Here is a 50,641-nt window from a genome sequence, read left to right on the forward strand (position 1 = left end):
GTGATTCCGTAACACAGGCACTGGATGTGCACCGCAGGGTCTGGACCTTGAGCAGCATCTCCCTCTGGTGGCAAAGGAACAAGGAATTTTGGGGAGAAACTCCTCCCCGGCGTGATTTTGCCGGTCTGGCAGCATTGGGAAAAATCTGAATGTGCACCAGGTCATTGGGCATCTTCAGTTTCACCCCCCAAAAGTTGGGAAGGGTGGGGAGGGGTTTCTGGAGCTGTGATGTGCTGCTGGAGTCCTCCTCCTTCAAACAGGGCTTTAGAATTCACCAAAGAGCAGGTTTAGACTGGATGTTGGGAAGAAATCCTTCCTTGTGAGGGCGGGGAGACCCTGGCACAGGTTGCCCAGAGAAGCTGTGGCTGCCCCTGGATCCCTGGAAGTGTCCAAGGCCAGGCTGGACGGGGCTTGGAGCAGCCTGGGATAGTGGAAGATGTCCCTGCCCATGGCAGGGGGCTGGAATGAGATGAGCTTTAAGGCCCCTTCCTGCCCAACCCATTCTGTGACTCTCTGATTAAATATGGATTATTTCTACAGGTGGAGGCCTGTGGCTCAGGGCTGGGGCTGTACCAGCACGCAGGACTTGGACCCTGGGTGCAGCAGGGCTCTCACAAAGGCTGGAAGCCTTTCAGGACAGACAATCCATATTATCCACATTGCTCCCAAGGAGAAGGTGAAGGGGAGCACAGCTCTCCAGTGACCAACTCTCATCGTCAGGGAGCAAAGCCATGGGAACACAGCCCTCACACAAACACCCTCTCCCTACCCCAGCCCTCATCCCCACTCTGTCCCCAGATTCCCCCCTTCTTTTTTGCCACTCCTTGACTTCCCCAGGATTTCCACAACCGCCTCCTCTGAGGTCAGAGGTGTCAGCTCATGGTGCACCTCTGCATTGTGGGTGTGCTTTGAGAAATCAAAGCCCTTGTTTACACCTGACTCCTGCGCACAAAAGTATTCTTTACTTTCTCAAAATTGTCTGCTTCTTTTCTGACTGGCCTGTGGGACAGTTTCATGCTGGCTGAATCTTTTTTAAACACCCAACCTTAGCCTTCCCTGACACATTTTCATGCCATTCCCTCCTGTTGCCCACGTCCCTTCTTCACCCTCCCGCTGGAAATCCCGACTGGGAATCCTGGGGCTGCAGGAGCCAAGAGTGGGAAGGGAGACCCATCCACACCTATGTGCACCCCAACATGAGACACAGACACAGCAAAGGCTGGTTTAGGTTTTTTTTGAAGCATAATTATATATTATCAAAAGTAGAAAACCAAGCGAGATAAAAATTCCTGTAATGGCCCGGCAGCGCTGCTGCCTTCTGTGTGATCCACACAGTGAGAAGGGCTCTGGAAAAGCCACTGGAACTGCTCCTGCCTGCAGAGCACACCCACAGCATGGGGGGCTAGGGTTCAGTTGGAGACAGGGAGCCTTCATCACCCTGGAATGCGGCTTCACTCCACATCCAGCACCACGTGGGTTTTCAAGGAAACATCTGGCAGGGTCAGCCCTGAGCAGTGAATGCATCGTGGAAGCTTTTTTTAATAATTCATCACATGCCTGTGTTCTTCCTGCTGCCTTTCCAGCCCTGTGGCACCACCAGAGTCCTGCCTACAGTGGGACAACAGCTGCAGAGCACAGCCAGATGTGCTCCAGCTGGCACACGTGAGCTTGGTGGTGAATCCAGCTGCTCACACCTCAATTAACATGTCAAGCCATGTCCTGCATGTCCTGGGCACCAACCTGTGTCCTGGGCACAAATCCATGCCCAGCCAGCCTGGTGGGAAGCACTGACTATTTCTGGGACCACGGTACTGATGGTTTTAGTTCCTGAGATAAATAAACCCTGCCTGCACTGGGGATTTCACGGTGGCAGGAGAACTGGTTTGCGATTTGGCCTGAGGCTAAGTTTAGGGGGAAGCATCTAGGCAGATGTGGATCATAACCTGGTAACCTGGTCTAGTGGAAGGAGTCCCTGCCTGTGGCAGGGGTTGGAACTGGATGAGCTTTAAGGTCCCTTCCAACCCAAATAATTCTGGGATCCTGTAATCTGCAGCTGGAAGGGGACAAGGAGGAGGCTGGAGAGGAAAGGCCACTTGAGGAAGCAGGACAGTGGGCAAGCAGCAGGACATGGCTTTTGGCTGTAATTCCAGGTCCTGAGGTTCTGGTCTGCCGCATGAAGAGGATCTGCAATCCTATGAGACCCCCAAAAATGGATTTGGAAAAGGTCTCAAGATAAACCTGGTGGGGAAAAACAAATCAAGCAATGTTGAGCCTTACTTGAGGCCTTACTCTGCCTGGAAGGAAGGACACCTGGAAGTAAAACTCACCATTTTTCTGGTTTAGGCACTTAATTGTTCTGAGAAAACTGCTTTGGCCAGCAGTGCAGCCCCTGGAGACAGCAACCAGATCTCCACACTGGGACAGGCCAGCAGCCTGTGCAGGCACTGGTTAAAGGACACACTTCAAGTCGTCGTCACAAATACACCAAAGGCAGAAGGCTCCGGCTGCCTGGCAGGACTGTGACATAAATAAGCTCAAAAAATAACCAGCCCTGGATTTTTATGGCTTTTTAAGGCTTTTGAAGTTCTTCAAAACTGCAAGGAGATGTACTGAGAAGGAAGGTGATGTCCCAGTGATGGAGGAGCACATCAGCCCTGTGGCAGGGGCACTGTGGGGACAGTCTTCGTCCCACCACCTCCTGCCATACCCTATTGACGAGACAGTCACCCCAAAGCTGACCCAAAGTGACAGTGCAGCCATTTACAGGGTCACCCTGGCAACCCAGACAGGTCTGTCCCCTCTCCCAGCTCCCCCAGTCCTCGCTGGGGGCATTTAGGGCCAGCCTTGGGAGTGGAGGTGAAGCACGGTGACCTCAGCTTGCTCCTCACGACAGTCCCCTGCAGGCCACAGGGGTGGGTGTCCCAAAGGTGATGGCACCCCACAAGGGCTCCCTCTGTCCCTGTGGGCTCTGATCCCTCTCTGGGGGGACCTGCCACCCCACAGCTGCCTGTGTTGCCAAGGGAAGAGCTTCTCTGCAGACACTTGTGGGCACAGGCGCCCAGGATTGGGCTGATGCTGGCCATCCCAAAGGATAAATCCCCTCCTCCTCCTCCTTCTCCTTTTCCCAGGCAGCCTGGGGCAGGCTGGGCTTCGCTGTCCCTTTGCACCAGGGCTGTGCTCGTGGCTGTGGCCATCCCTGTCCCAGGCGAGGCGATGCCTCCTGCGCTTGCACTGAAATACACAGAGGAGCTCTCGGTTGAATCCGGGGAGAAGCCACCAGGATGGGATGTGGATGGGGGAAAAGCAGGCTCCTGCCCTGCTCCACCCTCCTGTGCCATTCCCACAGCACCAGCGCTGGGTTTGATGCCTCCCCCATTCCCCACTGCCAGCCCAGAGGGAGGGATGTCCCTCATGGGGAGGGAAAAGTTTGCCCCAGGCTCAACACCAGGGGGTTTCCCCATTGTCCATCCTCCGGGAAAAGCCTCTCCCACGCCACCATCTCCGAAAGCTGCGTTGATCACGGACAGATCTCCTGTCTTCAAGGCCAGCTTCACCAGCAGCCAGTGGTGATGGTCTGTCCAGCTGTCCTCCAAACACCCTTTGGACTGCAGGAGCGATGAGCTGGTCTCATTTTTGGGGTCTGTCTTGGTCTCTTCCCCTGCCAAGGACTCTTCATCTCCCAAAGTCCCTGAACTCTGCCCAGCTTGGGAGCTCTCTCCAGACACCTCCTCATCCCCAGCTGTTGCAGCACTGCAGGTTGTCTCCAGGAATCCCTGCCAGATCTCCGTGGACTTGGGATGAAGCAGGCTGTAGTAAATCACCAGAGCTGTGGCACCTGGAGAGGAGTAGAAAGGTGTCAGTGATGAGTCCCAGCAGCATTTTGGTCAGGTGTGAAGAGGCCAGAACTTGCTGCACCTCCAGATCAACAAGACCTTTGCAAAGACGCTGCTGAGCATCAGGTGTCTGAGCAGCACATCTTTTGAGCATTTATAGGGATGCAAGAATCCCACTTGAGCAGCTTTTGGGAAAGGAAGTGCACAATCAGGCCCAAATTTAATCTGGATTAATTTGCAGACTGAGAGTTGCCCAGCAGGGAGATGAGTGATGCAGGAAACCTTCCATGTCACAGCATCCCCATCCTCTGGCCTTTCAACCAGCAGGTTTTTAAGACACCTTCCTACTTATATCCTAAACACATCCAAGACCAGAGGAATTGCTCCTTTTCCATCCCATTTCTTTAACACAGTTGATCTGAGGGTCTGGGAAGTTGCACAAAGCCCACCCGACTTCCCTCTGCCCCATCCCACTGGGAAAATATGATCCTGCTTGGCACAAAGATGCTCCAAGGGCTGGAGCCCCTCTGCTCTGGAGACAGGCTGAGAGTTGGGGGTGTTCACCTGGAGAAGAGAAGGATCCAGGGAGATCTCAGAGCCCCTTCCAGTGCCTAAAGGGGCTCCAGGAGAGCTGGAGAGGGACTTGGGACAAGGGTCTGGATGCTCATTTCCTCAAACTACTCTCAAAATGTGCAATCCAGGCTCTGAAATCAATGTTCTTACCTATTACAGACCCTGACATGACAGCCCCAGTCACAGTCAGGCTGTTCCTCAGCTCTGCCTGCAGGAACCGGGTGCCTAACAGCAGCAGGAGCGTGTTCTCCATCAGCATTATCTGCAGGGCAGGGGGAAGAGAGTCATCACTTATTTCCTTCTGATGGCTTTAGATCTGCCTCTGACAACAGAAAATACCCAGTTTATAGATTTTCATAGATTCTTAGAACCACGGAATGGTTTGGGTTGGAAGGGACCTTGAAGATCATCTCATTCCACCCCCTGCCATGGGCAGGGACACCTTCCACTATCCCAGGTTGCTCCGAGCCCATCCAACCTGGCCTTGAACACCTCCCCTGTTACATTTTGCACCTAATTTATCACTTTAAACATAGAACTTGTTGAACTGAACTTTCTGCAAGGTTTTCACCTTTTTTTTACCACTGACATTGTAAGGCTGCCTCTAAGGAATCAAAGGCAGCTCAGAAGGGCACATCAGCCTTGGTGAGCACATGGCTTTGTCAGGACACAGTAAAACGCTGGATTTTTAGCAAGTGGTGATATGAGAGATGAAAATGGAGAGTCTGAAGCTGCTGCTTGTCCCCAGAAGCTGCATCCATGTGCAATACAAAATATCCCAGGTACTCACTGCATAAAACACGGCCACCCTGGTCTTGGAGGGGCCAGGCCGGACATTGATGTAGCAGAAGATGTACACAGCTCCCAGCAGGCAGTTGAAGAGCCTCCAGCGGCACGGCTGGGCCACGATATCCGTCTGCTGGGCGACCAGCCAGAAGGACATGAGCAGCCAGTGGACACCTGCAGGGAGAAGGTGATGCCTTTTCCTGTTCTTAAAATCAAGAGTCAAACACAGTTAGAAGGGAAAAAGGGATTTTACCTTGGTATTTATTTTAAGGATCCTTAGGTGCACTACGCCCAGGTCGAATGCACCTTAATGCACACCACAATGCCCACCCCCAAAAGATCTGGTATAACATTACAGGCCTTACTAATTAGCATATCTATCAAAGATTCCCCAATGAGAGGCTCAAATGAGCCCCCCTCCCCAAGGAGCCTTCCCCTGGATGGTTCTATCTCAGTTTACAGAATATGTTCTGGAGAGGACCTTGGGGTCTGGGCACATTGATCCCTAACTATGAAGCCTCTAAGATGTTGAGTGTCCTAGCTTGACAAACAAGTCCAAGAATGTAGGCAAAAAGCACTAAGAGTACAGAAGTTATAAAAAGGTATAAAAAGGGTATAAAAGAAAAGGCAAAAAATCATCATGGCATCAAAGGGACTGAATTTGCAAAGCCATTCTTGGGGGATGCTGCCAACAGCCGCAGCACCAGGAGCACGGCAGGGCTGATGTCGGGGTGAAATGTGGAGAACGGGATCTCAGGTCTTACCTGCCACAGCGAAAACCCAGAAGGAATAGAGCCTGGCAAAGAGCACCAGGGCCAGGACCCGGGTGCCCAGCATCCCTGTCCTCCAGAGCAGCAGGCACAGGATGACGGCGGCCGGCGGGCTCAGGTGTCCAGGCCTCAGCAGGCAGGTGAAATGGCTGTAGGAGACCAAAGCCCAGGCCAGGGACAGCAGGGACAGCCCTGCACTGACACCTGTAGGGGACAGGGGCAGTCAGGGCTCTGATGGAGGCCCAGATGCATGGCAGGGCCAATTCTCTGTGTTAAGGAGGTGTTGGTAGCACAGCATCCCCATAAAAGCCAGACACCCCTTGATCCTGGCAAGTGAATCACGCAAAGGCCTTAAAGGCCATCCTGTCCAACCCCCTGCAATGAGCAGGGACACCTTCCACCAGACCAGGTTGCTCCGAGCCCTGTCCAACCTGACTTCAATGTTACCAGGGATGAAACTGGAGTATTTCAACTAAATCCTGCTAATTCTGGTCTCTGTGTGCTTGGCATCTCCCTGTGGATACCCTCTGAGTGCTCTCTCCATGGGCAGAGCTCTGCAGCCCCAGGGCAGCTCCATCCCAATCGCTGCCATCGGACCAGAGATGGACAATGAACGAGTGTGACCTTGCACATGTCATGACTCGGCACCCAACATCCCTCTTTGCACACCTGAAAGTTCACCTTTGGGGCAAAGCAGCCACCTCTGCATTCAGCCACAGCAGATCTTTCAGCCACACTTGTCCCTGCTGCTCCACATCGAGGCTTCCCAGTCCCTTTGCCGCACGTTCCTCCATCCAGAGGACACACACATCCCTCACCCAAACGCATCGCCCCTCCCCAGCATGAACCATCCTCCTGGGAACTCACCAGGGATGAAGCCTGCTGGGTCCACAGCCACCACAACATAGGCCTGGAGCAGGAGGTGAGGCAGGGTCTGCAGCAGGGCCTCCAGGAGCCGCAGGACACAAACGTCCCCGAGCTGAGCCAGCACCTCCCCGGCACCGCCGCCTGTCTCCACCCGCAGAACATCCCAGAACCTGCAAGAGTCACCATCACAAGCTGCCCACCCTGCTTTGGGGAAGTTTGGGGCTGCAGCCAGGTTGTGGAGGCGGGGTGGATCATGGGGAGCATCTCTCACCGCTTCCAGAGGCCCAGCTGCAGGAGGTGGAGCGCCAGGAGCCAGCAGCCAGGTGAGTGTCCGTCTGCCCGGAACCAGAGGATGCTGAGGAGCTGGGCAGCGTAGCCGGGCACCAGGCAGGCGATGGTCAGCCCGAACCAGCCCAGCTGCCCACGGACAAGGTAGTGGATGATGGCACAGAGCCCTGGAGAAAGGCAGAGAGGCGGCGCTGAGGGATGACACAGCCACAACCCCCAGCAACTGAGAGGTGCCATTCACAACCAGAGAATCCCAGACTGGTTTGGGTCAGAAGGGACCTTAAAGCTTATCTCATTCCACTCCCTGCCATGGGCAGAGGGACACCTTCCACTATCCCAGGTTGCTCCAAGCCTCATCCAACCTGGCCTTGGACACATCCAGGGATGAGGCAGCCACAGCTTCTCTGGGCAACCTGTGCCAGGGTCTCCCCACCCTCACGGGGAAGGATTTCCCCCTAATATCCAATCTAAACCAACCCTCTGTCAGTTTGAAGCCATTCCCGCCAGAACTCCATCTCCCAGCCCGCCCAGGGGGTTCGCAGCCCTTGTCCTTATCTCCAGCTCCAAGCCTGCTCCCGGTGGCTTTGTCAGCTGTGGCACAGCCGCCGCCACCGAGGGGCCGGGCCCCAAGAAGGGCTCTGATAAAAAAGCTCGGGCTCCAAAATAAACAAATAAATAAATAAATAAGTGGGGGAGGGGGGAGGGAGGAGGAATCTATTTTTCGTATTAAAAATCCAAGAGGACGGCTGGGCCCTCGGGGCCCAGAACGCCCGCGCCCACCGGGACACCGCGGGCAGAACCGCGCATCTCCCCAAGCGCGGGGGCGCAGGGGTGACCCCCCTCCTCCCGGCTCCCGGGGGTGACCCGAATCCCCCGGGATGGCCGCAGAGGGGTCACTGCCAGCATCCTATCCGCCTTCCCCCCTCCTCCGCGGCAGCGCAGCCCCCCGCGTCCCCGCGCATCCTGCGCGCTCACTCACGGGCGCCGCTCTCCGCCGCCAGCAGCGCCAGGCTGAGCCTGGGGACGGCCCCGCGCATCCTGGGAGCAGGACAGGGAGGAGGAGGAGGAGGGAGGAAGGGGAGGAGAAGGGGAAGGAGGAGGAGGAGGAGGAGGAGGAGGAGGAGGAGGAGGAGAAGGAGGAGGAGGAAAGAGCCGCCGCGGCCGGTCCTGCTCCGCCCGCCCCTCCCCGGCCTCCCCGGCCTCCCCGGGCACCTCCCCAGTGTCCCCTCCCCGGGCAGTGTGACATCACGGTGCTTGCGTCACCCTCGGGGGCTTGGGGACACAGAGACCGACGGGGCTTCACCAGCCCGAGACCCCTGGAGCTACTGTGCGCTGCCACAAGCCCGTCCCGCTATCCCCCAAATTGTCGTGCACCGGCACAAGCCCGCTCCGGCGTCCCCCGGGTTCTTGTGCGGTGGGCACGAGCCCATCCTGATGTGCCCCGGGTTCTTCAGAACTGGCACAAGCCCACCCCACTGTTCCCCGGGTTCTTGTGCACTGGCACAAGCCCACCCTCGTGTCCCCCAAGTTGTTGTGCGCTGGGACGAGCCCACCCCGATGTCCCCCGTGGGACGGCCGTGATGTCCCTGTGCCGCAGGGATGAGCACTAGGTGGCAGCTGGGACATGCCGTGCACAGAGCCATAAATTAATCCCGTTCCTTTCCCGCCCTACCACAGAGATGAGGCCGTTGTGAAATGGGATCCCGAGCGTCGGAGGTTGCAGGGGACCTCTTGTGTGCATTTGCTTTTTATCCCGAATTCCAGCCCTGCAGCCTCCATGCCTGATGGTTTTTAGAAAATAAATCCCCAGCAGGTCGCTACAGGAAAAGCCACGAAGAGGGGTTTAATTAAGTCAAAATATCACTGATGGTTTTGGTGGTTTTCACAAAATGCTACAGGAAGCTCCCAAAACTTTGTACATCAGCTGAGCTGTTGGATGTACCTGTGTTCAGGGGCTTACATATATTTATTGTTGGTTTTTTAAATTTTATTGAGGTTTTTTTGCAACTGGCAAGAAAGCCCAGGCTCTGCTGTGTAACAGGCGCCACCAAACTGCTCAGAAATGTCCTTGCCTGGTTGTCCCTACTCGTGGGAGCATCCCCAGGCTCTCTGTCAGTCTCCAGCACTGCTTTTCACCAGGAACTTGGCATCTTTGCAGCCTCAACTCCGTCTGGTTGGGTTTGGGGGCCCTTTGGGTGTAAAGGACAACCTGCTTTCCCTCCTGTCCCACTGCCATGCCCGTATTTGTGTTTCATTAATTAATGATGTTGAACTCCTGGGCCCAGCTCCAGCGAAGCATTTTAATAAAGTCAGGGGTGTAATTAGGGCTCTGGAGCCAAGGGAAGCTCAGCCTTGGCTGCCTCTGTCCTCCACAGCAGCAAATACACGTGGCCCATTCCTAGAAAATCCAATTTTTAGCATACAAAGCACAACTCAGCCTCTAATGGGCACCAAAGCCCCTTCCAGAGCTGAGAGTGGGAAGTAGAAGAACCATTTTTGCAAATTCAGCAGTGAGAAAGCTGCCAGGGTCCATGCAGGCACAGTGTGACCCTTCTTGTCACCCACAGGAGATGTGTGAACCTCATCACCTCATCCCCTCCTGTCCCCCAGCACCGTCATTCCCACCCTGAGGTGTCTCAGCTGTCTTTCCTCAGTCTCTTCTCCTGTGTTCCGAGCCAGGAATAAATCCTGTGCCATCATCACCCTGGAACTACACCAGGCAGAGAAGGAGAAAGCCAGAAGGCCTTCCAGAAGAAATTCCCAGAGCTAGCCACCCTCCCCAGTTTCTCTGCCAGCTTCCAGTTGCTCTGGCTGCCTGCCAGCCACCGGTTTGGCTGCACTTTTCTCTGCTGGATTTCAGCACCCAGGAGCCTCTTTTACTAAGAAACTCCTCAGGTCTCCAACAAAGCTACATCCTGGAGAAGAGAAGGCTCTGGGAACACCTCAGAGCCCCTTCCAGTGCCTAAAGGGGCTCCAGGAGAGCTGGAGAGGGACTTGGGACAAGGCATGGAGGGACAGGACACAGGGAATGGCTTCCCACTGCCAGAGGGCAGGGATAGATGGGATATTGGCAAGGAATTGTTGGCTGTGAGGGTGGTGAGGCCCTGGCCCAGGGTGCCTAGAGAAGCTGTGGCTGCCCCTGGATCCCTGGAAGCATCCAAGGCCAGGTTGGACAGGGCTTGGAGGAATCTGATCTGGTGGAAAGTGTCCCTTCCCATGGCTCCAGCCCTTGGAGCATCTCCACGGCCTCCTCTGGACTCTCTCCAGCAGCTCCAAGGCTTTCTTGTGTTGGAGACGCCCAGATCTGGGCTCAGTGCTCCAGGTGAGCTGCCCACAGGTGACATCACACAGACCCAGCTGTCCATCACAGTGCTGAGCCCCTTTCCAGCCCAGATGTTTGGCTGCACATCTGTCAGCAAACACCTCACAACACCTCAGGGAAGGGTTTCAGCAACAGCCCCGCCCTGATGGACCCGAGGACCAGAGCACATCTTCTGCAGGTCCTTCCCTTGCCTGAGGTGATGCAGCAGAGCAGCTCTGACAGGTGATTGTGGATAATGCCAGGAGATGCAGAGATTATATTTTTCCTCTGTAAAATGTACATTTTTCTTGCTGTACAATGGCGATTCTCAGAACAGCTGGTCCTGGCACCCACCAGAGCATTTGCCTTCCCGGATTAGGTGCAAAGGACCCAGTTCCAAAGCTGTTTGTGGGAGCTGCTCTGTAAAAGTGACCACAGCACAATTATATTTAACCACGTTGTGGGACCTAATACTTTCAACATGTGAGTATTTAACCTCAAAAAAAGCAAAAATGAGGAAAGAAAAGCACCCAAAGGAGCAGCCCAGAGAGACAAGAAGCCTCCGGGCAGCCTGAAAGATGCTGAAAAGGCTGTGCTCGAAACCTCAGTGAAATAGTTGCTTTGACTGGGAGAGAAAACAAAGACATCTAAGAAAAATCCCCGCAGGGCATGAAGGGCGAGCCCAGGGAGGCTCTTGCAGGGGATGAGCTCAGCCGTGCTCCAGCAGCTGCCAGAGAACGGCAGCTCCCATGGAACGGGGCCGGCCGGATTCAAGTAGCAAAGAGGGATAAAAAGACGGTGAAGACCCCTTTGCAACCGGAATTTATAGAAATGTCTGTAAATGAGTGGAAAGCAGGGAGCCGTTGGAGGAATCCTTGGTGAGAAAGGAGGATGCTTAAGAGTGCTGTGCTCAGAGAACTCTTCTGTCCCTAGCAAGAGAGTAAAGATTATAATAAAACCAAAATTGCTGGGCATGGGCTGTAAAAATTTCCACGAATAGATATGGCATAAAATATCTTACGTGCCAGGCAGGTAACCCAGTAATGAAAATGATTTGGTGCAGAAATTTGAAAAAAAACAAACCACTTTTTCCTTTTTTATTCATAACACTTAGGGTTTTCCTCTCTCACTTTTTTCCCTACCATTTCCTAGTGCAGATCTTTTCCACGTTCTTGATTGTGCCTTCCAACAGCAGCAATGATGTAGAAATAATCACAGCTCACTAACCCTCTTCCTAAATTTCCAAGGAAGAACTACCTTCCTGTTTAACGTAGGTTTGGTGGGTTTGATTTTAACATCATTCCAGCTGAAGGGGGTTTTTTTTGGCTATGGTGATACATTGTTCATGTTTGTAAGGAAATATAAAACCTCTGAAACTAGATGGAAACAGACCTTGAGTGAGCTGCTGTGCCCAAAGGGTTGCTCAGAGGGAGGTGGCCCAAGGTGGTTTTTCTCATCTCAACACATTTCCTGAGGCGATGCTGCAATGGTTTGAAAGCCAAACTTCGGTTCCTCTTAGGAGGACGACAGCAAAGAGGATTCATTGGGCGTCCCCAGAGCTCCCCAAAACCTCACTGGCCACCAGAAGGCTGTGGAGGTCAAACATCCCTCACCACCCTCCAGAAACAGCACAAACCCACGCTCTGCTCCTTCATCCGGGAGGTTGACACAGATCCTGGGACTGTTCCAGCCTAGAGCCTCCTCCTACCTGGTAATGACCAAAATATGCTCATTATTCAGCCCCTCTTAAAAGGTTTTGTCCTTCTTAAATGGGCTGGAGACTTCATATCTTTCATGTTTATCTGCATTTTGGTTTATAGCCTTAACTGTGCAGTGACTCCAGTCTGACACGAGCCAGTTCTGGAGGTGTCAAATGTTGATAAGGGAGAAGAGCTTTCATTGGCTGCAGGAAATGCAGATACTCAAAAAATTTATCCTGGAAATCATGTAATTCTTGAGCTGAAGAAAAAGCAACAGCTTCTAAGCAGGAATAAGGAGAAGTTGGATTTTGATTTAATTGCGAAGGAACTTTGTCTGCTCTCTTTTTATTAGACAAACTTGAGAACACTCATGGGTTTGTTTTACATAAATCTAGCAAAAATTGTCTCATTTTCCTTTCTGAATTAACAGCTTTAACTTCCATAAGGCAAATCAAATTTATTGCAATGCATTGCAAAGTATTGAGAAATCAAGGATAAATACCTGGTTACTTGATGCATTACTTACAAGGGGGTTTAAAATTGAAATTTTTGCATGGGAGTTTTATTCCTGTGCCATGATCCTATGTGTGCTCCAGGAAAACCTTGGGACAATAGACATTATCATGACAAAAATGTGTAATAACTTCTTTTAGGTAACTGCCAGGTCTTGAAGAACATTTCTCCATGTCCCTTCTGGGACTGGAGGGACAAACCTCTAACCAATGTCCTGGTCTCCTTTCTCTGCAGTGACCTGAGTTCCCAGCCCACTGTCTGCCATGAAAATCCTTCCTTTTCTCCTTGTTTTCCTTTTGGTGGCATTCCACGGAGCTGCAGGTAAGATGTAAATGAAGGTGAGGGACCAAAGAGAAGATGTTGGTGTCTTGCAAAGGTCTCCTGTCCCCTTTGGAATGTGGCCAAGCTGCCTCCTGCAAAGAATCCTCACACAAATCATTCAAAACTTGTTGGCAGATTACAGATGAAATTAGCAGACAAATACTCCAAGTATCACTTTGAAAGCATGAGGGGCAACCCCAAAATTACCATTCAGCACCAACATTTTCCCTGTTAAACCCTGCAGGATTGTCCTTAAATCACTTTCCCTCTGAGTCACACAACAAACAAATTAAATCATAATCAAATATTGTTAAAGCACACAGAAAAAATAAAAAGGAATCTGGTCCCATGTTCTTCAACTATCCTTTGCTTTAGGAGCTGGGACATGGGGTAGAAAGGCACAAAATCATGAGTTAAGGCTTAAATGCTACTGGCAGCATCTCCTTGGTGGAGAAACCTGTTCAGCCATAAGGGGTGGTGTAGGCTGTGCCTGTTGGGGGGCTGCAGATGCGTCTGGAACCCCAAACCAACTCTATTGTCCAGAAAAAGGGATTGTATTTTAATATCAGCCCTGAAAATGGCATGGCTACGTTTGCAGGGCACTCTGTGCACAAACAAGGGCTGGTGGAGTTCTGATCTCTGTGGGAACAGGGTGGAAAGCATCCTCTGGGGAAGTAAGGATGGGAAAAGACTGTGATGAATTGCAGAAGAGTAGAAATGTGGGAGAAGTGTCACATATATCCCTGGAGAGATTTAAAATATGTGTGGATATGACACTTGGGGACATGGGTTAGTGGTGGACTTGGGAGTGCTGGGTTAACAATTGGACTTGATGATCTTAAAGGTCTTTCCCAACCTAAATGAGTTTGTGATTCTATGATTCTGTGTGGTTGTCTGATCTTATTCTTGCCTGTGCCCCTGCTTATGGCACTTCCCAGAGGCAGTTCACTGGGCAGAGTTCCTCTGGTCTGTTTTATGTCCTTATTTAACACACAGTGCATGTTTGGGCTGTTTTCAGTAGGATCTTCTGGGTATGTTAAAGCAAGAAATTTATCTGTATCTGGGAAAAAAGTGTTTCTGAGAGCTCAGAGTGCTCACAGTCACCTCTGCAGTGCCCCACAGACAGATAGTTTGAGACCAGGAGTGTTTTATTCACCCTTCCAAGAACTCCTTTATTTCTCCCTGGGATTTTCTGGGTGTGCATGTATCACTCCACTCACATGCTGGGAATCCAGCACACCAGGGATGTGCAGGATGCACTGTGCATATGTAATATCCATTATCTCTCTGCTGGAACGAGCTCCCCGTCTCTGAATACGCTGAGCTTAGCGTTGTTCCATGGATGAGCTGGAAACTGGAATTAATTGGTTCATGTGCACTCAGTCAGGTGCATCCAGAACACATCAGCTGCCAGGATACATCTTTATTAATTGACCAAGCAGGGCCAGGAAACCTCCTGCCTAATTGCTAGTCTGCTCCCTGGGGTTGTTTTGATCCTTGACAATTAGCACTTCCACGGATAAAAGCTGTTCTGGGAATAGCACAGAAGGCAGTTTGAACGCGGGTATCCTATTTTAGCAGGGAATTCAGTTTAGCCACGTAGGTAACAGCAATTCCAGGCTGTTCAGAACCAGAGGGTAATGCCTGGTGTGCAGGGTTTGGTGGCATGGAAGTGTTGTTCTGCAGGGATTGATTAACTTATCCATGTCTGGGAGCCATCCCTGCGGACTTCTGGACACCAGGACCTGTTTGAGACATGGGTGAAATGTATAAGGAGGGAAACAGCCAAATCTATACAACCATGGAATCAGGGAATGGTTTGGGTTGGAAAGGACCTTAAGGATCATCTCGTTTCATCCTCCTGCCATGGGCAGGGACACCTTCCACTAGCTCAGGTTGATCCAAGCCCCGTCCAACCTGGCCTTGGACACTTCCAGGGATAGGACAGCCACAGCTTCTCTGGCCAACCTGTGCCAGGGCCTCCCCACCTCCAAAATAAAGAAATTTCTTCCTAAAACCTAATCTAAATATCTCCTCTTTTAGTTTAAAACCATTCCCCTCTGTCCTATCACTGTCTGTTTACATTAAAAGTCTCTTACCCTCTTTTTTATATAAATGGGACGCTCCCAGATGAGCTGGTGCATCTCTCCTGAACTTCGACCTACAAGGTTTTAAGAGCTGCTAAGTGCCCACTTACTGTTTTCTATCAGCTCTCTGATGCTCGTCCCTAAAATCTGGGTTCCTAAGGGAGTCCTGGGCTTGGAGACACATCAGAAGAAGGAATTAAAGCATTTGCTTGGTTGTTCCACCCACAGACCTCCTCCTCTGAGGAGGAACTGTCATGACTTTGTCAGCTCACAGGGATTAAGCAAAATGCAAATCCCTGCCAGAAATAAAATGTCTCCCATTTTTGTTTATTTGTTGGTTTATTTGTTCTTTTTTAAGGTAGAAGCTTGGCAAGACCCAGGAGACCTTACATGGAGTGTGGATATCGTGGGACTTTCTGCCACAGGGGGAAATGCCCTCGTGGCAACGATTACTTGGGGTCATGTCGTTTTGGGTATAATTGCTGCAGATGGTAAGTTTAGGATTTATCTGGGGCAAAGACGACTTCCCAAATTATCATTTGAATCCCAAGTAGCAGGATTTTTCTCAAAATCATAATTCTGGAAACCCTGGAATATTCTTTCCTCTGTGCAGGTTGTAGTGTGGCTGATGGCGGATAATCTCCGGGAATGATCACTCTTGACACTGTTGGATTCAAGGAGTTGTTGGACCAGCCACCAAGGATTTGCCATTCTCTTTTCAATAAAAGCAAGATCTTGGGAGGTTGCATGGCTGCCCTGTGTGGTGTTGTCATTCATTTTCAATAGTAGTTCATTTCTCAAGTCTTATTTCCACTTAGAATTTTAAACAAGAATTCTGAAATCAATCTAAACTTGCCAGGAATGTGTAGTTCACTAAAATATTTTCCCCTCCTGGGCTGCTGATTGAGAGAGTGCTGGCAAGTTCTTCACACATGCCTGCTAGGGAATTCTCTGTTGTGACTATAACTGGGATCAGTCACCATTTCCACTGGGAGCACAAAAGTCTTCTCCAGTGTGATGCTTCACAGCACCTCTGCTCTGAAAACTTGGGGCTCCCATCTCCTCAGAGCTTTCAGACCAGGGAACAGCATTTTATTTTATTATAGGAACTAAAGGCGCACTGAACAGGACAAATTGGTAATTTGAAGTGCGATTTTACCCTTGGTTTTTCTGTCTGATGTAAATTTGGAGTGAATCTGCAAAATTTGTATCAGCTGCAGTAGCAAATCAGGAGGTCAGGGTTAGACCTGTGACATTGCTTGAGGCAATTATAGAAACGTGCGAGGGGCCAATTCCTCGGTGACTTTGATCACTTCTCTTCTAAGAGATTTACCCTGTCCTGCCCTGGACCACAACAGAAACCTCAGAAGGTGCAGCTCCTGTCTCTGCAGCTGTTCCTGCACAGTCAGGAGCATCCTTGTGCTGACATGGAATCCTTGGTGCCCAGAGAAGCTGTGGCTGCCCCTTTCCTGGAAGTGTCCAAGGCCAGGTTGGATGGGGCTTGGAGCAACCTGGGATAGTGGAAGTTGTGGGGTTGATTGAGATGACCGTTAAGGTCCCTTCCAACGCAAACCATTCTGGGATTCTGTGAAGGGAGGAGCAGTAATGGTTGACTTTTTAAGGGAAGCAACCAACCCAAGTGCAAAGGACTGACTCAAAGCCCTGAGCTCCCCATTTGTTGCAGAGCATCTGCCCACCCCTCACAGAACCACAGAATCACAGAATGTTTAGGGTTGGAAGGCACCTCTGGAGACCACCCAGTCCAACCCCCCTGCCAAGGCAGGGTCACCTGGAGCAGGTGATACAGGGACACATACAGGTGGGTTTGGAATGTCTCCAGACAGGGAACTCCACGGACTCCCTGGGCAGATGTTCCAGTGCTCTGACACCCTCAACATAAAGAATTTCTTCCTCATGTTGAGGTGGAACTTCTTGTGTTTTATTTTGTGACCATTGCTCCTCATCCTGTGGCTGGGCACTACAGAACAGTCTGTCACCATCCTCTGACACCCCTTGGAGATATTTATATGGATTGTTGAGACCCCCTCTCAGTATTCTCCAGACTGAACAGGCCCAGCTCCTGCAGTCTCTGGGCCTGCTCAAAGCAGAGGTTTCTGCAAATGGCTCTGCCACCATTGAAACCACAGCCTTGGGCAGGGCAGGAAGCTGGGCCAACAGCCTCCTCCCAGGGATCTCCCTGGAGGGAAACCTGAGGAAGTTGCCAAGTGGAGCCAAACCAGCAATTTACAGTTGATGTCCTAAGGAGGTTTTGCACAATCCACAGTAGGTGAGTGTTTCACAAACGGGAATGGCACAAGAATTTTGCTCAAAGAGTGAGGACTTTGCAGGGAGGGTTTAGCCCTTGTAATATTAGGTTAATCTGTCTGTGGCCAGCATCACTCAGAATCCAGTCTCATCATGCTTTTAGCTCACCACCACAAATATCTGTCCTTGCCTTTATGGCTGGGGAATGGCTTCAAGAGCCAGCTTAGAGCAACACAGGCTGAAACTCCCTAGGATCCATGCTGTGCATCTCCTCCCCGTTTCTTATCCCAATTCCATCTCCTCAACACTCTACATGTTTAAATTAATAGAATCAGAGAATCATAAAATGGTTTGGGTTTGAAAAGACCTTAAAATCATCTAGATCCAACTGCCCTGTCATGGGAAGGGACATCTTCCACTATCCCAGGTTGCTCCAAGCCCCATTCAACGTGGCCTTGGACACTTCCACTTCCACTTTAGCTGATGCATGTGCTAAAGAGCAACAGCACAGAGATGCAGCTAATTGCTACCTTAATGAAGCTCTGTAAGGAGCCTGAATACTGGCTGTAGCTGCTTCCAGTCCCTTGCCTCCTGGGGTTTTGATGCCAAGACAGCTCACTAGATATTAAAAAAAATTGGGGCATGGCCTTTTCCCCTTTTTCCTGGCTGTGTTTGTAGGATCAGGATTTCCTTCAGTGGTGAAGGAAATAAGAAGCTGTCCTGAGTGCTCTGACTACCACGGCAGAGTTGTAGTGATTCTCCTGGGTACAGATCTGCAAATACTTTGTACAATTTCCCTCACTGCGGAGTGAAAAAAGCAATGAAATATGGTGAGTTGTTGGAATCAAAGGAATATTCATGTATTGCCCAGAGGAGCTGTGGCTGCCCCATCCCTGGAAGTGTTCGAGGCCAGGTTGGATGGGGCTCTGAGCAACCTGCGATAGTGGAAGATGCCCCTGCCCACGGCAGGAGGATGAAACCTCCTGGTCCCTTCCAAACCAAATCATTGTGTGATTCCATGATTCATGTGACTGCTCAGTGAATTCACATCATGCACGAGTGTGTTTTTAACATCCATCCACAAACACGTACCCATAACGCTTGATGAACCCGCAGCAATGCTGGGAACTGAATGAAGATGCACCATCAAACAATAAAGGGTTACACACAGCAAACTCCACCAAACAAAGCCACAATTAAAGCTTGTCCTTCCCGGGATTGCCGGTTGGATGGGGATGTCACCCCAAGTGGCGTCTTCCCGGCTATTTTCAAGCGAAGCATAGAGAGCACGCTTCCCGTGGGGGGAGGAGGACAGAGCTCCTTTGTATGGTGAAAGCTGATGGTTTGCCAAGGCCTAACGAACAGGGATGCTGTGTGTGCGTCCCCAGAGGTGTCCAGCAAACCGCAGCACCGAGCGGCCCTTACGCAAGACGGGATGACACAAGATCCTGGGCTGGAGGCCTGGGAATCCTTCTCAGGTGTCAGAGGAGGAAAGCTCTGCTTGTTTTTCTCTGCCAGGGGAAGAAACAGAAAAAGGAGCTTTGGGGCTGGGCATTTTGAGGACTCAGCCCTCCCAAGGGACATTGTGCCACGTGGAGAGACCAAACTGCTGCTGCTGGTGCCAGGAAGCTCCGACCCTGGGCTGCCGAGTGCATCCTCCCAGCAGTGACTGGTCACCATCCCCTCTCCTCAGTTTTGTCCCCGTGCAGGTGCTACACGACCTGCAGGAAAGGACCCTTCCATTCACCTCTGCCTCCTTTCTCTTCTCCCCAGAGCTGCGACCCTGCCGGCCACTCCCAGGCATGCGGCTCCTGCCTGTCCTCTGTGCTCTGCTCCTCCTGATGCTCCAGGGAGTGAGAGGTAAGAAATGTGGGGGGGTTGTCCTTTGTCAGTGTTTTTGTAGGGAGGATTTGCCAGCTGAGCTGGTGAGGCACGTGTAAGTTGTGCTGGTAGCTGTGCCATCCTCCCTGGCGTCTCTCTCACCCCACAGCTTTAAGGAGAGACTCCAACTGCAGGTTCTGCTGTTGGGACCAGAGCTGGGGCATTGTACTAAAGCCCTCATCCTTCCCAAACTGGGATTTGCTCCCTCTCCATGCCTCCTGACCCTTGTCTTTCTGAGTCAGCAGCACAGGGCACAGCAGCCCTGCTGGAGAGGAGGAGGAGAAGGAGGAGGGAGGAAGGGAAATCCTGCTTCCACCTTCGGAGTTCTCCCTTGGTCCAGGAGGGAGGCAGCAGGCACGATGGAGACCTCTCCAGGAGCCTGCTTAGGGGTGTAGTGAGTGTCTCCCATCCAAGTGCTGTAAACTCACCTCGATTTCTGCTGCACACACCTGCTCAGCATTCGTGGCAGAGGACAAGCAGGGCTGGGCTAACGCTGGCCACGCAGGGAGCAGGGGCTGTGCTCAGCATCTCGGCTGAAAGTCTCCTCTCTCCGTGCCCTGCAGGGCTGTCCCCGGGCCGAGCATCAGCCCAGGACTGCGAGCGCCGCGGGGGATTCTGCTCCCACCGCTCCTGCCCGCCGGGGATCGGCCGCGTCGGCCTCTGCTCCGAGCAGGAATTCTGCTGTCGGATGTAAGTTTAGGTCTGCCCGGAGGGCTCAGGTTGCTGCCTGTTGGGGAAGAAGAAAGGGGAATATGCAGCCCAGGGGGACAGGGACATTCCTGAGCCCTCGCTGCTGCCCTGGCTGGGACAGGCACTGCCAGACCTTTCCTCCCGCAGGCGGTGGTATCCCTGATGGGCTCCTGGACCCCCGAGCAGGACACCAGCCCGTGCCCTCGCTGCATGGTGGTGACGATGCTGCCTGGAGGCACCAAGGACTGCCAGGGGCAGCAGCAACCCTGGACAGCCAGACCTTGATCCCGTGGGAATCCCTTGTCCCAGTGTCCCCAATACAAGGTGGTGGTCATTCCCGCTGCCAAGATGTGTGTCCTGGGTGTGCATCTCTTTCCTCTGCGTGTAGGGAAGGGCAGAGAGGACGGGGGGAATTCCTGACAGACATGGACACACAAACACTGTCCCACTACCCACCCTCTCTCCGTGCTGGCTTCAGCCACACCAGCATCTCCACCCATGGTGGGAGGGAGGACACATGTGACACTCACAGGGACCAGCCTTTTGGCTCAGCGAGGGGACCCCAGCACTGCACACTCAGGGTTAGGGATGGGGGTTTCTACGACACCCCTAATTTCAGTGGGGACCTGCTGGTTGTCCACTGGCTCCCAAGCTGGGCCAGGAGTCCTCGTGGGGCTGTTCTATGGGACACATACTGCTGTGATGTCCTTGGGGCCCTCCCCAGCTGTGGGGCCTGGGTGGGGGGCACCAAGGGGTTGTTGTGGGGTCCAGGGGTGTCTGAGGGGTGGGAGAAGTCATTCTGCTCCAGAGGGACTGATGGCTGTGCCATGGGGCTTCTCAGGAGCTTGGGATTGAGTTGGGCGTCAGTGCTGGGAGGGTTCAAGACCTGGGGTAGGGGTGGGGGGCTCAGTTAGGAGCCCAGGTAGGTGGATGATCCTTGTGGCAGATGCAGCATGCTCAGCTCAGGGGTGCCATGGGGGTGGCCCCTGCACTGCCATGGGGCAGTGACCTTGGGCCTGCAGGGACAGGGGACACCCACTGCCCCCCTCCATGGAGCAGGGCAGCCAGGGGGTAGAGCAGCCTCTGCTGGGGCATTGGGCATTGCTGTAGGTACAGAGAAGGCCAGATCAGGATGCCAGATATGGGTCCAACTCTGAGTCTGGGTCAGCAAGGCCAAGCTGCAGCTCTGATGGGGTCGAGCACAAGATGCCCAGGTCAGAGCAGCTCCCCTGGGCAGGGTTGGCCCCAGCTGTGGCCTCCCTGCAGTGGGGACCAAAAGCCCTTTCCACACCTGGCTGTGCTGGCCCTGGGCTGGTCCTGAGAATGGTTCCAAACCTCCATGAGTGAGGATATTCCAAGGTCCTTACACACACAAAGACCCATCAATAGACACCCAATTCTACTTCTATGGGTTGATGTTCAAGGGATCTCCCCATCATGTATCAAATCCGTGTTGGACGGGGCTTGGAGCATCCTGGGATAGTGGAAGGTGTCCCTGCTCATGGCAGGGGTGGAATGAGGGAATCTCTAAGGTTGCTTCCAAACCATTCCAGGATTCCATGCATGTCTCTGAGAGATGACACCAGATCCTGTGTCCCTGATTCATCCAACCTCAAGCCCCATTCTTCTCTCCAGGATCCAGCTCCAAGAGCTTTGGTCTCTCTGATCAATGGACCAGAGCTCTGCAGACACACCACAGACATTGTTTGGACAAAAAAGGGTTAGAAATAAAGTTTACTAGGAACATAGGACAGATAATGAGAAGCATGTAGGGCGTGGCCAGAAAGCAGCCATGGATACATTGCTTCTTTCTGTCTCATGACCTTTCCTCCATGAGACGCCTTGATCTTTATGTTGCTAAAACACCACAGAATTCCTATAAATCCAAAAACTCTCCTGATCAAGTCCACATCTCAAGGCCTGATAAGGCCCTAGTCACCTTCCTTCACTAATCTCCCATAGATTGCATATTTTTACGCAGCATTTTGCTGCTGTTGAACCACATTTGTGGATTTTGTACCAAGTAGGGCAGTTTTAAAAGTAGTGCATTCAGACAGAATGAGGTGAGGTATGGTCTCACCTGATTGCATTTCCTCTTTTCATTGTTTATCTGAGTAGACATCAGAAAGGCAACCCTAAGGTTATCACTTCCTGGCAGGTCAAATGCAAGTCCCCTTGGCAAGGATGAAGCTGTTCTTGTCACGTTAAAAGAGAAGGAAATCAAAATTTTTTGAATGTTTCTGTGCATCGCACAGTACGAGCTCACTAAGCAAACTGACGTGACCGGAAGAGACAGATATTTTATCAAAGAATCACAGAAGGGTTTGGGGACAAAGGGGCTTTTAAGGTCATCCAATTCCAACCCTCCTGCCATGGGCAGGGACATCTTCCACTATCCCAGATTGCTCCAAGCCCCATCCGACCTGGCCTTGGACACTTCCAGGGATCCAGGGACAGCCACGGCTTCTCTGGGCAGCCTGTGCCAGGGCCTCACCCCCATCATAGGAAAGACTGGTTGGGACTGGTTCCTACTTCTGCCTGCACCCACCAGCCTGTTTTGCCCATCCCAGGCAGTTAATGCCAGGCAACCACAGCCCGGTGCCGCTGTGCCGCGGGTGTCACAAGAGGTGTTGCACGGGGACAACAGTGACGATTGCAACAGCCCCAGGAGGCACCTCAGCCGCTGCCATTGCATCAGAGAGGGATAAGGAGAAGCCCCAGCATCCCCACATGGATGGGTGGCTTTGTGATTGGCCAAGGGGAGATGTGTCAGCAAAAATCATTGAATGTCCCCATGGCTTGCAACGATATAAAATCAGAGCGTTTTGGCCAAAAAAGTGCTCCTTGGACCCAAGGGCCACTGGCCACAAGTGATTCCTGTTGGGTTTGTTGCTGCCTGAACACCAAGATCTTCATCAGGTAGGTGACTGTGGTGTCTCCTGGAAAAGGATCAGATGAGGGAATGGATTTCCTAGAGACTGAAACATCATGAAATGCTCCTGAGGTTGGCAGGGTGTCACAGACCGAAGAATTGTTTTTAAGAGGAAAGTAGAGGAATCATCTTCTGCTGTGGCTGGAAGCAGCCCCTCTGCAGTGTGGTGAAGCACAGAGCCCAGGCTCCTGCCCCACCTGGGGTCCTGCATGTCCCCATTGCCTTGGTGTCCCCTCTGCAGCCCTGTGAAGAGCCGCGAGAGGCAGCAGCCATGAAGATCCTGTTCCTGCTCTTCCCCCTGATCCTCCTGCTGGTGCAGGGTGCTGCAGGTGAGAGGGGAAGAGGGGAGATGGGGACAGGTGTGATCCTCCACTACTGGGGTTTTCCATGTCCTGAGATGTGGGATTAGTGGGAGTGATGCAAAGGTAAGGGGGGATTGAGGTGTTTGTCCAGTGGTTGTTCAACAGGACACAGACTTGGAGTGGAGAGAGACCATGGAAGTAGAATCCTGGTTTCTTTTGTGGGTCAGGAAGGGGTTTGGTTTCAGGCTTCCACCCTGCACCCAGCTGTTGCTGTTTGGGTGCCTCTGGATGTTCTTTTGCCCTGTATGTGATCTTTGCTGTGGGGAGGTTGGAGCTGAGCCCATCCACTGGCCAGAAATGCACAAACAGCATCAGCCTTTTGCAACCACACACTGCTCTCCCAGATGATTGATTTAATTGTTCTGTGTTTCTTTCCCCATGGAAACCCAAAATGCAGCTGGATGCAGGCAAAGAGGGGGATACTGCACTTACGGGAGATGCCAGTTCCCTGCAAGACCCATTGGAAGATGCACACTGTACAGTGTGTGCTGCAAGAGATAAGGTCTGGAATCCTGGCAGAGGAAAGAATTTCCTCCTTTGTTCACAACGAAATGTATTGCAAATTTATTTCCTGTTAATGTCTGATAAAGAACCTCCTGTTTCATTCCTTGTGGGAAAGATGCCCAAGACGGGAGGGAAAAATCCTTCTGGGTATGATCTGCCTTGAGTGGGGCTGCAGCATCCCCAGGACAGCCAGGGCCTCCCCACTCTCCTCCAGCTACAGGAGGCTCATTCAGGCTCTGCAGAGGACTCACCAAAGCCACCAAAGAGTGAAACACTCCCTGTCCTTGGGCAGCACCGAGAACATGATCCAGGTTTTGCTGCATCTGCACACACTCGGAGCCAGGGCTGCCAGCACTGACATAGCCCAGGTCCAACCTGTCTGCACCAAGGACTGCAGCTCACCTCCCCGAGCCTGAGTCTGCTACAGCACACACTGGGCATTGCAGGGCAGGGGGAGAGGGTGGCAGGACAACTTACAGCAGCTGATGGGCTTGTCTGTTTTCTTTGCACAGTATGTAGGGTCAAGACCTGAAATTCCTGAGAAGGACATCCTCTCGCTTCTGGCTCCTGGACCCATCTCCTGATGTCCCCTCCCGTCCCTGCCTGTGCCGTGCCCAGCTGCGGTGACAGCAGCAGTGGCAGCTGCTCCTGCTGGGCGCTGCTGGGCTGGAGCCCTCTGCTGCCAGCGCCGGTGTCTCTGGGGCAGGGGCTGCTTTTCGCGGCTTGAATAAAGACTTTGAGCACGTTGGCATTGCAGGGCTGGGCCGTGTGTGCGTGTGCTGCTGCCGGAGGGGTGCTGTGCCTGCTGCCTCTGGGGGTGGCACTGGCTTGGTGGCAGCACAAGGCCCTGGGGATGGTGCTGGCGGTGAGCAGCGTGTGTGTCCCTGGGGATGCTGCTGCCTGGCCGTGCTTTGGGGATGCTGAGCCTGGCAGTGCCTGCTGGGCCAGGCTGTGTGGGGTGCCTGTGCTGGAGCTGCCCTGCACACGCTCTCCCTGTTGGAAGTGGCATCCCTGAGCTGGTCCTGCCAGTCCCAGGTGTCCCTTGTTCCTCACAGCCACGGCCTCATGTGCAGAGCTGTGCTGGTGCTGTGTCCCTTGAGTGGGCATGGCCGTGGTGACCCCCACGAGCTCTCCCTGCTGCTCCTCCCTGTCCTGTTCCAGTGCCACAGCCCTCCTTGCTGTGGCTGTGAGGGAGCTGTGCTGCTCCACACCCCATCCCACCAGCCAGGAGGAGGAGGAGGCCATGGGGCTCCTGGTCTGGGTGACCTGTGAAATGGCTCCAATTGTCCATAGCCAGGAAATGTCCAAAATTTTACACACAGGCAATAAATGGGTTGCCTTTTCTCTGCCCATCTCAGGCAGTCTGGGCTGACAACTCTGTGCTCCAGTAGAGTCAGTGACTTGTCCATGTCTGCAAAGCAAACCTCAGGCATTAGGATTTGGGTGCTTCAACAACTGTGTGTGTCCATGTCCAAGTGCCCATGGGAGCAACTTGTGACCATGCTTGTTGCAGTGGAGAATTTCCCTCCCAAGAGTCAGAGTGAATTACTGATGTTGGGAAAGCCCTCTAAGATCATCAAGTCCAACCATTCCCCCAGCACTGCCAAGCCCAGCACTAACCCATGTCCCCAAGTGCAACATCCACACAGCTGTTAAATCCCGCTTGGAGTAACTACTCCACCACTGCCCTGGGCAGCCTGATCCAAAGTTTGACCACCCTTTCTTCCAAGAAATTTCTCCTACTATCCGGTCTAAACCTTCCCTGGTGCTGCCTGAGGCCATTTTCTCTGCTTCTCTGGTTAGAGAAGAGACTGACCCCCAAAAGGCCTCCCCTGCCATTACTTTCCAGAAGTGGAAACTTTGGTGAGGGACATTCAGATCATCCCTGCCTGCCATGGCCCTTCCTCCCCATGTGCTCACCTGTCCTGGCACTGACCCTGGAGCTGTCACCACAAGCTCCCTTCCCCTCTGCACTGCAGAGCTGTCCCCCCATCCCACCTGTCACATTCCACTGAGGGAAACTGCCAGGAGTTCTTTTAAAAACAGATGGTCAGGACTGTAATTAAGCCAAACGAGACAAACGATGTCTCTGAGAACCATTTATTGGCAATGAAAAAAAAAAAAAAAAAACAAAATGAAAAGGAGTTACCTTCCTAAAGAGGGCTAAAAAAGACAGAGCGAGACTAAGGACAATGGGAAAGGAATGGGGGGAGGAGAGAGAGAGGTGGCAGAGAGAAAAGAGGCCATTACCCGCCGAGGTCGGTGAGGGCCCTGGGCGAGCACGAGGCGGGCGTTGCGCACGCTGCCGGCCTGGGGACAACGGCCGCGGCCACGGGTGACCGGACACGAGGTGAGGGGCACTCGGGCAGGAGGGCCGGAGGCCTGGACAGGGTCACTGTGAGGATCTCGGCGGTGGGGCTGGCTCAGAGGAGGGCAGGGCTGGACACAGGAGGGCCGGAGGCCTGGACAGGGTCACTGTGAGGATCTCGGCGGTGGGGCTGGCTCGGAGGCGGGCAGGGCTGGACACAGGAGGGCCAGAGGCCTGGACAGGGTCACTGTGAGGATCTCGGCGGTGGGGCTGGCTCGGAGGCGGGCAGGGCTGGACACAGGAGGGCCGGAGGCCTGGACAGGGTCACTGTGAGGATCTCGGCGGTGGGGCTGGCTCGGAGGCGGGCAGGGCTGGATGCAGGGCGCTCAGGCAGGGCCGCAGAGACGAAGCAGGCAGGGCGCTGGTCAAGGACACAGAGAGGCAGGACAGGCGTGAGGGCGAGCAAGAGCCGGCAAGGGTGGGAGAGACAAAAGGCTGGGACAGGACAGGCTGGGGCCAGGGCAAGAAGGGCAAAAACCGGCTAAAGCCAGGGCAAGAAGCAGACCTCAGCAAGCTGGAGCCCAAGCAAAAACAGAGTCTCAAAAATGCCCCCAAGCCAAAAGCCACCCTGAGAAAGCAAGTTTGGAAAAGCTCCCGGGGCTTGTGACTGTTAATTTTCATGCCCCTGCCCCCCCACCCAAGGCCTGCCTGCTGGCAGGAGACCACAGGCCCAGTCCAACCTTCCATGGAAGGCCCTTGGTGGAAACTTTTGATCAGAGTGTCTCTGGAGGCTACAGTGTCTTTGGTGTTCCCCTGCTGACTGCCTGTCCCAGGTGAGACATGAACTGGCTGCCAGGCAAAGTCTCCCCAGAGACAAGGCTTTCCTCCGTCTTCTCCTAGCTGGACGTGACACCTGTGCAACCTCTCCCCAGCGTGCCTCTGACAGCCAGGGTTGAGACAAATAAATTGGCTCCTCACGGGGTATCACAGACCTAAGAATTGTTTTAAAGAGAAAGGTAGAGGAAACAAAATATCCTGTGGCTGGAAGCAGCCCCTCTGCAGTGTGGTGAAGCACAGAGCCCAGGCTCCTGCCCCACCTGGGGTCCTGCATGTCCCCACTGCCTTGGTGTCCCCTCTGCAGCCCTGTGAAGAGCCACGAGAGGCAGCAGCCATGAAGATCCTGTTCCTGCTCTTCCCCCTGATCCTCCTGCTGGTGCAGGGTGCTGCAGGTGAGAATGGAGGTGGGGAAATGGGGAAAGTGTGAGCCCCCAGCAGCAGGGGAATTCAGTGTCCCTGGAAGAGACTGTGTTTGTGGGAGTGATGAGATGATAACAGGGCACTGAGGTCAAAGGTGTTTCTCCAGTGATCTTCCAACTTGTCACAGATTTGGGGTGGAGAAATCCCATGCAGACAGAATCCCACCTCCATCTGTGTGTCACTAATGGGTTTGGTTTCAGGCTCCAAGCCTGCACCCAGCTGTTCCTGTTTGGGAGTCTCTGGATGATCTCTTGCCCTGCACAGGGATGGCAGAGAGCCCCAGGGGCTGTTGGGATGGGAGGCGTTGCCTGGGGCACAAAGGTGTTCCTTCTCATCCAGTGGTTCATCCACTGAGTGTCCCAAAACCTCATCAGCCCAAGGGATGATCCCTGCAAGGGCTGCACAAGGACTTTCCATCAGAGGTCACACAAATCATGGCACAGCCAGGGCAGGGACATGGGATGTGAGGAGTCACTGCCTGCCAGACGGGACTGCAAGCACACCCTGCTCTGCCAGACTGTTGCTGTAATTGCTCTGTGTGTGTCTTTCCCCATGGAAATAGGGAGTATATTTAGATGCAGACAGAGAAGAGGATACTGTTCCTTTCAGAGATGTCGACGCCCTGATTGGCCTCTTGGAAGATGTACAGCACAAACTGTGTGCTTCAAAGGGTAAGCTCTGTAATCCTGGCTAAGGAAAGGGTTTCCTCCTTTTTCTGCAGAAAGACCTGTTCCAAATTTCTTTCTTGTCCACTCATGATGAATACTGTCCTGCATTTATGCTTTGTGAGAGATGCTCAAGAAGGAAGGGAATAGTCCTTGTGGGTTTTAAGCTGCCCTGTCCTTGGGCAGCACCGAGGACATGATCCAGGTTTGCTGCATCTGCACACACTCAGAGCCAGGGCTGCCAGCACTGACATAGCCCAGGTCCAACCTGTCTGCACCAAGGACTGCAGCTCACCTCCCCGAGCCTGAGTCTGCTGCAGCACCCACTGGGCATTGCAGGGCAGGGGGAGAGGGTGGCAGGACAACTTACAGCAGCTGATGGGCTGGTTTTGTTTCTTTCGACAGAATCTGGGGTTGAGACTGAAATTCCCAAGCAGGACATTCCTCGCTTCTGGCTCCTGGACCCATCTCCTGATGTCCCCTCCCGTCCCTGCCTGTGCCGTGCCCAGCTGCGGTGACAGCAAGCAGTGGCAGCTGCTCCTGCTGGGCGCTGCTGGGCTGGAGCCCTCTGCTGCCAGCGCCGGTGTCTCTGGGGCAGGGGCTGCTTTTCGCGGCTTGAATAAAGACTTTGAGCACGTTGGCATTGCAGGGCTGGGCCGTGTGTGCGTGTGCTGCGGCCGGAGGGGTGCTGTGCCTGCTGCCTCTGGGGGTGGCACTGGCTTGGTGGCAGCACAAGGCCCTGGGATGGTGCTGGCGGTGAGCAGCGTGTGTGTCCCTGGGGATGCTGCTGCCTGGCCGTGCTTTGGGGACGCTGAGCCTGGCAGTGCCTGCTGGGCCAGGCTGTGTGGGGTGCCTGTGCTGGAGCTGCCCTGTGCACACTCTCCCTGTTGGAAGTGGCATCCCTGAGCTGGTCCTGCCATTCCCAGGTGTCCCTTGTCCCTCACAGCCACAGCCTCGTGTGCAGAGCTGTGCTGGTGCTGTGTCCCTTGAGTGGGCATGGCCGTGGGTGACCCCCACGAGCTCTCCCTGCTGCTCCTCCTTGTCCTGCTCCAGTGCCACAGCCCTCCTTGCTGTGGCTGTGAGGGAGCTGTGCTGCTCCACACTCCCATCCCACCAGCCAGGAGGAGGAGGAGGCCATGGGGCTCCTGGTCTGGTTGACCTGTGAAAACGGTCCCACCTGAGTAGGCAGGGTATCCTGGCCTCTGCCCATCTCAGGCAGTCTGGAGTGGCAGTGCTCTGCTCCATCAGGGGCAGCGGCCTCTCCCTGTGTGCAAAGCAAACCTCAGGTGTTAGGGTTTGTATGGTTCAATACCTGTGTGTCCATGTACATGGGTGTATGGGAGCACCTGGGGACCCTGCCTGGTTCAGGGATGGCTTTCTCTCCCAAGAATCATAGAGGCACAGTGTTGGGGTCCCTCCCCTGCCATGGAGCCCTGGGAGAGGGGCCCTGAGGGCACAGACACGGGGCTTCCCTGCCCCTGCTCAGCCTCGTTCCCATTGGTTGGTTTGTGTTCCCTGCGCGGGCAGAAGGACCCTTGGTCCCGTGACTGGAACAGTTCCAGGGCAGAGCTCCGGCCATGCGGCTGGAGAAATAAACATCTCTCTGAAACAGCTATCAAGAATCTGTCTGTCCATATATATTTCCTTTCCACGGGACTCCTGGTTTGATATATGCGTGTTGCAGTATCCCCACTGCAACAAATGGTGGAGAATTGAGAGCAGAACGATCCCCGATCCCTAAGCGACTGATTTGTGTGAGTAAACCCTGGAAACTTTGGATTCCTCTTCTTGGTTTTGCTTTGCTATTCCGTATCTAAACTATGGAGGAACGGTGGGAAGACTCTTGGCTCTCAGAGCCGCATATGGACATTTATCTTAAACTTAAAATGATTCTTGAACAACGATTTGTAAATTTTAGCTTGATTCAAGCTCAGAAAGAACTGAAACACTTCCTGCATGGTTGTTTAAGAACTTTTTCTATGTTTCTTGGGATTTAATTCTTACCAAGGGCTTTTGGAAAACCGTTTGGACACAGTTAATACTGGAGTCAAAATATATGCCGATGGAAGAATATTTTCGTGAATATTATTTAGTTACCGAGACTGTTGAACAATGTCAGCTGTGTCTTGGCGAAGGGAAGCCTGGTGCAGGGACCGTGCGACCCAGGCCACGTGCACCGAGCGCTCTCCGAGCAGCAGCGAGGCAGTTCCGCGCGCGGGCGGAGCCACCCGAGCCGCAGTGTCGGTGGCGGAGCGAGGCGCGGCGGGAGCAGCGGGACCCGGCGGTGCCTGCCCGGCCCAGCACAGCGCGTGGTGGAGCGAGCCCCGTGAACGCCCGGCCGAGAGGGGCGGCGCGCGGGCGGCGGCGGGCGGCGATGGCGGTGGAGCGGAGCCGCGCCCAGCCGAGACGCGCGCTGGAGCAGGGCGCGGGGGAGTCGTCGCTCGGGGGCCCGGCCGAGACGTGGGTGCAGCGCCCGGCAGCGGCAGCGAAGCTGCGACCAGAGGAGGCGACGCACGGAGAACTGAGCGGCACGGCCCGGCCCGGCCCGCGCGGCCCGAACGCGACCCTGGGAAGAGCGCGCAGGCACCAGCAGCCCCGACAATTCCAACACGGGAGCGACCAAAGGAGAGAGCAAAGACGCAGCGAGACAGAAAACAGCAGCCACTCGGAAAAAGGAGAAGATCATAGTAACTAAGACCTTAGGGATAGTAAAATGGTATAATGTTAAGCAAAATTATGGTTTTATAACAAGGTGTGACAACCAGCAAGACATATTCGTGCATAGAACTGCTATTAAAAAGAATAACCCTGAAAAATGCATCCCAAGCTTGGGAGATGGAGAGGTGGTGGAATTTAATATTGTACTAGGGAGAAAAGGGTTACAAGCATCGCAGGTCACTGGGCCTGATGGTGTTCCTGTAAAAGGCAGTATATATGCAAAAAATCGTAGTCATGTTAGACAGTATCTCTATTGTAAGCCCCCCCTACAGTCTCCCTTTCCTAATCCCACCTTTCCCTTTTACCCTATGTCTTATTACCCCCAGTGTATTCCCAATCCGTTTTTTCATCCATGGTTTCCCTCACAAAACCATGCTTTTGCCAATTGTTTCCCCGAAAATCCCTTTCCAATGCCGAGTGGGGGATGAAAAGGGGGAGGGAAGAAGTTAAACCCTCTCCTGCCTCAGTTTCCCCACAAAGCATGCTCAGAGAGTCCTGTCTCCCTTCTGTCAGCCCTAAGATGTTCCACAGAATCTGTTTGGACATTTAAAGACTCAGGAGGGTGGCTTGTTTTGTTTTTGAAACTGTTCTTGTTATGTTTATCCAGTTGTTTTCATTCTCCTTTTATTAAAAATGGGTGAGGTGTTGGGGGTCCCTCCCCTGCCATGGAGCCCTGGGAGAGGGGCCCTGAGGGCACAGACACGGGGCTTCCCTGTCCCTGCTCAGCCTCGTTCCCATTGGTTGGTTTGTGTTCCCTGCGCGGGCAGAAGGACCCTTGGTCCCGTGACTGGAACAGTTCCTGGCAGAGCTCCGGCCATGCGGCTGGAGAAATAAACATCTCTCTGAAACAGCTATCAAGAATCTGTCTGTCCATATATATTTCCTTTCCACGGGACTCCTGGTTTGATATATGCGTGTTGCAGTATCCCCACTGCAACAGCACAGAATTATTGATGTTGGAAAAGCTCTCTAAGACCATCAAGTCCAACCATTCTGCCAGCACTGCCAAGCCCAGCACTAACCCATGTCCCCAAGTGTCACATCTACATGGCCTTTAAGTACTTCCAGAGGTTGTAATTCTACCACTGCCCTGGGAAGCCTGTCCCAGCACTGATTACTGATTCTGCAAGGAAACTCTTCCTAATATCCAACCTAATCCTTCCCTGGTGCTGCCTGCAGCCATTTCCTCTGGTCCTGTCAACTGTTACCAGGGAGAAGAGACCGACACCAAAAATTTTCTGCTGCCTTTGCTTTCTAGAACTGGAGAGTTTGGTGAGGAATATTCAGATCATCCTTGCCTGCTGTGGCTTTTCCTTCCCCTTTGATAACCCTGAAATTTTATTTTGTCCCTCTTTACAAACTACGCAGACAAACCTGTTGAGGTGAAATCAGAGATAAACCGTTCAACATACAAAGCTGAGCACATTTGAAATATTCAGTCTCATCTTCCACATTCCACTCTGAGTATTTCTAACATCAACAAAATGAGAGGACACAAAGAAGGAAACCATTTCCTCATTTCTATTCTTCCCAACATCAACCGCCTGCCTTGTCCATCCCAGCCCTCTTGTGCCCAGCCCGGTGCCGCTGTGCCGCGGGTGTCACAAGAGGTGTTGCATGGGGACAACGGTGACGATTGCAACAGCCCCAGGAGGCACCTCAGCCTCTGTCCCTGCAGCAGGGAGGGACCAGCGCCAGCCCCAGCAGCCCCACGCACATGGGGCACTCTCGGGTTGGCCCCGGGCACTTGTGCCAGCAGCAACTGGGGCCTGTCCCACCCACCAGCACTGCTATAAATCCAGCGTGGTTGGGGCAAAGCAGCATTCCCTGACCCCAGGGGCATCTGGACACAGCCATTCCTGTTGGGGTTGCTGCTGCCTGAGCACCCACATCTTTGCCAGGGAGGTGAGTGTGGGCTCTCTTTCTGGAATCCTGCCCGCTCAGCATCTCAGCTCAAAGCCTGGCACAGCAGATTCTCCTAAAGGACAAACTGCTGGAAGTATCCAGGTGGAAAATTAGGCCCTCAGAGATTCCTGGCAAAGAGGGTGAAAGTCCTCACGTGAGTCTGACAGTCCCAAACTGTTGCAGTGGGGATCCTGCAACACGCATATATCAAACCAGGAGTCCCGTGGAAAGGAAATATATATGGACAGACAGATTCTTGCTAGATGTTTCAGAGATGTTTATTTCTCCAGCCGCATGGCCGGAGCTCTGCCCAGGAACTGTTCCAGTCACGGGACCAAGGGTCCTTCTGCCCGCGCAGGGAACACAAACCAACCAATGGGAACGAGGCTGAGCAGGGGCAGGGAAACCCCGTGTCTGTGCCCTCAGGGCCCCTCTCCCAGGGCTACACGGCGGGGGAGGGACCCCAACACCAAACCTGTGGAAGGTTGACCTGAGTCTTCCTAAGCACAGGAGAGACTGGAACAGTGCCTTGATGCTGCAGGAGGGAGATGAGATCATTGTTGGGAGAATGGGGACTTTCCCTGGCAAAATAGGGAGACACTTTTCCCACAGCAGCACCGAGATTTCCCATCCTTTCAGGCTTTCAGCAATTCCAAAGGCTGATTTCAGCTTCCATTTCTGGGCACCAAGACACTTCCCTGGCCTCTGGCTGCTTGCAGGGTCGGTGCTGCCCAGGGCAGGGGCAGCAAGTGTGGGGCTGGGGAATGTCTTTACTGGGAATCCTGGGAATGCTCTGGGGCTGGGGATGGGCACTGCCAGGCTGAGCTGGCAGGACTTTCTTGATCCCAAGGAAGCAGTGGGGATTTGGTAGGATGTCTGGGGCATGTTTCTCGTATATTAAGCCCGACAGAGGAAGAGCCCTGTAGCTTTCAATGGCAATTTTGTTTCTGCATTTCCCAAATGTCACTGGCCATTTATTTTGATTTAATCAGCAGCAGTTGGTTGCAAATCTGCAATCTGTGCTCTGGGAAAAGTTGTTAGATGACCTATGAGAAAGGTGATTGAATCAGCTTAGGCTATTGATTTCCTGGAGACTGACACAGAGTGGAATACTCCCAGGGTTAGAAGGGTGGCACAGAGGTACTGTTTTAAAGAGAAAAGTGAAGGAAACATAATGAGATGTGGCTGGAAGCAGCCCCTCTGCACTTTGCTGAGCCACAGAGCCCTGCAACACAGGCTCCTGCCCCCCCTGGGGTCCTGCATGTCCCCATTGCCTTGGTGTCCCCTCTGCAGCCCTGTGAAGAGCCGCGAGAGGCAGCAGCCATGAAGATCCTGTTCCTGCTCTTCCCCCTGATCCTCCTGCTGGTGCAGGGTGCTGCAGGTGAGAATGGAGGTGGGGAAATGGGGAAAGTGTGAGCCCCCAGCAGCAGGGGAATTCAGTGTCCCTGGAAGAGAGTGTGTTTGTGGGAGTGATGAGAAGATAACAGGGCATTGAGGTCAAAGGTGTTTCTCCAGTGATCTTCCAACTGGACGCAGATTTGGGGTGGAGAAATCCCATGCAGACAGAATCCCACCTCCATCTGTGTGTCACTAATGGGTTTGGTTTCAGGCTCCAAGCCTGCACCCAGCTGTTCCTGTTTGGGAGTCTCTGGATGATCTCTTGCCCTGCACAGGGATGGCAGAGAGCCCCAGGGCTGTTGGGATGGAGGGCGTTGCCTGGGGCACAAAGGTGTTCCTTCTCATCCAGTGGTTCATCCACTGAGTGTCCCAAAACCTCATCAGCCCAAGGGTTGATCCCTGCAAGGGCTGCACAAGGACTTTCCATCAGAGGTCACACAAATCATGGCACAGCCAGGGCAGGGACATGGGATGTGAGGAGTCGCTGCCTGCCAGCTGTGCTGGTCCAGGCAGGGGGGGGAATAAAGCTGGGAGCCAGCACGGCTCTTCCTCGACCTCACTCTGGTCCTTTCCACTCTCTGCTCGGAGTGCCCCCAATGTAGGGGGCAGGGACCTTCCAGGTGAGACACATTGCAGTTGGAGATGTGGCTGTGGGGAGGTTGGAGCTGAGCCCTTCTCTTGGTCTGAAATGAAGGGGGAGCATCAGCCTGTCTGCAACCACACTGCTCTCCCAGATTATTGCCTTAATTATTCCATGTGTGTCTTTCCCCATGGAAACAGGGAGTGAACTTCAATGCAGACACCGAAGAGGATACTGTTCTTTTGGGAGATGTATCCCCCCTGCAAGGCCTATTGGAAGATGTACAGCACAAACCATTTGCTGCAAAGGGTAAGCTCTGGAATCCTGGCTGAGGAAAGGGTTTCCTGATTTTTCCCCAGAAAGACCTGTTCCAAATTTCCCTCTTGTCCACTCATGATAAATGCTCTCCTGCATTTATGCTTTGTGAGAGATGCTCAGAATGGAAGGGAAAAGCCCTTGGGGATTTGGAGCTGTCCTGAATGGGGCTGCAGCAGCCCCAGGACAACCAGGCCCTCCCAACTCACCCAAGACACCAAAGGGTGAAACATTTGCTGTCCTTGGGCAGCACCGAGGACATGATCCAGGTTTGCTGCATCTGCACACACTCAGAGCCAGGGCTGCCAGCACTGAGATAGCCCAGGTCCAACCTGTCTGCACCAAGGACTGCAGCTCACCTCCCCGAGCCTGAGTCTGCTGCAGCACACACTGGGCATTGCAGGGCAGGGGGAGAGGGTGGCAGGACAAGTTACAGCAGCTGATGGGCTTGTTTCCTTTCTTCTTACAGACTCTGGGGTTGAAATTCCCAAGCAGGACATTTCCTCGCTTCTGGCTCCTGGACCCATCTCCTGATGTCCCCTCCCGTCCCTGCCTGTGCCGTGCCCAGCTGCGGTGACAGCAGCAGTGGCAGCTGCTCCTGCTGGGCGCTGCTGGGCTGGAGCCCTCTGCTGCCAGCGCCGGTGTCTCTGGGGCAGGGGCTGCTTTTCGCGGCTTGAATAAAGACTTTGAGCACGTTGGCATTGCAGGGCTGGGCCGTGTGTGCGTGTGCTGCTGCCGGAGGGGTGCTGTGCCTGCTGCTCTGGGGGTGGCACTGGCTTGGTGGCAGCACAAGGCCCTGGGGATGGTGCTGGCGGTGAGCAGCGTGTGTGTCCCTGGGGATGCTGCTGCCTGGCCGTGCTTTGGGGATGCTGAGCCTGGCAGTGCCTGCTGGGCCAGGCTGTGTGGGGTGCCTGTGCTGGAGCTGCCCTGCACACGCTCCCTCTGGGGGAACAGGAACTTTGTCCCGGTGTTTATAGGCCCAGATATCATTCTTTTCTCAGGACCCAACTCCCATGCCAGAAAGACACGGGCTAGGAACTGTGGAGATAGGGGCAAAACCTCATCCCTAAAATAGCCACACCTTGGTTACAAGGTCCCAGCTCCTGTCCCAGCTGCAAAACCTCCAGCAGGAACCATTCCTTAAAGGGATGGCAGTGAGGAACCTCAAGGAGCATGGCACAGCCACCAGGAGAACTCACATGTGACTCATGAGATTGATAGGGATAAAATAAATGCCTGAACCAAAAGCTTTGCTTTGTCTTCTCTCCTCTGCATTATGTCTGTATGGAACACTCAGTAGCCACAGCACAGCTTCCCTGTAGCATCACTTAAATCCTCCCTGTGTCCGTGCATTCAATTCATTATTATCTTACCTGCTGCTCCCTGCAGCACCAGGAGGAGAGCACAGAGGACAGGCTGGAACCACCCGCAGCCCAAAAGTTCCTTTCCCTGATTCTCCCCCTGCACCAGAGAAAAGGAGGCCTTGGTTCCCTCTTCTGACACCTCTGAGAAGGATTCCCAAGCCAGGGCCTTGCGTCATCCTGCCTTGTGTAAGGACCCTGCGGTGCTGCCGTTTGCTGGACACATCCAGGGACACAGACACGCAGGGACACAGCCACACAGACCCTGCTCACTGGAAACCAGCACCACCCTGCTGCTCTGGCACAGGGTGGAACTTTTTCTGAGTCCCTTCAAGAAACACTCCCAGTAAAACCCACCCTCACTAATGTGGGCAGGTGGTGCCTCTGCTTGTGCTCAGCATGCAGAGTCCATCTCCTGCATTTTTGGGGATTGTCACCTTGTCACTGTGCCTTCACATCTCAGGGCTGTGCAGGAGGAAAGGTTGAGATGCCAGGTTCCACTGCCAAATCCCCAGCAGCTCAGCCCCTGCAGCCTGGGGGGACCAGATTGCTCTGCCAAACACCTGGAGAGGCAGCTGCCAAACTGGGCACAGGGCACAGCCCCTCCTGCCCAGCAAGCACTGTCACTTCTCCCAGTGGCATGGCTGGCATCAAACACACTGGATTCACAAGCAGTGACTGCATCATCTTGTATTTCTTCACCTTGGTTGGCATTTGCAGGGGATACTGGTTTTTTGGATCACCTGGGCTACAGAACTTACCATCTATCCTGCTGTTGCTCTCACTTTAGCTGAAGAGCCACGAGAGAAAACCCTGTTTATCCCCCTGACATGCCAGCTGCACAGACCTCTTGTCTAGTAAGATGTTCTTGCAGTGTCCAAAGTTCTTTTCCATATTCTGTGAGTTTTTGCCCATCCCACACCAATGGGTGATTCCATCAGAGGAGAAGAGACAAAGGATAGGAGTGAAGGAAATGGTTTCCCACTGAGAGAGTTCAAATAAGATATTAGGAAGAACTTCTTGATTCTGAGGTTGGGGTGGGCCTGGCACAGGTTGTTGCTGCCCCTGGATCCCTGGAAGTGTGCAAGTGTTTCTTGTCCAGGCTGAACGGAGCTTGGAGCAACCTGGCATAGTGGAAGGTGTCCCTGCCCATGGCAGGAGGGGGGAAAAGAGAGGATCTTTAAGATCCCTTCCAACCCAAAGCAGCCCAGGATGAGTCTATGGAGGAAGGATTCTGCTCCCCCAGGCCTGGGCTGGTGCTGGTGGCTGCACCCAGCAGTTCCTGTGCCCATCCCAAAGATTCCCCAGCTGGCCCCACAGCCCGCTGCCGCTGTGCCGCGGGTGTCACAAGAGGTGTTGCATGGGGACAACGGTGACGATTGCAACAGCCCCAGGAGGCACCTCAGCCTCTGTCCCTGCAGCAGGGAGGGACCAGCGCCAGCCCCAGCAGCCCCACGCACATGGGGCACTCTCGGGTTGGCCCCGGGCACTTGTGCCAGCAGCAACTGGGGCCTGTCCCACCCACCAGCACTGCTATAAATCCAGCGTGGTTGGGGCACAGGGACACTCCCCCCATCGGGACTCCTCACACAAGTGATTCCAGGTTGCTTTGTTACAGACCCTTTCTGCCTTGGTGTGCTCTGACCAACACCTCCATCAGGTAGGTCACTAGGTGGTCACTTCCAGGCCCTCAAGACACTTCCCTGCCCTCCTGCTCCTTCCTGGCTCAGTGCTGCAAAGGGATGGGCAATGTGCTGGCTGGGAATCCTGAGAATGCTCTGGAATTAGGGATAAACACTCCCAAGTGAGCTGGGAAGACTTTCCTGACCTCAGGAAGGCAGAGGGGATTGTGCAGGGTGTTTGGGCAGCCAGCTTTGGGCTGGCTGGGGGATGGAGAGCACTGGATAAGACTTCATTTAGCTTGGCCTCTTCAGAAACAAGGATTCCCCTAAATCCTTGACCCTGGCTTGGCTCTCGATGTGTCCCCTCTGCAGCCCCGAGAAGACCCAGGACAGGCATCAGCCATGAGGATCCTCTACCTGCTCTTCCCCTTGTTCCTCCTGTTGGTCCACAGTGCTGCAGGTGAGAGGGACAGAGGGGAGATAGCGGAGGTGTGAGTCTCAGCCAGTGGGGTTTTCCAGGTCCTGGGAGGTGATCAGGTTTCTCAGGTATTTATAACATTTGGGAGGGATTGCTGTGAGGAAGGTCTGGGCAGCTGAGGATCCAGCACAGCAACTCGTGCAGCTCATGCTGCTCTTTCTCTGGGTCTTTGCCCACGTGCACACGTTGCAGTAGAAAAAATGAACTCTGACTGGAGAGTTTAAGATGTTGGGTTTGGTTCTCAGGTCATTGGAGACTGGGACTCAGAACCAGACACATTTTTTGCAGTATGCCAGACATACTTTGGCCTCCTTCACTTTGCAGGATCCTCCTTGGCTCCAACAAATAAGGAACAATGTGAGAAAGAAAAAGGGTACTGCGGATTTCTGAAATGCTCAGGCCCCTTTTTAGTCGTAGGAAAATGTTCCAGGTTTTTCTTCTGCTGCAAACCGTAAGTTTTGGAATTACAAAAGCTGCTGTCATGGCAGAAGGTGTTTAAGAGTCCATTAGCAGCAAATGGCTCAGTGCCCTTCATGTCCTAGGCAGAGCTGAGGGGAGGGAAGGGAAGGCAGTGGAAGGGAAGGGAAGGGAAGGGAAGGTGCATGAAGCTGCCCTGAGAGTGGGGCTGCAGCAGCCCCAGGTCAGCCAGTGCCTCCCCACTCTCCTCCAGCCCCAGGGGGGTCATTCAGGCTTTGCACAGGACTCACCCAAGCCACCAAAGAGTGAAACACTCCCTGTCCTTGGGCAGCACCGAGGACATGATCCAGGTTTTGCTGCATCTGCACACACTCGGAGCCAGGGCTGCCAGCACTGAGATAGCCCAGGTCCAACCTGTCTGCACCAAGGACTGCAGCTCACCTCCCCGAGCCTGAGTCTGCTGCAGCACACACTGGGCATTGCAGGGCAGGGGGAGAGGGTGGCAGGACAAGTTACAGCAGTTGATGGGCTGGTTTTGTTTCTTTCGACAGATTCTGGGGGTGAAATTCCCAAGCAGGACATTCCCTCGCTTCTGGCTCCTGGACCCATCTCCTGATGTCCCCTCCCGTCCCTGCCTGTGCCGTGCCCAGCTGCGGTGACAGCAGCAGTGGCAGCTGCTCCTGCTGGGCGCTGCTGGGCTGGAGCCCTCTGCTGCCAGCGCCGGTGTCTCTGGGGCAGGGGCTGCTTTCGCGGCTTGAATAAAGACTTTGAGCACGTTGGCATTGCAGGGCTGGGCCGTGTGTGCGTGTGCTGCTGCCGGAGGGGTGCTGTGCCTGCTGCCTCTGGGGGTGGCACTGGCTTGGTGGCAGCACAAGGCCCTGGGGATGGTGCTGGCAGTGAGCAGCGTGTGTGTCCCTGGGGATGCTGCTGCCTGGCCGTGCTTTGGGGACGCTGAGCCTGGCAGTGCCTGCTGGGCCAGGCTGTGTGGGGTGCCTGTGCTGGAGCTGCCCTGCACATGCTCTCCCTGTTGGAAGTGGCATCCCTGAGCTGGTTCTGCCATTCCCAGGTGTCCCTGGTGGCTGCACCCAGCAGTTCCTGTGCCCATCCCAAAGATTCCCCAGCTGGCCCCACAGCCCGCTGCCGCTGTGCCGCGGGTGTCACAAGAGGTGTTGCATGGGGACAACGGTGACGATTGCAACAGCCCCAGGAGGCACCTCAGCCTCTGTCCCTGCAGCAGGGAGGGACCAGCGCCAGCCCCAGCAGCCCCACGCACATGGGGCACTCTCGGGTTGGCCCCGGGCACTAGTGCCAGCAGCAACTGGGGCCTGTCCCACCCACCAGCACTGCTATAAATCCAGCGTGGTTGGGGCAAAGCAGCATTCCCTGACCCCAGGGGCATCTGGACACAGCCATTCCTGTTGGGGTTGCTGCTGCCTGAGCACCCACATCTTTGCCAGGGAGGTGAGTGTGGGCTCTCTTTCTGGAATCCAGCGCACTCAGCATCTCAGCTCAAAGCCCGGCACAGCAGAGTCTCCTAAAGGACAAACTGCTGGAAGTATCCAGGTGAAAAATTTGGCCCTCAGAGATTCCTGGGAAAGAGGGTGAAAGTCCTCATGTGAGTCTGACAGTCCCAAACCTGTGGAAGGTTGACCTGAGTCTTCCTAAGCCCAGGAGAGACTGGAACAGTGCCTTGATGCTGCAGGAGGGAGATGAGATCATTGTTGGGAGAATGGGGACTTTCCCTGGCAAAATAGGGAGACACTTTTCCCACAGCAGCACCGAGATTTCCCATCCTTTCAGGCTTTCAGCAATTCCAAAGGCTGATTTCTGCTTCCATTTCTGGGCACCAAGACACTTCCCTGGCCTCTGGCTGCTCGCTGGGTCGGTGCTGCCCAGGGCAGGGGCAGCAAGTGTGGGGCTGGGGAATGTCCTTGCTGGGAATCCTGGGCATGCTCTGGGGCTGGGGATGGGCACTGCCAGGCTGAGCTGGCAGGACTCTGCTGAGCTCAGGGAAGCAGCGGGGATTGGTCCAGGGCTTTTGGGACATGTGTTGGATTCATGAAGCCTGAGGGAGTAACAGTCCTTTAGCTCCATAACTTTCAATGGCAGCTTTTCCTCCGCAATTCCAAACTTCTCTGTCCATTGTTTGGTTTGAATTGGCAACCCTTGTCCCCATGTTAGAACTGCCATCAGTTCTCTGGGGAAGGGCTTTGGAAAGCCTTCAAGGCAGTTAAAGGAAAAGGATCAGCTGAGGCCATCGATTTCCAAGAGACTGAGACATGAAACGCCCCCAAAGCTTGGTGTGCAGCACACACCTAAGAAAAGCTTTTAACTGAACAGCAGAGGAATCATCATCTGCTGTGGCTGGAAGCAGCCCCTCTGCAGTGTGGTGAAGCACAGAGCCCAGGCTCCTGCCCCACCTGGGGTCCTGCATGTCCCCATTGCCTTGGTGTCCCCTCTGCAGCCCTGTGAAGAGCCGCGAGAGGCAGCAGCCATGAAGATCCTGTTCCTGCTCTTCCCCCTGATCCTCCTGCTGGTGCAGGGTGCTGCAGGTGAGAATGGAGGTGGGGAAATGGGGAGGTGTGATCCTCCATTATTGCTGTCTTCCATGTCCCTGGAAGGGACACCATTAGTAGGAAGGGGGCAAACGTTAGAGGGGCTTGAAATGTTTTTTTGGGTGATCTTCCATTAGGAGACACACTTCATGTGGGGAGAGACCATGGAAAGAGAATCCTGGCTTGTTCTGTGAGTCTGGAATGGGTTTGGTTTCAGGCTCCAAGCCTGCACCCAGCTGTTCCTGTTTGGGAGTCTCTGGATGATCTCTTGCCCTGCACAGGGATGGCAGAGAGCCCCAGGGCTGTTGGGATGGAGGGCGTTGCCTGGGGCACAAAGGTGTTCCTTCTCATCCAGTGGTTCATCCACTGAGTGTCCCAGCCCTTTCCATCAGAGGTCACACAAATCATGGCACAGCCAGGAGAGGGACTTGGGATATCAGTGAAGTTCAAGTGGCCTTGACTGAAGGAATGACCAAGGCTGAGACTTAGCTGTCCAGGGGGAGTTCCTGAGTTCAGGAACCCATCCAGAAGCCCTGAAGTTCATCACAACCTTGCAACTCTTGGCAGCCAATGAATTGTTCCTTGAGGAACTATGGGACCCTTCCACATCAACTGCCCTTGTCTTTATGGAGGACTCAGCTTGCCAGGAATCAACTGGGAACATCTAACACCTGGTACAACTAGGGCCAGAAAATTCCTGAAACACCTGGATGACAGCTTTATGGAGCAGGTCCTAAGGGAGCTGACTCACAGAGATGCCCTCCTTGATCTGCTGCTTGACAACAGAGAGGATCTTGTGAGCCAAGTGGGGACTGCGGCTGTCTTGGCCACAGCAACCATGGAGCCATCAAGGTTAAAATCTCTCTTGACTGGCAGAAAAGTGCTGGCAAAACCTCAAGGCTGGACATGAGGAAGCTGACTTCAGGCTTCTCGGGGAATTAGTGAGTAAGGGAAAATGCTGGAAAACTGTGCCAAGGAAAGGGACCTGGGGATCCTGGTCGGTGGCAAGTTGAATATGAGTCAGAAGTGCCCTGGCAGCCAGGAGGGCCAACCATGTCCTGGAGGGCATCACACCCAGGATGACCAGCCAGTCAAGGGAGGGGATTGTCTTGCTCTGCTCTGCACTGTGGTGGCCTCACCTCAAGCCTGGGGCAGTTTTGGACACCACAATATAAAAAACACATAAAACTCTTTAAGGGTGTCTAAAGGAGGGCAACAAAGATGGTGAAGGCCTTGGGGGGAGGCCGTGTGGGGAGTGGCTGAGGAAGCCACTTGGTGTGTTCAGCCTGGAGAGGAGGAGACTGAGGGGAGACTCATCACAGTTACAACTTCCTCGTGAGGGGAAGAGGAGAGGCAGACACTGATCTCTGCTCTGTGTGACCAGTGACAGGACCGCAGGGAATGGCCTGATATTGTGTCAGGGAGGTTTAGGTTGGATATTAGGAAAAGGTTCTTCACCCCAAGGGTGACTGAGCACTGAACAGGCTCTCCAGGGAATGGTCACATCATCAAACCTGACGGAGTTAAGTGAGCATTTGGACCATACTCATGGGCACATGATGCGACTCTTGGGGATGATGCTGTGCAAGGACAGGAGCTGGACTTGATGATCCTTGTGGGTCCCTTCCAGCTCAGCTTATTCTGTGATTCTGTGCGGAGTGCCCTGCCTGCCAGCTGTGCTGGTCCAGGCAGTGGTGGGAATACAGCTGGGGAGCCAGCACACCTCTTCCTTGACCTCCCACTGGTCTTTCCCATTCTGTTCTTGTGTGCCCCCAATTTAGGGGGAAAGAGTCCTTCCTGCAGTTGGAGTGGCTATGGGGAGGTTGAAGCTGAGCCCTTCTATTGGCTTGAAATGCACGGGGAGTGTCACCCTTTCCGCAGCTGCACACTGCTGTCCCCAGTTTTTTATTTAATGGCTCTGTATGCATCTTTCCCATGGAAATAGGAATTAAAAATGCATGCCAGCTACTGGGAGGATACTGTGCTTTTTGGAAGTGTCGCCCCCCTACAAGACGTATTGGAAACTGCTCAGCCTTCACCATATGCTGCAAACGGTAAATTCTGCATTCCTGGGTGAGGAAAGTTTCCTTCCTTGTCCATTGAAAGACCTGTTCAAAGTTTCCTTTTTTCTTTATTCTTACAGTGTGCGGGGCTGAAATTCCCAAGCAGGACATTCCCTCGCTTCTGGCTCCTGGACCCATCTCCTGATGTCCCCTCCCGTCCCTGCCTGTGCCGTGCCCAGCTGCGGTGACAGCAGCAGTGGCAGCTGCTCCTGCTGGGCGCTGCTGGGCTGGAGCCCTCTGCTGCCAGCGCCGGTGTCTCTGGGGCAGGGGCTGCTTTTCGCGGCTTGAATAAAGACTTTGAGCACGTTGGCATTGCAGGGCTGGGCCGTGTGTGCGTGTGCTGCTGCCGGAGGGGTGCTGTGCCTGCTGCCTCTGGGGGTGGCACTGGCTTGGTGGCAGCACAAGGCCCTGGGGATGGTGCTGGCGGTGAGCAGCGTGTGTGTCCCTGGGGATGCTGCTGCCTGGCCGTGCTTTGGGGATGCTGAGCCTGGCAGTGCCTGCTGGGCCAGGCTGTGTGGGGTGCCTGTGCTGGAGCTGCCCTGCACATGCTCTCCCTGTTGGAAGTGGCATCCCTGAGCTGGTCCTGCCATTCCCAGGTGTCCCTTGTCCCTCACAGCCACAGCCTCGTGTGCAGAGCTGTGCTGGTGCTGTGTCCCTTGAGTGGGCATGGCCGTGGTGACCCCCACGAGCTCTCCCTGCTGCTCCTCCCTGTCCTGTTCCAGTGCCACAGCCCTCCTTGCTGTGGCTGTGAGGGAGCTGTGCTGCTCCACACTCCCATCCCACCAGCTAGGAGGAGGAGGAGGCCATGGGGCTCCTGGTCTGGTTGACCTGTGAAATGGCTCCAATTGACCATGGCCAGGAAATGTCTGAATTTGTTTCCCCACAGGGAACAAACAGGTTGTCTTCTTCTTTCTGCCCATCTCAGGCAGTCTGGGGTGACAGTGCTCTGCTCCATCAAAGGCAGAGGCCTCTCCCTGTGTGCAAAGCAAACCTCAGGCGTTGTGTTTTGAGTGGTTCAATACATGTGTGTGTGTTCATGTACACATGCATGTGGGAGCAAATGGTGACCCTGATGGTTTCACTAAAGACTTTCCCTCCCAAGAATCAGAGATTCAGAGAATCAGAGAATCAGGGAATCATTAATGTTGGGAAAGCCCTCTGAGATCATCGAGTCCAGCCACTCCCCAGCACTGCCAAGCCCAGCACTAACACATGTCCCCAAGTGCCACATCTACATGCTTTTTAAATCCTGCCAGGAATGTTGACTCTACCACTGCCCTGGGCAATATGTTCCAATGTTTGACCACCCTTTTTTTTCTCCAATAAATTGTTCCTACTATCCAGTTTAAACCTTCCCTGGTTCTGCTTCAGGCCATTTTCTCTGGTTCTGTCAATTGTTGCCAGGGACAAGGGACCAATCCCCAAAAAGTTTTCACTGCCATTGCTTTGCAGAGCTGGAGAGTTTGGTGAGGGATGTTCAGAACATCCCTGCCTGTCGCTGTTGGGGCGGTCACGACACACACGGACAGTGCCTCTTTCAAGGGCCAGAAAGCTGTTTATTAAACAAAGCAGCCTCTTTTATACATCTTTTATATGTTATCATCCACGTTACAGATTCATTGGCTGCTAAACTACTACAGTTTAGACTCATTGGCTATTACTAACCACAACATACTACCATTGGCTACCTATGGCATAAGCGTTCAAGCATTCAGAAAAATAACAGGTGCAGATATGTTGCTGTTTTCTCCTTCTACTGTTTAACTTTCTTGCTTCTGTTGATACTACATTCTCATGGGTGAAAACTAATTGTTTTTCTTCTCACACACTTTCCTCACAGTCCTTCTCTAGCCGAAGTAACAGGCCTGAGCCATAATTTTACAAAAGCAACAAGGCCTTCATTTTATAAGGTTTTACTTAAATGCCACACCTGCCTGCCATGACCTTTGCTCAGTGAGTTCTCACATGTCCTGGCACTGACTCCGGAGCTGTCACCTTGAGCTCCCTTCACCTCTGCAGTGCAGAGCTGTCCCCCCATCCCAAAGATTCCCCAGCTGGCCCCACAGCCCGCTGAGGACACAAAGAAGGAAACCATTTCCTCATTTCTATTCTTCCCAACATCAACCGCCTGCCTTGTCCATCCCAGCCCTCTCGTGCCCAGCCCGGTGCCGCTGTGCCGCGGGTGTCACAAGAGGTGTTGCATGGGGACAACGGTGACGATTGCAACAGCCCCAGGAGGCACCTCAGCCTCTGTCCCTGCAGCAGGGAGGGACCAGCGCCAGCCCCAGCAGCCCCACGCACATGGGGCACTCTCGGGTTGGCCCCGGGCACTTGTGCCAGCAGCAACTGGGGCCTGTCCCACCCACCAGCACTGCTATAAATCCAGCGTGGTTGGGGCAAAGCAGCATTCCCTGACCCCAGGGGCATCTGGACACAGCCATTCTGTTTACAGGCTGAACACCAAAATCCTCATCAGGTAAGTGGTTGTGGGATCTCCTGAGGACTAATGGACTTGAGCTGCCCATTACACCTCTCTCTTCAGTTCCTGACACTTTGTTATTTACAGGCTGTTGGGTGCCATTTGAGCTTTTTAAGGAAGAGCACTAATAGTATGAGTCAGTGATTATCAGAGCCCAGAATATGCTGAAAGATAATCTGGGTTTCCTGCTTTAATCGGGCACTAGAAATTATTCTGGCGGCTGGAGGGAGGTCCCTGAGGTTTCTTGTTCTGGGGCAGCTGGAGACTGTGCTGGACAAAGTTGGGAGATGCTATTCAAGCAGCAGTACGGAGATTTACCATTCTTTCAGCTTCCATTAACTTGGAAGGCTGCTTTGTCCCCAAGGCAATTGTGATTCTGTTATGTAGCTGAACCTGCTAATTGTTAAGGGGGTTGGACTTAGAGTAGCTATAAGGGATCCCTTCAGTCCCAAACCATTCTATCACTCTATGGTTCTATTGACCATAGTGATCGTCAGAGCCCTCCTTCACCAAGTGCTAGGCATCGCCAGGGACATGAATTTCCCATAACTCCAGAACCCAGGTCAGTTCCCAATTCTTGTTTGACTATTTGCTTTGTGTTGAGTGTTGGCACGAGCACCACCTGACAGGCAAACTCTGCTTTGGCTCTTGGAGAAGGAGAGGCAGAAGTGTGAGAATAAAAGCAGCAGCAACATGTTTCATCTAGTAACTGCATTTGAAAATCTGCCTTGTCCCACCCTTGGCTCTGTCTCACCAGAAACATGTATTTCTCCTCAAGAGTGAAGTGTTGGATGCAAAAGGCCTGAGGGAGCACAGCTTCCAAGGGGAAATATTCTGCTTGTGCTTTCCACAAGTCTTTGAAAGCTGTTTTGGCTACAAGTGCAACAGTCAGGCATTACTTCTCCCACATGTCCCTTAAGAGAATTCACAGAGAATTCATAGAGAATAAGATGATGGGAATTGCCTGACAGGACAATAGTTCCCCAGCTGCTCCCAGGAAATCCTGAAGGTGCATACATGAGATCCACTCTATAGAACAGGCCACTTGTGATAGTCCCTTTGCAGTTTGTCCTGTTACTGATTGCTGTTATCTCCAGGAGTTTTGGTGTGTCCCCTCTGTAATCCTGTGAAGTCCTGAGAGAAGTGTCAGCCATGAGGATCCTGTACCTGCTCTTCCCCTTGTTCCTCCTGTTGGTCCAGGGTGCTGCAGGTAAGAAGGGAAGAGAGGAAGGTGCATTCACACACTCCTCTCCCAGATTATGGTTTTAACTCTTTCCCTGTGCATGATTTTCCACGGCAGCAGGAAAACATGAGAAGTGCATCCGACGGGGAGGATTCTGCGCTGTGGGGGGCTGTCGTTTCCCGTATAAATTCGCGGGAGTTTGTTCAACATTGAGTCACTGCTGCAAACCGTAAGTTCTGGAAATGGTTTGCTCCTGATCATGGATAAAGTTGTTATTGTCTTTCAAGCCAGCTCCTACTTCACAGCTTCATGCATTCATGCTCAAAGGCAAAAGCCAGGGAAAGAAAGGAAAAGTCCTTTTGGGTTTGGACCTGCCCTGAATAGGGCTGCAGCAGCCCCAGGTCAACCAGTTCTACCCTACACTCCTTTAGTCCCACAAGGTTTGCCCACTGTCAGTGCAGAGAGCTCAGCTCTGTTGGCCAAATGAGAAGGCTGTCCCTGGAATAGTGTGAGGCACAGGATACTCCTCTTTATACCTCTAACAGCTGGAGTTGGCCTCTGTAGGTTGAGTGTAATGTCCCTGCACTTGTTTTCATTGCAGGGCAGGGGGAGAGGGTGGCAGGACAAGTTACAGCAGCTGATGGGCTGGTTTTGTTTCTTTCTACAGAATCTGGGGTTGAGACCCTGAAATTCCCAAGCAGGACATTCCCTCGCTTCTGGCTCCTGGACCCATCTCCTGATGTCCCCTCCCGTCCCTGCCTGTGCCGTGCCCAGCTGCGGTGACAGCAGCAGTGGCAGCTGCTCCTGCTGGGCGCTGCTGGGCTGGAGCCCTCTGCTGCCAGCGCCGGTGTCTCTGGGGCAGGGGCTGCTTTTCGCGGCTTGAATAAAGACTTTGAGCACGTTGGCATTGCAGGGCTGGGCCGTGTGTGCGTGTGCTGCTGCCGGAGGGGTGCTGTGCCTGCTGCCTCTGGGGGTGGCACTGGCTTGGTGGCAGCACAAGGCCCTGGGGATGGTGCTGGCGGTGAGCAGCGTGTGTGTCCCTGGGGATGCTGCTGCCTGGCCGTGCTTTGGGGATGCTGAGCCTGGCAGTGCCTGCTGGGCCAGGCTGTGTGGGGTGCTTGGGCTGGAGCTGCCCTGCACACACTCTCCCTGTTGGAAGTGGCATCCCTGAGCTGGTCCTGCCATTCCCAGGTGTCCCTTGTCCCTCACAGCCACAGCCTCGTGTGCAGAGCTGTGCTGGTGCTGTGTCCCTTGAGTGGGCATGGCCGTGGTGACCCCCACGAGCTCTCCCTGCTGCTCCTCCCTGTCCTGTTCCAGTGCCACAGCCCTCCTTGCTGTGGCTGTGAGGGAGCTGTGCTGCTCCACACCCCATCCCACCAGCCAGGAGGAGGAGGAGGCCATGGGGCTCCTGGTCTGGTTGACCTGTGAAATGGCTCCAATTGACCATGGCCAGGAAATGTCTGAATTTGTTTCCCCACAGGGAACAAACAGGTTGTCTTCTTCTTTCTGCCCATCTCAGGCAGTCTGGGGTGACAGTGCTCTGCTCCATCAAAGGCAGAGGCCTCTCCCTGTGTGCAAAGCAAACCGCAGGCGTTGTGTTTTGAGTGGTTCAATACGTGTGTGTGTTCATGTACACATGCATGTGGGAGCAAATGGTGACCCTGATGGTTTCACTAAAGACTTTCCCTCCCAAGAATCAGAGATTCAGAGAATCAGAGAATCAGGGAATCATTAATGTTGGGAAAGCCCTCTGAGATCATCGAGTCCAGACATTCCTCAATACTGCCAAGCCCAGCACTAACACATGTCCCCAAGTGCCACATCTACATGCTTTTTAAATCCTGCCAGGAATGTTGACTCTACCACTGCCCTGGGCAATATGTTCCAATGTTTGACCACCCTTTTTTTTCTCCAATAAATTGTTCCTACTATCCAGTTTAAACCTTCCCTGGTTCTGCTTCAGGCCATTTTCTCTGGTTCTGTCAATTGTTGCCAGGGACAAGGGACCAACCCCAAAAAAGTTTTCACTGCCATTGCTTTGCAGAGCTGGAGAGTTTGGTGAGGGATGTTCAGAACATCCCTGCCTGTCGCTGTTGGGGCGGTCACGACACACACGGACAGTGCCTCTTTCAAGGGCCAGAAAGCTGTTTATTAAACAAAGCAGCCTCTTTTATACATCTTTTATATGTTATCATCCACGTTACAGATTCATTGGCTGCTAAACTACTACAGTTTAGACTCATTGGCTATTACTAACCACAACATACTACCATTGGCTACCTATGGCATAAGCGTTCAAGCATTCAGAAAAATAACAGGTGCAGATATGTTGCTGTTTTCTCCTTCTACTGTTTAACTTTCTTGCTTCTGTTGATACTACATTCTCATGGGTGAAAACTAACTGTTTTTCTTCTCACACACTTTCCTCACAGTCCTTCTCTAGCCGAAGTAACAGGCCTGAGCCATAATTTTACAAAAGCAACAAGGCCTTCATTTTATAAGGTTTTACTTAAATGCCACACCTGCCTGCCATGACCTTTGCTCAGTGAGTTCTCACCTGTCCTGGCACTGACTCCGGAGCTGTCACCTTGAGCTCCCTTCACCTCTGCAGTGCAGAGCTGTCCCCCCATCCCAAAGATTCCCCAGCTGGCCCCACAGCCCGCTGAGGACACAAAGAAGAAAACCATTTCCTCATTTCTATTCTTCCCAACATCAACCGCCTGCCTTGTCCATCCCAGCCCTCTTGTGCCCAGCCCGGTGCCGCTGTGCCGCGGGTGTCACAAGAGGTGTTGCATGGGGACAACGGTGACGATTGCAACAGCCCCAGGAGGCACCTCAGCCTCTGTCCCTGCAGCAGGGAGGGACCAGCGCCAGCCCCAGCAGCCCCACGCACATGGGGCACTCTCGGGTTGGCCCCGGGCACTTGTGCCAGCAGCAACTGGGCCTGTCCCACCCACCAGCACTGCTATAAATCCAGCGTGGTTGGGGCAAAGCAGCATTCCCTGACCCCAGGGGCATCTGGACACAGCCATTCCTGTTGGGGTTGCTGCTGCCTGAGCACCCACATCTTTGCCAGGGAGGTGAGTGTGGGCTCTCTTTCTGGAATCCTGCCTGCTCAGCATCTCAGCTCAAAGCCCAGCACAGCAGAGTCTCCTGAAGGACAAACTGCTGGAAGTATCCAGGTGGAAAATTAGGCCCTCAGAGATTCCTGGCAAAGAGGGCGAAAGTCCTCACGTGAGTCTGACAGTCCCAAACCTGTGGAAGGTTGACCTGAGTCTTCCTAAGCACAGGAGAGACTGGAACAGTGCCTTGATGCTGCAGGAGGGAGATGAGATCATTGTTGGGAGAATGGGGACTTTCCCTGGCAAAATAGGGAGACACTTTTCCCACAGCAGCACCGAGATTTCCCATCCTTTCAGGCTTTCAGCAATTCCAAAGGCTGATTTCAGCTTCCATTTCTGGGCACCAAGACACTTCCCTGGCCTCTGGCTGCTCGCTGGGTCGGTGCTGCCCAGGGCAGGGGCAGCAAGTGTGGGGCTGGGGAATGTCCTTGCTGGGAATCCTGGGCATGCTCTGGGGCTGGGGATGGGCACTGCCAGGCTGAGCTGGCAGGACTCTGCTGAGCCCAGGGAAGCAGCGGGGATTGGTCCAGGGCTTTTGGGAC

General features: G+C 53.7%; 3 protein-coding genes and 1 long non-coding RNA gene across 6 annotated transcripts; 3 read left to right on the forward strand and 1 right to left on the reverse strand.

The window, feature by feature from the left end:
* Positions 1-1,218: 1,218 nt before the first annotated feature.
* Positions 1,219-8,200, reverse strand: XKR5 (XK related 5). Of its 2 annotated transcripts, XR_005604299.1 has the most exons (8): positions 8,097-8,200; positions 7,101-7,284; positions 6,830-6,999; positions 5,957-6,166; positions 5,197-5,366; positions 4,557-4,668; positions 2,328-3,835; positions 1,219-2,238 (listed from the first exon to the last, which is right to left on the reverse strand). XR_005604299.1 is itself a non-coding variant. In XM_039569942.1 (7 exons), the coding sequence occupies exons 1-7, from the start codon at positions 8,152-8,154 to the stop codon at positions 2,769-2,771; spliced, it is 1,971 nt and encodes a 656-aa protein (XP_039425876.1). In that variant the 5' UTR covers positions 8,155-8,200; the 3' UTR covers positions 1,219-2,768. The 2 variants fall into 2 exon arrangements, 1 of the variants encoding a protein (XP_039425876.1); XM_039569942.1 differs by having other exon boundaries at positions 1,219-3,835.
* Positions 8,201-12,006: 3,806 nt separating this feature from the next.
* Positions 12,007-15,534, forward strand: LOC120411584 (gallinacin-4-like). Its single transcript, XM_039567905.1, has 3 exons — positions 12,007-12,129; positions 12,866-12,952; positions 15,398-15,534. Exons 2-3 carry the CDS (start codon positions 12,895-12,897, stop codon positions 15,532-15,534), a joined length of 195 nt encoding a protein of 64 aa, XP_039423839.1. The 5' UTR covers positions 12,007-12,129; positions 12,866-12,894.
* Positions 15,535-18,621: 3,087 nt separating this feature from the next.
* On the forward strand, positions 18,622-20,230 carry LOC104685360 (gallinacin-5-like). The gene is made up of 4 exons (XM_010393182.4): positions 18,622-18,782; positions 19,078-19,164; positions 19,749-19,875; positions 20,023-20,230. Exons 1-4 carry the CDS (start codon positions 18,644-18,646, stop codon positions 20,036-20,038), a joined length of 369 nt encoding a protein of 122 aa, XP_010391484.1. The 5' UTR covers positions 18,622-18,643; the 3' UTR covers positions 20,039-20,230.
* Positions 20,231-22,310: 2,080 nt separating this feature from the next.
* On the forward strand, positions 22,311-24,429 carry LOC104685472. 2 transcript variants are annotated; one of them, XR_005604024.1, is made up of 4 exons: positions 22,311-22,794; positions 23,049-23,136; positions 23,567-23,671; positions 24,186-24,429. It is a non-coding gene; the product is annotated as an uncharacterized LOC104685472 (long non-coding RNA). The 2 variants fall into 2 exon arrangements; XR_005604023.1 differs by lacking the exon at positions 22,311-22,794 and having other exon boundaries at positions 22,801-23,136.
* The last annotated feature ends 26,212 nt before the right edge of the window (positions 24,430-50,641 follow it).

The sequence above is a fragment of the Corvus cornix genome, chromosome 3 (assembly GCF_000738735.6).
Source record: "Corvus cornix cornix isolate S_Up_H32 chromosome 3, ASM73873v5, whole genome shotgun sequence".
NCBI classification, from domain to species: domain Eukaryota; kingdom Metazoa; phylum Chordata; class Aves; order Passeriformes; family Corvidae; genus Corvus; species Corvus cornix.

Excerpts from the sequence above, each read along its gene's own strand:
- XKR5 (XM_039569942.1), bottom strand. The coding sequence starts at position 8,154 with ATGCGCGGGGCCGTCCCCAGGCTCAGCCTGGCGCTGCTGGCGGCGGAG. Across the intron at positions 5,367-5,956 it reads CTGGGTTTTCGCTGTGGCAG|GTGTCCACTGGCTGCTCATG; the intron begins GTAAGACCTGAG and ends TTCTCCCTGCAG. Across the intron at positions 4,669-5,196 it reads GGGTGGCCGTGTTTTATGCA|ATAATGCTGATGGAGAACAC; the intron begins GTGAGTACCTGG and ends CCTGCCCTGCAG.
- LOC120411584 (XM_039567905.1), top strand. The coding sequence starts at position 12,895 with ATGAAAATCCTTCCTTTTCTCCTTGTTTTCCTTTTGGTGGCATTCCAC. Across the intron at positions 12,953-15,397 it reads GGCATTCCACGGAGCTGCAG|GTAGAAGCTTGGCAAGACCC; the intron begins GTAAGATGTAAA and ends TTCTTTTTTAAG.
- LOC104685360 (XM_010393182.4), top strand. The coding sequence starts at position 18,644 with ATGGTTTGCCAAGGCCTAACGAACAGGGATGCTGTGTGTGCGTCCCCA. Across the intron at positions 18,783-19,077 it reads GGCCTGGGAATCCTTCTCAG|AGCTGCGACCCTGCCGGCCA; the intron begins GTGTCAGAGGAG and ends TCTTCTCCCCAG. Across the intron at positions 19,165-19,748 it reads GATGCTCCAGGGAGTGAGAG|GGCTGTCCCCGGGCCGAGCA; the intron begins GTAAGAAATGTG and ends CGTGCCCTGCAG.